This window comes from Ruditapes philippinarum, unplaced genomic scaffold, assembly GCF_026571515.1.
Source record: "Ruditapes philippinarum isolate M1 unplaced genomic scaffold, ASM2657151v2 ctg10532_1_1_1_1, whole genome shotgun sequence".
Taxonomy (NCBI): domain Eukaryota; kingdom Metazoa; phylum Mollusca; class Bivalvia; order Venerida; family Veneridae; genus Ruditapes; species Ruditapes philippinarum.
Genome location: NW_026863936.1, coordinates 1 through 70,827, shown reverse-complemented (window position 1 = coordinate 70,827; position 70,827 = coordinate 1). Strand labels below are relative to the sequence as shown.

The 70,827-nt window shown below is 32.5% G+C and overlaps 3 protein-coding genes and 1 pseudogene across 3 annotated transcripts; 2 read left to right on the top strand and 2 right to left on the bottom strand.

Annotated features, from left to right (window-relative positions):
- Positions 1 to 7,322: 7,322 nt before the first annotated feature.
- On the bottom strand, positions 7,323 to 12,982 carry LOC132723879 (uncharacterized). Its single transcript, XM_060708681.1, has 7 exons — positions 12,838 to 12,982; positions 11,853 to 12,482; positions 11,316 to 11,407; positions 9,625 to 9,853; positions 8,716 to 8,822; positions 7,903 to 8,019; positions 7,323 to 7,346 (listed from the first exon to the last, which is right to left on the bottom strand). Exons 1-7 carry the CDS (start codon positions 12,890 to 12,892, stop codon positions 7,323 to 7,325), a joined length of 1,254 nt encoding a protein of 417 aa, XP_060564664.1. The 5' UTR covers positions 12,893 to 12,982.
- Positions 12,983 to 16,562: 3,580 nt separating this feature from the next.
- LOC132723884 (uncharacterized) lies at positions 16,563 to 21,598 on the top strand. The gene is made up of 2 exons (XM_060708683.1): positions 16,563 to 16,732; positions 16,981 to 21,598. Exon 2 carries the CDS (start codon positions 18,788 to 18,790, stop codon positions 20,279 to 20,281), a length of 1,494 nt encoding a protein of 497 aa, XP_060564666.1. The 5' UTR covers positions 16,563 to 16,732; positions 16,981 to 18,787; the 3' UTR covers positions 20,282 to 21,598.
- A 21,423-nt stretch (positions 21,599 to 43,021) lies between these two features.
- LOC132723882 (sodium/myo-inositol cotransporter-like) lies at positions 43,022 to 58,990 on the top strand (annotated as a pseudogene).
- Positions 58,991 to 61,246: 2,256 nt separating this feature from the next.
- Positions 61,247 to 63,370, bottom strand: LOC132723883 (leucine-rich repeat-containing protein 71-like). The gene is made up of 4 exons (XM_060708682.1): positions 63,218 to 63,370; positions 62,446 to 62,554; positions 61,857 to 61,972; positions 61,247 to 61,460 (listed from the first exon to the last, which is right to left on the bottom strand). Exons 1-4 carry the CDS (start codon positions 63,341 to 63,343, stop codon positions 61,347 to 61,349), a joined length of 465 nt encoding a protein of 154 aa, XP_060564665.1. The 5' UTR covers positions 63,344 to 63,370; the 3' UTR covers positions 61,247 to 61,346.
- Between the last annotated feature and the right edge of the window lie 7,457 nt (positions 63,371 to 70,827).

Genomic DNA, 70,827 nt, shown 5'->3' with positions numbered 1-70,827 from the left:
CCTAAGTACTGTGAGCACAAATCATAATACATAATACAATAACTATTATTATAAATATTCAGCTGTTAAATAAACTCTTGCATTTATATTAATTGTGAAACTAAAAGTCTAGTAGTTTTCGACTAGTTTAAATATTGGGCCCTGTAAGAAAACAGAATATATGCTAATAAGACAAATACCATCATATTCATTGATAGCTTCATGGGTTTTAACCTCATCAAGTTTGTTGGTAGACACTTCATTGGTATCAGCCATGTTGCTACTATTTATGGCATTATTTATGTCATCATTTATATCATCATATTCTCCAATATCTACAATACAAGCAAACAAAAACATGCTATAAGAAATATTCAGGCAACAATTACTATGATAATTAGGCTATAATGTCATATATCCTATCTCATTTCAAAATGTATCAATAGCTCTCTCAAAAAGTGACAAGTTATCAATAATAGCAAACCAGTTTTCGAAATAATGACCAAAACACAAAGTCTATAAAGACAAGCAATTATCATAGTATTGCAAGCAATCCATAAGTCCCCTACCGGTAAGCGCCCAAGCAACATTCTGAAGGGCCATTGGCCATTCACTTATGTTCCTATTTTAAGTAAATTTGTTGAAAAAGTTCTTTAAAAGTGATCACAGGAAACAGTTTTTATGTACAGACAGACGGACTAAAAGACACTCTAAAGTTATTTTTTAAACCTCCCTGTTATCAAAATATAACATTTTTAAAATCCTATCATGATTGAAGAAGTTGGAGTAAAAATTTTAAGTTCAAGGGAGGTAATTCTGATAAATTTTGTGCTAGAGTTGTAAACCTTGTCACATATGATGTGGTTGATTACAAGCAACTTATATTTAAAGTTTGAAGAAAATATCTTAAGAAATAAAGAACTTATAGTGAAAAAACTTAAAAACTAGAATCAGAAATCTTGAATTTCAGTCTATTTGTTGCCATAGCAACCAGAATTTTCAACATAGGAAGATAAGAAAATGATGTGCATAATTTCCATACTGCCATATACCCGTATGTCAAGTTTCATAAACATATTTTCAGTCCTTTTTGTGTTATCACTGGATCCAGGTTATGTGTAAAATTTGCCATATTTTCAGTCTATTTGTTGCCATAGCAACCAGAATTTTCAACATAGGAAGAAAAGAAAAAGACGTGCATAATCTCCAGGAAGAAAAGAACAAGAGGGCCATGATGGCCCTGAGGTCGCTCACCTGTATATAGACCCCCTCCCCCCACACACACACCCATAAGAAGATGTTTCATGCTAAACATCTAAGCTCTAGCTCATTGGGCTTTATAAAAGAAGATTTTTTTAAAGTTTTTACTATACACATATAGTTAAAAACAATGACACCCCTGGGGCGGGGCCAGTTTTGACCCCAGGGCTTTTATTTGAACAAACTTTGTAGACACTAACTAGAAGATGTTTCATGCTTAATATCTAAACTCTAGCTGTTTGGGTTTTTTCAAAGAAGATTTTAAGTTTTTGCTATACACATATAAGGAAAATCAATTACCCCCGGGGCGGGGCCAATTTTGACCCCAGGGCTTTTATTTGAACAAACTTTGTAGACACTTACTCGAAGATGTTTCATGCTTGATATCTAAACTCTAGCTATTTGGGTTTTTTCAAAGAAGATTTTTTAAGTTTTTGCTATACACATATAAGGAAAATCAATGACCCCCGGAGTGGGGCCAATTTTGACCCCAGGGCTTTTATTTGAACAAACTTGGTAGACACCTATTAGAACATGTTTGATGCTAAATATCTTAGCTCTAGCTCTTTGAGTTCTTTAAAAGAAGTTTTTTTAAGTTTTTACTATATGCATATAGGGAAAATCAATGACCCCCTGGGGCGGGGCCAATTTTGAACCCCAGGCTTTTATTTGAAACAAACTTGGTAGACACTCACTAAAGAAAGATGTTCATGCCAAATATCTAAGCTTCTAGCTCTTAGGGTTTTTTAAAAGTAATATTTAAAGTTTTTTCTTTCGGTTGCCCATGGCAACCAGAGTTCTGCATGGAATTAAATTCTTTGAACAATTTTTAAAGGTGACCACCAAAGGAACATTCTGTTAAGTTTGGATGAAATTGGCCATAGTGGTTTTATGAGGAGGATGTCATTTTAAAGTAAAAGTTTACGGACGACGGACGACGCCGGACGGACGACGGACGCCGGAACGAAAAGCGATCACAAAAGCTCACCCTGTCACTTGTGACAGGTGGAGCTAAAAAGACGTGCCATAATCTCCATACTGCCATTCTATCCCATTATATGCAAGTTTGCTTCGTTAAAAATATTTTCAAGTACTTTTTGTGTTTATCGCGGGATCCAGTTTTGGGGACGGACGGACTGACGACGGACGGACGGAAACGACTGACGGGACAAGACGGACGGAGGAGTAAACCTAAAAGTCCCCTCCGGTTTAAAACCGGGTTTTAGGGGACTTAAAAACAGTATTCTCTGCCTTTAATCGGCCTGTTTGAATTAACGATGCTAATCATGTATTGATGCAGGTGTTAAAAATATTTTTTTGCCTATTTAAAAAAAAATGTTCCACTTGAAAACCCAATTGAGGACAGTTACGTATAAATCAACCGCAACTGAGAGCAGTGTGATAATAAATCACAAAGCAAGTGAGAAACTCTTTAAAATTACATTTGGAAAAATTATTTTTTTCTGTAAGAACCCAATTTTTCACATATCTTGTATGCAATGTCAGACCACAGTATGATGTAACGCCAAAGAAAAAAACTTTAGATTGTCAATGGAAAATTTTGGATAAGTCCCAGCGGGTAGGGCACTTTTATTTTTTCTTTTTTTTATTGAAATAAGATGGGACTTTATATACATTGAAAATAAAAAAAAAGGATTGGTTTTTGTTTATGCATTCCATGTTCCCGCTGAAGGGGAAAAATGTATCTTCCCAGAGAGGAAAAATCTAATGGTGCCGGGTGGACGGGGATGAGAATCAGACAAAAATTTTTTTTTTCTATTGGCCCTAAGTACTGGGAGCACAATCATTAAAAACATTTAATTTACAATAACTATTATTATTAAATATTGAGCTGTTAAAAATAAACTTTTGCATTTATATTAATTAAACTAAAAGTTTAGTAATTTTCGACTAGTTTAAAAATATTGGGCCCTACTGTAAGAAAAAACAGAAATATGCCTAATAAGACAAATACCATCATTATTCTTGATAGCTTCAATGGGTTTTTAAAACCCTCAATCAAGTTTGTTGGTAGGACACTTCAATTTATCAGCTATGTTGCTAACTATTTTTGGCCCATTTTTTATGTCATCATTTATATCAATCAATTCTCCAATAATCACAATATAAGCCAAACAAAAAACATGCATAAAGAAAATATTCAGGCAAACAATTACCTTATAATTTATTAGGCCCTATAATGTCGTATATGATCCTATCTCATTTTTCAAAAATGTCATCAATTTAAGCTCGCTCAAAAATGAAGAGTTATCAATAATAGCAAAACCAGTTTCCAAATGATGAACAAAACACAAAGTCTAATAAAGAAAACAGTATTCTCTGCCTTTAATCGCTGTGAATTAACAAGTATGCTAATACAATGTATTGATCAGGTGCTTAAAAATATTTTTGCTATTAAAAAAAAATGGTCCACTTGAAAACCAATGGAGGACAGTACATACTTAAATCACCTGCAACTGAGAGCAGTGGTGTAATAATAAATCACAAGCAAGTGAGGAACTTTCTTTTTTAATATATTAGAATTGAATTATTTTTTTGTGTAAGAACCCAAATTTTCAACAAATCTTTGTGCCAATGTCAGATCCACAGTATGATGTAGCCAAAGAAAATAAACATTTAAGATTATCAAAGTTGATTTTGGAAATAAGATCCCAGCGGCTCAGGGCACTTTTATTTTTCTTTTATTATTGAAATAAGATGGACTTTATATACATTGAAAAATAAAAAAAAATGATTTGATTTTGTTTGCTCATGTTCGCTGCTGAAGGGAAAATGTATCTATCAGAGAGGAATCTAACTGAGTTGGGGCGGACGGGGGAATGAGAAACTCGACATATTTTTTTCCTAATGGCCTAAGTATGTTGAGCACAATAATAATTTTCATTAATTACCAATAACCCTATTATTATAAATATTCAGCTGTTAAAAAAAACCTCTTGCATTTATATTAAATTTGTTGAAACTAAAAACTAGTTAGTTTTCGACTTAGTTTAAAATATTGGGCCCGTAAGAAAAGAATTATGCTAATAAGCACCAAATAATACCATCATATTTTGAAGCTTCATGGGTTTTAAAACCTCCTATCAATTGTTGGGTAGACACCTTACATTGGTTTCATCTCCTATGGTTGCTACTATTTATGGCATTATTTTATGTCATCAATTTATATCATCATATTCTCCAATATCTAACAATATAAAGCAAACAAAAAAAACATGCTATAAGAAATATTCAGGCCAACAAATTACCGTTATAATTGGGCTTTAATGTCCCATATATCCTTTATCTCAAATTTCCAAAATGTATCAATAGCTCTCTCAAAAAGTGACCCAGTTAAATTCAAATAATAGCAAACCCAGTTTTCGAAAATAATGACCAAAACATCAAAAAGTCTATAAAGAAAAACAGTTGTTCTCTGCCTAATCGCTGTGAATTAACAGTTATGCTAATACCATGTATGATGCAGGTGTTATCATTAAAAATATTTTTTGCTATTAAAAAAAAATGTTCCACTTGAAAACCAATTGAGGACAGTACATACTAAATCACCCTGCAACTGAGAGCAGTGTGTAATAATCACAAGCAAGTTGAGAACTCTTTAAATATACATTGAATAATTATTTTTGTGTAAGAACAATTTTCACAAATCTTGTTGCAATGTTCAGACCACAGATGATGTAGCCAAAGGGAAAATAAAACGTTTAGATTGTCCAATGGAATTTTGGGATAAAGATCCCAAAGCGGGTCGGGCACTTTTACCTTTTCTTTTATTATTGAAATAAGATGGAACTTTATTAATACATTTAGAAAATAAAAAAAACTAGAAATGTGTCCATAAGGACATCCGGGTTGCCCCCACCGCGCCACTTTCTGTCAATCTTTTTTACTAAGTCAAGGGAAAATACACTCTACAAATACTGGATAAATCCACCAAGCCGAAACCCAAGGTGCAAATCTAAAATATTGCTGAGCAACCTGCCCATAAGGTTTAATTTTAATGACTATGTCAAATCCTTTTTGAGTAAACTTGCGGCACAAGTTGAAAATTGCAAAAATTTTCTAAGTGAAGGGCAATAAACTCTAAAAATACTAAATAAATCCAGACGAAAAATATCTGAGGCACAAATGCACATGCTGATCAACATTCCTGTAAAGTTTCATGACTCTAGGTCAAAATACTTTTTGAGTTACATGCGACACAAGTGAAAATTGCAAAATTTTACTAAGTCAAGGGGCAATAACTCTGAAAATACTAAAAATATCCAGACGAAAATACCCAGGTGCACAACAACACATGCTGATCAACATTCCTGTAAAGTTCATCACTCTAGGTCAAATACTTTTTTGAGTTACATGCGACACAAGTTGAAAATTGCAAAATTTTACTAAGTCAAGGGCAATAACTCTGAAAATACTAAAATATCCAACACGAAAATACCCAGGTGCACAACCAACACATGCTGATCAAAATTCCTGTAAAGTTTCATCATGACTCTAGGTCAAATACTTTTTGAGTTACGTGCGACACAAAAGTGAACGGACGGACGGAAGGACGGACGGAGGGACGGACAGACGGACGGACGGCACGGACAAGGGTAAATCTAAATTGCCCCGCCACTAACGTGGGGGCACAAAAATTGAATTGGTTTTTGTTTATGATCATGTTCGTTTGAGGGAAAATGTATCTTATAGAGGAATCTAACTGATGTGGGGCTGACGTGGGATGAGAATCAGAACATATTTTTTTCTATTGGCCAAATGTACTGTTGAGCAACCAAATCCTAAACATAATACAATAACTATTATTATAAATTCAGCTGTTAAATAAACTCTTGCATTTTAAATTAATTGTGAAACAAAAAGTCTAGTTAGTTTTCGACCTATAGTTTAAAATATTGGGCCCTGTAAGAAAACAGGGAATATATGCTAATAAGACAAATACCATCATATTCATTGATAGCTTCATGGGTTTTAACCTCATAAAGTTTGTTGGTAACACTTCATTGGTATCAGCTATGTTGCTACTATTTATGGCATTATTTTATGTCATCATTTATATCATTATTTCTCCAATATCTACAATATAAGCAAACAAAAACATAGCTATAAGAAATATTCAGGCAACAATTACTATAATTGGGCTTTAATGTCATATATCCTATCTCATTTCAAAATGTATCAATAGCTCGCTCAAAAAAATGACCAGTTATCAATAATAGCCAAAACCCCATTCCAAATGATGAAAAAAACACAAAGTCTATAAAGAAAACAGTATTCTCTGCCTAATCGCTGTGAATTAACAGTATGCTAATACATGTATGATGCAGGTGTAAAAAATATTTTTGCTATTAAAAAAAAATGTTCCACTTGAAAAACCAATTGGGACAGTACATACTAAATCACTGCAACTGAGGAGCAGTGTGTAATAAATCACAAGCAAGTGAGAACTCTTTAAATATATTAGAATAATATTTTTTGTGTAAGAACAATTTCACAAATCTTGTGCAATGTTCAGACCACAGTATAATGTAGCCAAAGAAATAAACATTTAGATTCTCAATGGAATTTTGGATAATATCCCCAGCGGGTCAGGGCACTTTTACTTTTCTTTATTATTGAAATAAGATGGACTTTATATACATTGAAAATAAAAAAAAAAAATGATTGGCTTTGTTTATGGCATCATGTTCGCTGAAGGGAAAATGTATCTATCAGAGAGGAATCTAACTGAGTGGGGCGGACGGGGATGAGGAATCAGACATATTTTTTTTCTATGGCCTAAGTACTGTGAGCACAATCATAATACATAATACAATAACTATTATTATAAATATTCAGCTGTTAAAAAACTCTTGCATTTATATTAATTGTGAAACTAAAAGTCTAGTAGTTTTCGACTAGTTTTAAATATTTGGGCCCTGTAAGAAAACAGAATATAAGACAAATACCGTCATATTCATTGATAGCTTCATGGGGTTTTAACCTCATCAAGTTTGTTGGTAGACACTTCATTGGTATCAGCTATGTTGCTACTTTTTTTGGCATTATTTATGTCATCATTTTTATATCATCATATTCTCCAATATCTACAATACAAGCAAACAAAAACTGCTATAAGAAATATTCAGGCAACAACCTTACTATAATTATTAGGCTATAATTGTCATATATCCTATCTCATTTCAAAATGTATCAATAGCTCTCTCAAAAAGTGACCAGTTATCAATAATAGAAAATCAGTTTTCAAAATGATGACCAAAACACAAAGTCTATAAAGAAAACAATATTCTCTGCCTTCTCTGTGAATTAACCCAGCCACAAATAGAGCGCAATTGAAGTATACTATAAGTATATTTGAAGCTCACAGGTGAAGTATATAAGAAGCATGGTTGCAGTCCCTACTTCATATGCGCTTTCATTTATTTGATGGTAAATGCTTATGCAAACACATAGGTGAAGCTCCTTTGCAGTCCCGTTCGAATTATGCTAATTAGGCTTCAAATGTGCTTCTTAAAAAGTATCTTCGAAGTACCCCTTGGAAGCACATTTGAAGCATACATATTAAATGCATTCAGTGTAATTATGAAGCACACTTTAAGCCCATTAAGAAGTACAGATGAAGTCTCCATGACAGAAGTATACCTGAAGCTTCTCTTTGAAGCACACATGAAGCTTCTCTTTGAAGCACACATGAAGCATATTGTTGAAGTACAGATTAAGTCCCAGAGTAAAAAGTACAATTAAAGCCCCACTACAAAACTAAAAATAAGAAATCTTGAAGCATTTTACAAAGCACATTTTTTTAAAGCACTAAAGAGTATCATTAGAAGGCCTATTTGAAGTTTAAGAAATGTATTATTTCCTCCAAATATCTTATCAATTTTATGTTACTAATTGCATCTATAGAAATAAGATATCTACGGATAATGCAGCCACTATAGCACACAAAGTTTACAAAAAACAGAAAGAAGATGATCACAATGACTCACTTTCAGCACTACATTGCTCAAGTGAGCCAACAATTAAAAATACCAGTACTAGGAAATACAAATTTACAAATATTCTGGGCAGTTTTTAAGCAATAGATTCATTTTTGTGATTAAAGCATGAACATATGCATTATCATTAAAGAAAAACATTTGCAAATTATCTATGACAGCAAGTGGCGCTTTCTCAGACTTTACTTAACCAAACAAAAAGGAACAATGACATATTTTTAAGGGAACATTTAATTCTTTCAACTAATAATTTCATGCATGATAAACAATAAAAAAAAACACTCAATTAAAAAGTCCTTAAGAAAATCTAAAACTACTATAAAAAAGTCACTATAACACAGTTTTTTTTTTTTCAATTATGCTAAGTTGAATGTCATTTCACGGTCATCATAAACCATCCATTGTTGAAAATACAGTATAAGTTCTATTTTGTATCCAATATCAATTCTTCTTATACTGTCACTTTAGTTGTTTTTTTTGCTTTGCATCGTTTGGAAGTAAGGCTTGACCGCATTGCCTTCATAATATCCCCCCTTCGTGTTTCTGAGTTGTAAACAGAAAAGGCTGAAATAAAAAAAGCTAAACTGTGAGTCTCCTATCAAAACAAGTTTCATCAAGCATATTAAAATAATCATAGATCAAACTGTCAGAGGAGACAGCATGCTCGACTAATTAAGTAGTGGACTTGGTCAAGAAAAGCTGAAAGCTTAAAAAGAAATTGTTATATGAAATAATAAATGCAAATTAATTAAACTATCCGTGTGATAAAATCCATATTGCTCACACTGTAGGCAATATAGTTTTGCTGACTCACAGTGTGATATATAGCATGCCATTTTGCCTCAAAATAAACAAATGAGCCGTGTCATGACAAAACCAACATAATGGGTTTGCGACCAGCATGGATCTAGATCAGTCTGCGCATCCGCACAGTCTGATCAGGATCCATGTTGTTCGCTTACCAACTCTATTACAAGTAGAGAAACTGATAGCGAACAGCGGATGCGCAGACTGGTCTGGATCCATGCTGGTCGCAAACCCATTATGTTGGTTTTGTCATGACGCGGCTCAAATATCCTCTATACAAGTCTCAATACCAGAAAAGCTTTAATAATACGTTCAACTTTTTTGCACAATAAAGCATGTATGAGACAATGTAATGTTTCCTTTTCAATATGAATACCAAAGATCAATAAGGGTATAAGGAAACTTTTTTCTAAATTAAATGTAAAGATTGAAATAAGACATCATAAGGCTGCACTTAAGTATGGAGATGTATACTACACTTGTTCCTGTGAGGAAGCACTTTAAGACTGACCTTGTGTTTGTTTTCATATTAGCTAAAGAATAATTTTATTGTACTTACCAATAATGGCTTCCACAATTTGTTGGTTGAGCGGACGGTAGAGGGAGGTCTCAGATTCAGTAAGACTGCTCTGCTGGAGCTGTTCTGTTGTGAAAAACACAGTCAGTAAATATCTCGCTATTCTTTTCCCGTCTTTCCCTCCCTGTGGACTGGATGTTGACTTATTAAGTGATGTGTAGTGTTGGTCTTTATGTAGAAACACATTAGTTGCAGGAAATAATTCTTCCATCTGTGAAAGTATAGATAACATTATTTTAAAAACAGTTTATTTTTTAAACAATCAAAGCAGGTATCTTATCACCCACAAAACATTTTAAAATTAAAAGAAGAAATGTTTTTGAAAATCTTAGAACATTTTGTATAGAATGAAATTAAGTTGTTAGGCACTGCAAATGATAGTGTTGGAAAAAAAGGACATTTTGACTGAATTCACTATTGATTATTCCGGATACTCTAGCAATTGATAATTAAAATTTTCAATGTAATGTTCTGATTCATTTAAAAACAACAATCATTCGCTATATAATGCACTAATTACAACTTGAATGTAGGAGGCTTTGACGAATAAACTCGCCTGCTTGCATTCGCGTAAAAGTTACGGTCGGGCAATTAAAAAATTGATCAAACTCAATCCAGGAGGGCGAGGAGATTCTCAAGATCTAAATGATGGTTCTCTACATATTTAATATAAATGAAGTTATTCCATAAAAAATCAAACAGCAGACGCCATTTCAAACATAATACTGTCAACTGAAAACCGACCTTATCACTAAGTATGACCTTACCGAATGTGTATGATGAATCGATTCTGTGACAACAACCAAATGTGTATGATGAATCGGTGACAACAGCAGCATTTGACAATGTTTTACACATACGCATTCGGTAATGTTCTATACTTAGCCAGAGCAGTGAGTTTGATATTTTAGCAGAGTATGTTAAAATTTGAATGGAACAAGTATTCAGTCTATATTGAAGATTATATAATAAAAGAATAAAGATATAATAAATATAATTGAAGAAAATGTAGCCAATTATATCGATATAGACCGGTAATTTTTGTATTCGATTTTTACAAATTAAGTCCGTCAAAATGGAGGGTTGAGTGACCCTCCAAATTTACATGCCCTAAATTTAACACACTGTTTAATGAGGGGCAAGTAAATTTGGAGGGTCACTCGCCCTACAGGTGGGTCGCCCTTCAAAGTAATGATGAAGTTCACTATGTTTCACGTTTTTTTACCTGACTAGAAACAATGACATTTGCTATTAAAGAACCATGCCTTCAGATTCATGCTAATTTTCATGAACATTTTGAAAATGTATTTAAAAGTAAAATACTGTGAAGTGAACAAAGAAAGTAATTTACACATTGCAAACGGCACTTACAATCCACGTAATTAATCAAATGAGGTAAAAATATACATAAATATTTGTTTCAAAGCACAACCAGTAAACTTTACAATTTTTGAAGATAACTATTTTGTGTTGCCCATGTTAGTAAAAACTGATCATGTTGCTGTTAAAGATTATCTGACAACTAGTAGGCCGTAAGCCATAATTATTCTACATTTGTTTTCGTTTTTTGTATGCAGTTACGGGGCTGTATGTCCATTCTCCCCAGCAAAAACCCTAGAAATACTAGTATAACAGGTTGAAAAGCTGCTGTAGAAAAATATCTCTGTACTTACTCCATTTTGGGAAGCAAATTCTGCATCATACACTCCAGCAGGAGGCCGTGCATACTGTTGACTGGCCATTTGCTCTTCAGAATTCAGAGAAGCTGCAGTTAAAGATTAATAACTTTTATGCTTTAACAATAATCAACTTACCTATTTATAGAAGTGTTACAGAATACTGTATTAAGTACGTAATAGAATACTGGTAAATCTTCCTGAAAACTGTCGGACTGTCAGGCATGACCAATAAATATTCATAAGGCTTAAGATTTTTACGCTTCAGAAAATCTGATTGGCAAGCAGTAATTGAATAATAATTTTAGGGGACAAGGGACAATAAATTCCTAATATACAAAATTTTGATTTGTTTTGATTGGCAGTAAAAATTTTTAAGTAGCAATGGAATTTTATGGGATTGAAACATAACATTATACTATTCAAAGCCTTATAAATTTGAACTTTTCAAGGGATAAAATAGCTTTTTAAAATCCTAAGTTAACTAGCATTTAAAGATATACTTTTTAGCATGAAAAGATCATGTTTTCTTACATTTCACTAAAAGTTCTTCAATCTGGCTCCGAAGTGCTCTATTCTCTTGCCGGAGTGTTTCACAAGACTCACATCTGTTTCGTGGTTGTTTTGCTGCAACTGTTGGGTGACCTTTTGCATTGACTACTGGTTTTTCAGAAAAAGACAATGACCTTGGTAGAGTTTTAGCTGTTCTGACATTTTCAAAAAGAGAATGAGATTCTGTTGAAGCAGGTGATGACTGAGGTGATGGTGACAGAAACTGATTACTATCACCAAATAATGAAGGAGAGACTGGTTTAAGTGATGCCAAGGTTTTCCTGGGTGACCTTCTCAGTGGTGATTGAGACACTGATGCTACAGTTGTTGATCTGGGTGATCTTCTTAATGGGGATTCAAATACTGTTGCTTCAGTTGTTTGTGATTTCCTTGGAGATCTTGGTGAGAAAAGCGAGACATGTGCTGTTCTATGAATAGGAGATCTCTGCGGTTCTGACAGTTCACTGTCCATAACAGCAATTAGCCTTTCCTTTTTCTTCTTCAAAACTTCTCTCTGTGTTTCCTTTTCTTTTAATTTCTCAGCTGCTTTCTTTTGCTTTTCTGACTGAGCACTGTTTGTTTCTGCTTCTTTACTTCTTTTGTGCCTTTTTTCTGTAAGACAAGATGATCAAGGGGTTTGACATATTGTATACAATGTATAGCCAAAAAGAACATCAATTTTGAAAGCTGGTCCTTCCAAGACTTAAAATTTAAGAATGCTTTTTTTCCTTCATAAATCAAAGTTAATATATACTGTAAATAATGACGGAAAATCTATGTATTAATTTCAAACTTTCTTCTACCTGTATTTTTTTTAATGGAAATTTGACTTTGTGAACATAGAGCAACAAAACAATGCAAAATTCAAATTTCAAAGGGGCATGCACAATTCAATTTCATAATGATTTATATAGTTTAGTTTTTTTGGGAGAAATTCTTTTCAATGAAATACTCCTTAAAAACCTACCTTTCTGAGACTCAACCAGAATGCTGGAGTTCACATCTTTTATCAAGGTTTCCATTTCCTTCTCCAATTCTTTCTTGTTAACTATAATGTAAAATTATAAAATAATAATTACATAATAATTATGAAATCAACAGTTAAGCATCAAATACAGAATGACAGTATATTTTTTACAATTATGGCTGCTCAAAAATCTGATTTGTATAATTTCAGCGATTTTTTTCCCTATAAAAGTGGTACCGAGTAACGGACCCATTCACAATCACAAACGGACCTTCACAATTTTCAGACTGGGTCTGACGGAGCCGTTCACAATTCTGATGAAATTTCACAATTCCGATTAATTAAGACTTTAATAACGTATTATTTCCTCTCTTCTCATGATGCTAAAATTTTGATGTTGTGCTTTGTTTATCTAAAATGCATTTATGATTTAGCAAACCACTGATTTCCGGTGCATTCGCCCTTTAAATGTTCGTACCGTTTAAATAAGGAAATTCTAGGGACGAATCAAATTCAAAACTGAAACAAGCGTCTGGTAATTTGTAAACATCATTCAAAATGTCTCATAACAGTAAATACTATGTAATTATATGTTCTTAGTCTTACTGCTTAATAAGATATTAACAATCTTAATTAAAAAATTCACAATTTTTTAAGAAACAACGCTTTTTTTCACAATTTTTATGATACCAGACTGATTCACAATTCAGGGAAAAAATCGCTGAATCTATTCACATAATTGCTGGTTCTTTCTTCTAAATTCTAATGTCTAATACTGTGCGTTATCAATTTATTTATATCTACTAGTACTTTGCACCAAATATCCTTGTCACACTGTATATTGACAAATTTTATTGCTCTTTGTATGCCTCTGTGTAGACAGCATAATTATATCAAAGACTCTTGCCGAGAGACCTTTTGATCATGAAAAAAGTCAGGTACATCCCCCCCCACCCATTGGTTAATAACCTTGTCTGTTTGTGTTACTGTGAAAATGTTAACAATGAAAGTTATGATGAAAACATGAAAAAATTTTAAATAATAAAGTAATCATTCCTAGTAATATATAATTAAGGGTCGAGTTGACCCGCGCCAAGTCAGAATAGGGCCGAGCTGACTCGGGGGGTCGAGTATGTTTTAGGCCGAGCTGACCTTGTCAAATCAGTTTGGCTTAACGATGAATCTATGAAATTCACATGTAACAGGGTCATTTTTTCGTTCTTGAAACGTAATATGATTATATGAAAAGAACAATAAAAATAAGATTTGGTTTTACCTCCTTTTTGGAGAATTTTCGCAGGAAACGTTTTTCCTTGGAACTTCGCTTCAACTTCCTCTCCTAAACGGTATTCTTCGAACTCTCTCCGAGGTTTGACAACATTTGAGAACTTAATGACACTGTATGCCCCTTCTAGGACCCAGAGCACTAATATAAACATTGTTAGCGCTGAAATTTGTATTAAAACTTAAAAAGAAATCCTGACAATGTTTTCGCTGCTTTGATGTGTTCCATCCGCCAAAATTTTGGAATCGACCAATGAAAAATCTCCTTTGTGCTGGGATGCTGGAACGGACCAATGAATTATCAGGATGCATTTTCCGGAAGTTACTCACAACAATGGCGGCTTGGAATCGCTGAATGACGGTGTCTACGACTTTATTTCGCATTTTTTGTTATTATTGAGGCGTGGAGAACTAAATTTTTGTACAAGAAGGTAATGACGTGATATTGATTATAAATATTGGTTATATAAGTATTTAAAAGTCATCGACAACTGCAATGATTCGTAAAATAAGGAACCGGAAGATGGAATTATGAAAATAAGAAAATAACTTGTTCAAATATCGTAACCATCGTCAAGAAAATTAAAACGAACTTTAAAGATTTTTTCTTGGCTAAAATATTTTTTATAACTAATTAAGCCTGCTTAGTGTAATCGTTCACGATTTTCATAATGAAGAATATAAAGAAACATTTCAATTTCTGATTTTGTTGAAAAGTAGGACGTTGGCAGGCTTGTAATATTTACGTGTCACGTTTATTGTTCATATTGAATTTAAGTGAGTAAATGAATAACTCAATGTGAGTAAATGAATAACTCAATGCAAGCTTTTGTATATTAGACAGTGAGCAACTGTAGATAAATTTTTTTCACACAATTCGATTTGGTATTGTTGATTGTTGCAATCATAGGTGTTTGGTGTGTTGAATTTGGTCACTACTCCCAGGAACCAACCCCCTCTACAACCCTCCTACCTCTCAAAACCATGTAAAATGCAGTTTTTTTTCCCATTCAAAACTTATTTTAATATTTGCTATATAATAGTATATGCTTTAATTAATTCAATTTCCTTTATTTCCCACCAAAAAAAATAAAAAAAATGATACATATATTAAAAAATATATGTATCAATTTTTAATTATTTTTTTTGTGGGAAATGAAGGAAATTGAATTCAAAGCATATACCAAATATATAAACAAATTTCAAATTAAAAATACTGCAGTTTGCCTGGTTTTGAGAGATGGGACAGTTGTGGAATGGGTGTGGGTCCCGGTGGTAGTGACCAATCAACACGCCAAACACCTATGTTTGCAATGAGAGCTTTAAATGCTAAAATAAACTGTTTGCAATAACCAGTAATTCCATGGCAGTAGGCTTTAATGAATATGAAAGGCAAAGCCTATGAATGAGGAAGTCGGATAAAAATATTTTCTTAATTTTTTATTTTACATTTTTTGTTGAAAATCGGGACATTTGGTATTTTAATAATTTTTATGCACTGCTTTTGTTTGAGACGGAACACCTTGGCAATTATTATTCAGCAGAAAGTTTGCGATTATTCTGTTACTTCTGCTTATTGGAATACCCAGGCATTAAACATTGAATTACATTAAAAATGGCATCGCCCAATTGGAAATGATACTTAAAATTTCACTGATAGGTATAGAATTCTATATATTATTTAATGTTTTATATTTCCTTTCCTTTTAAATATACAAATGTAGTTTATAGCCTGGCAAGCCAAAGTCGGGGGACCTCGGCTGTCACATCCCTTTATCATCTTTTCAAGTTTATCAATATCATAAGTAACCCCTATGTCATAATGATTCCCTTTTTGTCTTTAAAAAAATTCAAATCAATTATATTTCCTGTGTTATTTTAGGAAAAATCATGAACACCGAAAGTTCAAGAAAAAATACTAGAAAAAGAGGACCATATAATAGATCAAAATACCTGGAAAATGCAAAGGAACCTAGGACAACAAAGTGGTCAAATGCAAGGAAAACTGAGAATGATTTGAGGTTGCAAAGAGATGGTCATGAAGACTTGAATCATGAGGTTTCAACTGAAAACAATGGTAATTTCTAAAAATACTAACATTGGTATTTTTTATTTGGTAATACTTGTGCTGACCTAGGTCCGTCATCTATATCAATTTGTTATTAAATTTTGAAGCAATAGTTTTTAGTTGATTTAACAAGATACCTGTCATCTATAAATGGTACTCAGAAATGCAAGATACTTATTTGATCTATCATCGGTTATATAGATTTGTTATTTGCAGTGCACCAATAATTATTATTAAGCTGATTTAACACATATCTCAGGGATTGGGCTTTCCTAGATATCAAACCAGTAATAAAAGTGACCATTTATTAAGTATTTAAAACTAAAAATATTATTATTCATCAGAATCAAATTAATATTTCAGTGGATTTAATTGATGATGCACAGACATCTACTTCCACAGACACACAATCACCTAACAGCTTGGACAGAACAGCAAATACTGAAACCACCAACAATCCACAAGACATGTATATGCATTTTGCTGATGATGAGATTGATGAGTCTTCCGACTCAGATGAAGAGGCACATGATAAAGCAGATGGTAAGTAATTATTGTTAATAGTAAAAAGTCAATTGCTGCCTAGCTATTTCATTTGAAATACTTGCAAGAAGCCAAACCCAAAATGTAGTGTATTTTTTATTATCTTAGTGTAATGATTACTCAGGTGAGCAACATAAGCTTATCATGGCTGTCTTGTTTTGACTTTTGTGTTGGAAATACAGATAAAAATATTTTGAAACATGCCATAACACTATTTTTTATCAATAAATGTATATTTTCACTTTCAGACATTTCCGCAGATGAGAATGATAAGCCGCTATATGACAGTGCCAGAATTACCTTACTTGAAAGTATGGTTCTCATCATAACATTTCTAACAAGACACCAATTGACTCGAGAAGCCACAAAGGACCTACTACACCTGTTAGAATTACACTGTCTTATTCCAAATTTATGCCGGACAAGCATGCATCTTTTTTATGGCTTCTTCAGTGAAATAAAATCACCTGCGCAGAAACACTATTTTTGTGACTTCTGTCATGAGTACTTTGGAAGTGAAAGCAAGCCTGAGTGTCCCATATGTAAGAAGAAGAAGGAGAAACATTTTATGTACATTCCATTGGCAAGTCAGCTGAAGTTTATATTATCAGGTAATAAAATAGTTATTGGTAGGTCAACTATCAAGGCTAAGTTATTTTAAAGATAGTTAAAGTGATATAGTTAAAGTGATATTTTGTATTTATATAATTGGGTAATTATTTAAGTATCAGTTGAAATTTTAAGACAAGGTTAAGTGATTGGCAGTTAAAGTTCTCTGCTGCATGCATTTTTTTTTGGCAAGGAAAGATTAACATTACACAACTGTATTGAACCTTTAATTCTACTTTTAGGACTTACAAAATCTGATATCCAGTATAGCAGTGCAAGGAAAAGGAAGTCTGAAAATAATATAGAAGATGTCTATGATGGAAAGATATACAAGAAGTACTTTGATGGCCCTTACTTTATTAACACCGAAGAAACAGACAAATCAAAGGAATTACATATATCTTTACAGATGAACACAGATGGGGTTTCAATATTTAGATCATCTTCATACAGTGTTTGGCCGCTTTATCTTGTCATCAATGAATTAAATCCAAAGCAAAGGTACTTGGTTTTATTGCAAATTCTTTAATTCCGGAAAAACTTAGAATTATATAGTTTAATAATACTTTAATGTACATATTTCATTGTAGTACAAAATCATTATAAAATATCATCATTCAGGTACTGAACCTTCTGTATTGGCTCATAAACAAAAACATTTTCTTGACCTGGCCAGCTATGTACTTTTGCATAGATTGGTTACAAAATATTACACTTCTTTATTTTCAGGTTCAATAGTGAAAACAGAATTTTTGCAGGACTCTGGTTTGGGGAAACAAAGCCTCTTATGAACATTTTTCTTGCACCACTTGTTGAAGAATTGGGTGTATTATACAAAAAAGGTATTCAAAAAATTAAAGTAGTATTTGAAATACTTTTTAAATATTTTTATACTTAAATAGTTGATTATTATTTTCCAGTTACATGAATTGTTCAATAATATTGATGTTTTTTGTCTGATTTTACAATTTGACTAGATTATATGAAACTGGTATTACTGCAGCATTCCCCCCCCCCCCCACTGTAGGAATGGTGCTGGTACTAAGCAAAGTGAGAAAAATGCCTCATTGACTCTTATTGGGAATTTTAAATATTACATCAAGTATTCATGGGTTTTTTTTATCAAGGGAGACATGAGAATTATGCCAATTATTCACTTAAAAAAACATGTTTTATCAACCATAAGACACTGATGGTAAATGATTTTTTTCCTATTTGAGATTTAGAATATTCAGTGGATAAATGATATATGTTGTGAACTAGAAGTATGAAATGAACTGTGTAAGAATAAAGCTCATGTGGTTATCATTGTTTTTTACCCCATATAGCTTATCAATATGAAAGCAGCCTTTTTCTGGTATAAACCCTTTAAAGGAAAAACTGCCAAACTACATGTATATGCTTAAGTAAAGATGACATATTGTCATATTTTCAGGAGTATCCGTCATGATACAAGGGCAGCAATTTCTTCTAAAAGCTGTACTACTGAATGTAGTGTGTGATGCACCTGCCAGATGTATTGTCCAAAACTTTACTCAGTTTAATGGATTTTTTGGTTGTGGATGCTGTATGACAAAGGGATCATCTGTACAAACAAGTGCTAGAGGAACTATGTTGTCCTACCCATATGAAATAACTGATGACAATGCAAAAATGGGTCATTCACAACTCCGGACACATTCCGAAACTGTAAAGTATGCAAGAGATGCTTTTCTGAATGGTAAACCTGTACATGGTGTTAAAGGTTTCACAGTGCTCACTGATGTATCTTATTTTGACATAATCAAATGTGTTACAGTTGATTATATGCACTGTGTTTTACTAGGTGTTCAGAAAATGTTACTGCAGCTGTGGACTGATAATGGAAATAAAAATGAAAAATTTTACATAGGTGATTATGTGGGGGTTTTAGATGATCGCATGGCAGCATTAACAAGCCCTAATGTTATAAATCGCTCACCTAGACATATGAAAGAACTTAAACACTGGAAAGCTTCAGAATACAGGTCATTTCTTCTATTTCATTCTATCTGTTGCTTACAAGATATGCTTCCACAGGACTATTACTTGCATTATTTGTTATTTGTTGAAAGTATCTACCTACTTCTACAGTCATCAATATCAAGATCAGACATATCAAGAGCACAACTGCTCCTTGCTAAGTTCTGTGCTCAAATGGATTATTTGTATGGTCAGAGATATGAAACGTATAATGTTCATTGTCTATTACATCTCACAGAAAAGGTAGAAGATCTAGGGCCACTTTGGTGCCAATCTTGCTTTTTTTATGAAGACCTTAATGGGAGTCTGCGTTCTTTGTTTCATGGAACCACAAAAATAGAGCTTCAGATTGTGTCTGCTGTATCTATACATCAACAAATTCCATTTTTGGTGAAAAAAGTAACTAAAAGATCCGAAGTAGAACAGTTGTACCATAGGTTTAAAAATAATAGCAAACATCAAAATAGAGAGTATATTAGCAATCACATGTTAGCTGTTGGTAGACAAATTGAATGTCATCATTCACAAGCAACCAGGAGGTTAATTGAACATGCTCATGGACCAGTTCATAATGTTAAACAGTTTTTTAGATTTCTTTCTAATGGAATTATGTTTTATTCTATAAAGTATCAATATGTGACAAAAAGAAACAGCTATACTGTAGAGTATACAGTAAACGATTTGCCACAATTTGGCCAGATTCAGTACTTTTTGAAAACCCAGATGCAGTCAGGAACCAAGTACTTGGCAGTTATCAAACAATTTTTGGTAGTTGACAGCACAACAAAACTACCATGTCACTTCTATGAGGTGAAGGAAAATGGACAAACTGACGTTGTAGATGTAATATCTATTCAGCAGATGTGTTACTTTGCTTGTCTAACCACATCAAAAAAATGTTTTATAGGAAAGATACCAGTGTTTATTGAGTGTGACTAAATCTGTTAATTCTAAAAGGGACTTAAAAATAGCCTTATGTTCATGAAGATTTATTGAGGAAATCATTCATTGCCCCTGTACAAACCTAGCCATTTTGGAGAGTGAGCAATGACTATTCAGAGGGGTTTTTTTTAGATAAATTTCTGCTGATTGCACTCATGTGAGACGGATAACCTGCTATCATATATATGACATAATAATATTTACTTCATTGTATTCTGTCTTGTCAGAAAGCTATCCAGCTTGCCTATGTTCCGAATGTCAGTGGTTTTACTCTGGGTACCTGTTTGTGCTTTAAATAACTTACAGAAGGGCACCTGAGATCTTCCTCCACATGTAAAGCTGGAAAGGCGTCACATGACCTGTAATGTGTTGGTGCAACATAAAACCAAATTGCAAAACATAATAATAATTACTTTCATGAAAGAATAGTCAATTACTCTCTTACTATAAGAATATAGCTTTAAGTCAATAGAAAATAAAAAATCCTTTTGCATTTTTGATACGAATAACCCCCCACCTCGACCTTTGAATGCTATTAAATCTACAAAGCTAGCATAGGACATATATTTCCAGTATGAAGACTGAATATTAACTCTATCATTTTACTTTAATTTTGATTCAAATGTGCACATTTAGTTCTGATAATGTCAATAGGAGATATATAACAAACTATCTTCCTTTATAATATTTTTTTTGTAGTATGCATGTACACTATGCTTGCTGATTATGTAGGATGTTCATGTTCTGAGTTTTGATATTGTATGTTTTGTACTTTGTTTTTTATCACACAGGAATATTTTATAAATCTTGATTGTAGAATGTGACATCCATATCAAAGTAAAATGTTTATATTGATTTTACTGAGTTATTTTCTTTTTGAAACATACATTTTCATTGACTATATGAATATTTTCAAAGCTGGTAAATATCAGAGAACTACAGAGTTTTAAAAGCATACTTGAAGCCCCATCAAAACAAGTCCTGCATTGCTAAGTTTCAGAAGCACAACTTAAGTATCAAAATAACTTTTAAACAAACAGTCAAAGTCTGAGAAGTAGCATATAAGTCTCTAGTACAAAATACTATCAAAATGAAGCACTTAAAAAGCCCTGGTGCTTCAACTGGAGCACACATTTACAAATTCAGAAGCTCATTAGAAGCTGGATGGGGCTTCAGATGAAGTACACCTCCAGTCAAAATAAGTGCACTTGAAGTCCCTAGTACTTCAGCTGAAGCACAGGTGCTAGTTTTAAAAGTTCTATTGAAGTACAGAAAAAGCATATTAAAAGTAGGGGACTCTTGTGAAGTGGGGGGCTGCTTTTGTGGCTGGGTGTTCATGCTGTTATTGGCTGTAACTTTGTTATTTTTGAATGGGTTGTCTTCAAACTTAAACATAATAATCTTCAAGGATAATCTTTAAAAATAACCAGACAGACCTTAACCTTCACTCATTAATGACCTTGACTTTGAAGTTCAAATTATTGAAATTGTCATTGTTTTGTGTATTTTTGCTATTATTGAAGGGATCAACTTCTTATTATAACAGAACATACCTAAGGACAAGACCTTGTTGTGACTTCACCACATGACTTTACCACGTGACTCCACCACATGACACCACCACGTGACTTCACCATGTGACACCACCACGTGACACCACCATGAGATTCCACCTCGTGACTGCACCACATGACTTTACCACGTGACTCCACCAAGTGACTCCACCACGTGACTCTTCCACGTGATTTTACCACGTTACTCCACCACGTGACTTTACCACGTGACTCTACCACTTGACTTCACCACATGACTCCACAACGTGACTTTACCACGTTACTTCACCACGTGACTCCACCACGACACTTTATCACGTGACTCCACACATGACTCCACCACGTGACAGTACCACGTGACTTCACCACATGACTCTACCACGTGACTTTACCACCTGATTTTACCACGTGACTCCACCACGTGACTTTACCACGTGACTCCACCACATGACTCTACCACGTGACACAACCACGTGACTCCACCACATGACTTTACCACATGACTTCACCACGTGACTCTACCACGTGACACCATCATGTGACTCCACCACGTGACACCACCACATGACACCACCACGTGACTTTACCACGTGACTCCACCACGTGTATCTATTTATAGAATTTTCTATTTATAGAATAGCGTGTTTCTATTTATATATATAATTTAGTATATTTATATATACAAAATATATGTGACATGACAGACCGATTAATTTTATAAAAAGGAAACGTTAAGATTTTGTTCAAATATTTCTTTGTTTGCTTTAAGAGAAAGTAAAAAGTCGAGCGTTGCCCCCGCCCGGCGGTGGTTCTTGTTAATTCTTTAAATTTACATACAATCAATACTTTTAAGACAATATGTCTCGGTTCTGCTATATAGATTCTATACTAATGGAAGGAATTTTTTCAAACTTTACTCAATTGTTCACCCCAACTAGGCAATGTGCAGAACCCATCTTACCCTTGTGCCAGCTTAAGGTCAAGGCCACACTTGATTTGATGATGGAACATGATTTGATAATAAATATTTATACTTTTACCTGTACAATTAGTCTTTTTTCACCAGAGATAATTTCCTTTTATGTATTTGTGCCACTAAAGTTATTCCCTTAACCACCTTTCCAAGTTGTCTTCTGTCAAGGACATTGGTGGGGGTATGAATCGCATTCAGCGATAGTTCTAGATATTTCTTACTTTTAATAATTCTCTGTGTAAATAATTCAGTGTACATGAACTGCTTAACTATGAACTTATTTGTCATTCAATAATATTTATAGGTTCAAAATAATTTGCGAATGGTTCATTTACAGACAAATTTTTTGGGAAACGGACAAAAGCCCTCCCGGACAAAACTCTCCCGTCCATAAATGACAAGGCGGACAAAAGCCCTCCCGTGAAAATGACTGGGCGGACAAAAGCCCTCCCGTGAAAATGACTGGGCGGACAAAAGACCTCCCGTAAAATTAACAAGGCGGACAATTGTCCTCCCGTAAAAAATAATATATGTATGTTAAATACCTGTGTTTTTTTTTCAATGCACTCAACAATTTCAAACTTTAACATATAAAAGTGACATTTGTATTTGTTGTTGTTTTCAATTGGCCTACATGTAAGTATGTGTATGAGCTAGAACCACCTTTCATTCAGAATATACTTTTCTGAAATGTTTATTGAGGTAATTCTAAATTGACTCATTGCAAGGCACATTATAAATGTCTTGATTATACAGTTGACTCTCAATGAGTCAAAATCGCTTTACTCAAAATTCCGCGTTAGTCGAAGAAGTCCCGTCAAATTTCCTTCTTAATCTTTGTATTTTAACTCCGCTTAGGTCAAATTTTGACTTACCGAGATTCCTGTTTAGTCGAAAAGAAAATTTGGTCCCGTCAATTAAAGTCCAACATATTTTCATATCATTTAGTCGAAGTGTGAAAACAGCCGACTGATCAAAGGTCGGAGACATCAAGGTAAAATGTTGCCACTCGTGATTGACACGTTTCATAGTAATTTTAATTGCCGGTCACCATGTATTATTAACACGTCGTAAAAGTGACTTGAATCGGTTTCAGGACTTAATTGGTTTAAACAGTAAGATTACTAAATTAAGATTTAATTAATTTAATTGTAAGGAAGTCCATATCGGATCGAAAGTATCATTCACCAAAATGTCAAAAGAAAGTTAGCTCGTGCCAGTCTGACAGGTGTTAGTCAAATAAGGCCTAGGTATTGATGTGTGTTTTCAACGTGAATGGCATTTGTATAATTAATGTTCCGTCATATTGCATTAATTATTATGTACTTCCGGTTAACGATAGTTGCTACTTTCGTTTTCGTCCGATGATCAATTTACTTCAAATATTAGATAAATTTAAATAAATGTGTTATTGTGCTTTTATTGTAATGAATTGTCATGAGTGCTTATTAAAAACATGTGCAACGGTCAAATATTGCAGCATTTCCGCTATCAACAATAACAAACCTACTTCTTTGCACATTCAATCAGGCACATGTATATACATGTACGAATGTCAACGTAATGGCGGCAGATCCACGTTACTCGAATTCCGTTTCTCTCGAAGTAAAATGCCCAGTCCCTTGGATTTCGAGTTACCGAGAGTCAACTGTATTTTTAAATTTTAGTTAAATTAAACTTCTTTTCATCATTTATTACTCTATTAATCTTAACTGCACATGGGAGTTATCCTTTGATATTTACATGAATAAATATGTCCTAACAGATTTTAGCATTATTATTCCAATGCCTGTCAGGAATGTGCTCAAGCCCATACAAACATGCTTAAGCCACATTGGAAAACAAAAATATTCATGATTACAAATTTAATATAAAGAAAATACAAACTATTCAACGCACATGTATTGTTTGGTTTTATTAACCTGTCAATTACATACTGATTACACGGTCGATGCACACATTATATTAATCTTCGGTAGATTTTCGGTAAGTTCCGTGTGGTGTACGCTTCACGATGGAATTCAATTTAATTTGTATCTCTTAACAAGGTATACTAAGCGTTATAGCGCAATAGGGTAAAGCAAGAGCTTATAATCTAAGTACCACAAGTGTTTTAAGTTCGAGACCGCGTTGGTCCATGTTTTATTTCTTATTAATACGTTCAACATTATTGAAGCTATATATGATTATTTTATGTTGTTCGTTTTGTTTTATTATGTTTTACTTAATTTTGTTAAGTCTATACTCTTTTTAAATAACATGCTTTAAGAATTCCTATTTGAAATTAAAACGGATTAAAATCAATAAATGCCTTTTCTGAATGCCGTAAAACACACAACAAATCTGTTCCTTTAATATATACTGCAAAAATAAATAAAGGCCAACAGTAAGGATCGAACCACAGACCTCTCAATTATCAGGCATTCTCTTAACCGACTGTCCTATTGTTAATTAACGAAAACATTCACTTTAAGCTTGCGTGACTTTCAAATCATGACTAATATACTCCACATTAATTCTCGTAAACTACACGGACCAAACCGAAGTGGGATCGAATATTTAAATGAGCCCTATAATGTATTCATAATTGACAGGTCAATAAAATCAGACTATACATATATGTATTTGCTGCGGGAGGGCTTTTGTCTGCCCTGTTATTTCCATGGGAGGGCTTTTGTCCGCCCTGTCATTTTCACAGGAGGGCTTTTGTCTGCCCTGTAATTTTCAAAGGAGGGCTTTTGTCCGCATTGTCCTTTTTGGACGGGAGGGCTTTTGTCCGGGAGGGCTTTTGTCCTACACTCAAATTTTTCACTACAGGAATCCTTACCATATATTAATCAGATTGCCGAGTGTTTTGATGTTCTTTCTCTTTTGTATCATAGTCAAACATACAAACAGGTTCCCTGTTGTTACAATATGAAACCCCGGTAAAAAGTTACTAATGAACGAGCATCTGAATATGATATTTCTGTCTCTTCCGTCACAATAAGTAAATCCCAGCAAAAATGAGCCAATCAATGGGCATGCTCATGAGTGCGGGTAACTAATACCTGCACTCCAGTTAACACACTGTGCATGTATATGTATACGATTTAACTCTGACACATTTTCAACAGAAAGGTCCCCAAACTATGATACAAATGATTTGTTAACTATTTAAGGCTAAAGAATTTATGTTTTAACAACTGACCAATTCTAATCACAAAGGTACTTCAACATCTCTACCGTTTGTACCTCTTTCTATATATATTCTATTATATTTTGTGTTTGTTTCTTCTTGTTCTTTTTTATGCCTCCACAAAGTGGGAGCATATAGCGTTGCACTTGTTCGTCCGTCCGTCAGTCCGTCCGTACGTCCCGAAATCTTGTGAACGCAACTCCTCTTATACCGGATGGCAGATTTTGCTTAAACTTTCAGGGATGAACAACCTTAATGTGTAGATGGTAGTAAAGGAAGGAATTTTCGCTGCGACCAAATTTAACAGAATTATGGCCCTTTGTTATTTTTTTCACTATATACTATGTAGAAATTTTGTGAACGCAAATCCTCTAATATACCGGATGGCAGATTTTGCTTAAACTTTCATGGATGATAAACCTTAATGTGTAGATGGCAGTAAAGGAAGGAATTTTTGCTGCGACCAAACTTAACAGAATTATGGCCTTTTGTTGATTTTTATCCCCTACCGATGGAATCGGGAGGGGGATATAGTTTTGGCGTTGTCCGTCCTTCCGTCCGTCCGTCTGTCCGAATTTCGTTTCCAGACTAGTTCTCTGCATCTACTGGCTGGAATTCAACAAAACTTTATAGGAACCTTCAATACTGAGAGGAGATGCGCATATCGTCGCCTTGTTACGGTCAGACACTTTAACTCAGAGTTATGGTCCTTGATTAGTTATGCAGTATGCATATAGAGCAAAAATCATTTCCGCGCTATTTCTCTGCAACTACTGACTGGAATTCAACAAAACTTTATGTCAACCTTCAATACCAAGAGGAGATGTGCATATCATCACCTTGTTGGGATCAGACACTTTAACTCAGAGTTATGGCTCTTGATTAGTTATGCAGTATGCACATTGAGCAAAAATCGTTTCCGCGCGCTACTTCTCTGCAACTACTGGCTGGAAATCACAAAACTTTATGGGAACCTTCAATACCAAAGGAAGATGCGCATATCATTGCCTTGTTGTGTTCAGACATTTTAACTCAGAGTTATGGCCCTTGATAAGTTATGCAGTATGCATATAGAAAAATATTCGTTTCTGCGCTACTTCTCTGCAACTACGGGCTGGAATTCAATGAAACTTTATTGGAACCTTTAATACCAAAAGGAGATGTGCATATCGTCGCCTTGTTCGGGTCAGACATTTTAACATAGAGTTATGGCCCTTGATAACTTATGCAGTATACAACCATCTTTCAAGATGGAGCAATAATCGTTTCCGTGCTACTTCTCTGTAACTACTGGCTTGAATTCAATGAAACGTTATGGGATACGAAGAGGAGATGTGCATATAGTCGCCTTGTTCCGGTCAGACACTTATAACTCAAGATTTATGGCCCTTGATTAGTTATGCAGTATGCATACATCTCATTGGCATTTCCAGATATTACTATTTAACACAGAGTTAAGGCTCTGTTATTGCCCTGAATATTTATCAAGTTCAAAGAATATTACTGTTTATGCCATGATAAATATATAAATAAAGCCTTATGTCTTCAGTTGTTGTGTTAGTAATAACCAGTACTCGGCGGGGGATATAAATTCAACGAATTTGCTTGTTTCACTATATACTATGTAGAAATTTTGTGAACGCAACTCCTCTTAAACCGGATGGCAGATTTTTCTAAAACTTCCAGGGACTAACAACCTTAATGTGTAGATGGTAGTAAAGGAAAGAATTTTTGCTGCGACCAAATTTAACAGAATTATGGCCCTTTGTTGATTTTTAGTTTTCAACTTGTGGCACATGTAGTCCAAAAAATATTTGACCTAGAGTCATAAGATTGACAGAACAGTGGCGTGTGGGGGCATCCGTGTCCTATGGACACATTTCTAGTTTAATAGTATTTTATTTGTTGTGTGAAACATTCCTATACAGTTGCAAAGCTTACTACTTCTCTATAAATCATGCATCATAAGAACAGGATAAATTTAGTTTAACTGTAAAAAGAATCATTTCATTTCTGTAACATCCGTCCCCTTCTGTACCCTTAATTAGAAAGCACAGAATAACAAAAGGTTATATTTGTCATTAATTCATATAAGCTTAAATATTATCTTAATAAACTTATAGGTCCACTTGATGTTAAAAAATAACATATAAATTTAATGTCAAAGTAAATAATTTTGTTTTCAGAGCAAAAAGTACTGATTGTTTTCCAAAATTAAGGAATTTGGGGTTCACATATAATATTTTTTATATAAATACATCATTTCAGTCCTTTATTTCTGTTATTTCTTCATTTTTGCGTCGCCTTGAAAAAGGCGACATATAGGGGTTACTTTTGTCGGCGGCGTCGTTGTCGTCGTCCGGAGCATAAGTCAGTCATTATAAGTTGGATTGACTTCAAACTTGGTATGCATGCTACTTATAATGACCCGAAGTGCAGTGCACAAGAACCGGTACTCTGCACTTCTTATTTTTTTGAGTTATTGCCCTTTGTTAATTTTCATACTTTATTTTTGGCCGGGCCATTTCTCCTAAAGTATAAAATCTATGGACTTGAATCTTCATAGGATGATATATCTCATTAAGAAGAAGTGCAGTGCCCAAGAACTGGTACTCTGCATTTCTTATTTTTTGAGTTATTGCCCTTTGTTAATTTTCATACTTTATTTTTGTCCGGGCCATTTCTCCTAAAGTATAAAAGCTATGGACATGAAACTTCATAGGATGATAGATATCATTAAGAAGAAGTGCAGTGCCCAAGAACTGGTACTCTGCATTTCTTATTTTTTGAGTTATTGCCCTTTGTTAATTTTCATACTTTATTTTTGTCCAGGCCATTTCTCATAAATTATATTGTTCACAAGGCGACACATCTGACTCGCGGAGTTCTAGTTCATTGTAACTTTGGTGTTTTAGTGTAAAATTCCCTTTTTTTCCTCATAAACATAGAAATTGGCAATGTTTGTAACATTTTCATTGTAAGACAATCAATAAGCACCAGTAACATGGTTGTGGACCTTCGGCCTATACATTACTCCCATACCTCTACAGTCACTACAGTAGATTAGGTCATGAGCCTGGACAAACCTTATTCCTTGAATCTTAGGCCAGTACATTTAAGGTGTCGTCAGTGCAGAGTGAGGTTAAATATTGACTCTAAATTTGAATACCATTACTTTGACGCAAAAAAAGCAAACTGATATCTAGTATTCAGACAGCAGCTAGATCTTGGATTTAGTCGGTCATGTATTGTAAACTCGCTTTCAAAAAAATAGACTTGGAAAATGTTTATTTATTAGAATGCAAAGTAAGAGATCAAATTTAATTGAATAAATTAAATATCCCTTTATTTATAGCACTCTCATACTATCTGGTATATGTGATTACCTCTATACTAAATTACCCTATGATTAATGACACCAGATATGTCTTAAAACTATAAAAACATTGATATTATACAGAAATCAACTTAAAACTTATAATTATTAATTTAAGGATGGTACACCCCAGCTTGCAAGCTTTTGACGCACTTACTATTATCAGACAATTATTGTATTTGTATAATGTCTCAACAAAAAATAATCAAATTATAGGTATAGAGTCAAAGTAGGCCAACATGGGGTGATATAGATATGGTTTCTGGCATGATACATCTGATAGACCTCTCTCAAGCACTGACTACTCATAGCAACCAGTGATTGTTGTCCCTTCGTAGTGGCAACCAGTGTTGTTTTTACACTGTGATAATGATGCACTAAATATGAACTTTGTGATACCACTTCAACATTTAGATTCAATATATTTTGCTTCATTTCTAGTTTACAATACTACTTGTTTGTTATCAATAAAATATTTATTTTCAGGTGAGCGATATTAGGGCCATCGTGGCCCACTTGTTTTTCATATAATATGGCTAATATGAAATTTGACTTTTCAAAACCTGTTACAATAGCTTTTCTCTGAATGATGAAAATGTTGATATCACAAATTCAAAATTGAGCAAGTTCATGTTAAATGTTCAATTCTGCTTAAGCCGGTCTAGGGGGCGTGGATGGTAATTTGCACTCAACAGTACCGTCCATGAACAGGCTAAATCAAACCGAGCCTGCAACATTTTCAATTATGCCGTGTTGGGCTTTCTTTAGGGATTCTTACTTTCTCTATTTTATAAACATGTGTACATGGAATTGAAAAAAAGAAACTCTGTTCTTTCAATGTGACATAATAGTAAACTAAGCTATGAAATCTTTACTAAATTCATACTATATAAACATGTTTTAGAGCATTATAATGTCTTAGAATTTTCTAAATAATATTATATGTGAGAGACCTGATAATAAGTATGTAAACTCAAAATGCTTCTGACATTGGTTATTGTAAGATTGTTATTATGCCCCCCTTCGAAGAAGAGGGGGTATATTGTTTTGCTAATGTCGGTCTGTCTGTCTGTCGGTCTGTCTGTCGGTCCGTCGGTCTGTCCGTCGGTAGACCACATGGTTTCCGCTGATTATCTTGAAAAGTATTTATCACAAAGTCTTCATATTTCACATAGTGATTGGTCATAACTAGTAGATGACCCCTATTGATTTTGGGGTCACTAGGTCAAAGGTCAAGGTCACAGGGACCTTAAATATCAAAATGGTTGCCGCTGATTATCTTGAAAAGTATGTATCACAAAGTCTTCATATTTCACACAGTGATTGGTCATAACTAGTAGATGACACCTATCTATTTTGGGGTCACTAGGTCAAAGGTCAAGGTCACAGGGGCCTTAAATGTCAAAAGGGTTTCCGCTGATTATCTTGAAAAGTATTCATCACAAAGTCTTCGTATTTCACCTAGTTATTGGTCATAAGTAGTAGATGACCTCTAACGATTTAGGGGTCATTAGGTCAAAGGTCAATGTCACATGGGCCTTAAATTTCAAAATGGTTTCTGTTGATTTTTCCATAATTGAACACTTCCATGTACCCATTTTTGGCAAGTTTCTGTAATAAATTACCAATTATGTGAGTCAATTGCTAGAAAGGGGGGTATATGTGTCGTTCGACATTCTTGTTTTAAAACTTTGTTTTGTATTTTCAGCATTATGTGTATTCCTTCTTCCAAGAAATGGGCAGATTCACAAGAGACTTCAATTAATCCAAGAACTGACATTCATGTGGAATTTTCTGTAATTATGATATGAACAAAATCATAGACTACAAAATGGGTCCTAAACTAACATAATGTGTCACATCGGAATCATGAACAGTTCATGTATGGAGAAATTTTGCATGAAATTACAAATACTGAAGTCACCTAGTGTTTGGACGTCCAGCAACTGTTTGAATATACTGGTATTTATAAAATATATAACAGCTGATATTAACATTACTCTTCCAAACTTAGGACTCCAGCCAATCATGAGATGATTAGTTAATAGTTAAACTAAATGAGTACCTGACACTTAGTTATTACCAGAGAGTTGCAGTCATTGTATTGTTTAAAACATGGATATACAACTCAGACAATTCAAGGCATGAAAATAGCCTACTCGTGCAATATTGCGTTATATTAACTCTCAGGAAAATTTATTTAGTGAATGTATACATATATATTTGTATAGAATTTTTACTGTATAGTATGTGTATTATTTATATTCATGTATAATATGTAAATATACATTTATGTAAAATAGAACTGCTAGCCAATATTTGTACAAAAACTATTTTTAAGTTAGATTGTTAAAAAAACATGTTGCCAAACCGAGTGTATGTAGTGAGTTATTGAGTAAGTTTTATTTTAAAAAAATATACGGTCATTTCAGCTCAAATTGACAACGAAAATTTTATGCCACTGCCACTTAAAGAAATGTACATGAATGTCCACTTAAATGTGATAAATTATATTTTTGTGTTATCTTTGAAATCAAAGTTAATGCTTATCAGTTGTTAATGGAAAAAATCAATGTTATAATTACAATTAACTTATATACATGTATATAAAATGTTTTACACAAAGTAAATTCAGATTTACTTTCATTCATAATTTGAAGTTTTTAATATATATAGATGTTGAAGTTTTTAATATAGATTTGTGCAGCCAAGGTCTGATTTGGTCATGGTCCGGTGTATTTGACGGTAGCACCCCTTTAACTTGGAAAATCATTATCTCTGCTACTAATATGCAATTTGCAAAAGGTAGATTAACACTTAATAGTTTTAGGGCCTTGAACTGTGTATAAAATGGCTTGTGTTGACATTGAATACTTAAAGGGCCTTGAACTTAGTATGGTTGTGCAAGCAAATTTGAAAATAAATATTATTATAACATTTGAAAAACTGGCTGCATGTGGGGGCATTTGTGGCGTTAGGACACATTTATAGTTCATTTTAATGACTTGCAAGACCCAATTCTTACGTAATTTTGTTGTGATTAATGCTTCCGAGGGATCACTTTGTTTCCAGAATTTTATACTTCACAACAGCAGGTGTCAAGTGTTGTGTGGCAGCTGTAAAAAGTTGCCCCGTACTTCACTTCAGTGTTGTTATATTTTCTGGTCCTTCGGGACCATTGATACCAGCACTATTAAGTGTTGAGAATTGAGTACCGCTCAAACCGGTGCTAGGGGGCGTGAGGGATGTTGCACTTATTCATTGTCCCTCATGTACAGACTCAATCAAACCGAGTCTGCAATTCTTACGTAATTTTGTTGTGATTAATGCTTCCGAGGGATCACTTTGTTTCCAGAATTGTATTGTCTACTAGACCTATACAAAAATAATGCTCACGTGGTTGCATTTTGCCTTTGTCTTGTAAAAAATTCCTAAAATAAATGAAAACGTGTACATAGACAAGCGCTAAAACATTCCACTATGACACATGAAACCACATATCTCAACAGAGGAGAGATTTATTGTTGGCACTTTTATTGACACTTTTATTTGTTGTTGGCACCTTTATTTGTTGTTGACACTTTTATTTGTTGCTGCTCTTTAAACAGCATCACTCTTCAACAAAAAAGTTGATTTTAACAAAAAGTCTCACAAAAAATCTTAAGGTGGCCCTAAACAAAGTTATTAGCATGGATCTAGTCTTATGCATAAATCATATAATAACACAAATATGGCAATGAAAAATGAATTTTTGAAAACTAATTCCTTAGAAACGTACTGTCACCATGTCATGTCAATGATATGTTTTAGCTCTAATAGTGTATAAGATTTGCATTTCGTTACAAGATTTATTTCAAGATTTATATTTGTAGGCATAGTTTAATGCAAGATTTGTATTTATGTACATAGATAAATGTTAGATTTGTATTTGTGTACATAATTTTCAACAAGATTTCTATTTGTGTACATATTATTTAGCCCATTGTATAAGATTTGTATTGTGTACATGATTTATAGAAGATGTGTATTTGTTTGCTTGCTTTTTTAAGATTTGTATTTGTGTACATAGATAAATGTAAGATTTGTATTTGTGTATATAATTTTTAACAAGGTTTTTATTTGTGTACATATTATTTAGCCCATTGTATAAGATTTGTATTTGTGTACATAATTTTCAACAAGATTTCTATTTGTGTACATATTATTTAGCCCATTGTATAAGATTTGTATTGTGTACATGATTTATAGAAGATGTGTATTTGTTTGCTTGCTTTTATTTAGGATTTGTATTTGTGTACATAGATTAATGTAAGATTTGTATTTATGTACATAATTTTCAACAAGATTTCTTTTTGTGTACATAATTTATTTATCACATTGTATAAGATTTGTATTGTGTAGATGATTTACAAAAGATTTGTTTTTTTGTGTGCTCGATTTTCTATAAGATTCGTATTTGTGTACATAGCTTACTGTTAGATAACTGTTTTTGTACATTAAATGAGGAAGCTATCAAGCTAGCTTACTCAGGTGCCTATTTGTGTCTGATACAATTAACAAAAGGGCACGTGAAGTCTTCCTCTTCCAGTAAGACTGGACATTTACTGTATTGGTGTGCTGTAAAACCCAAACAAACAAACAAACAAACAAACACTTTTTATTATAAAACTTTAATATTTATGTACATGATTTACTCTAAGTTTTGTATTTGTTTACGTGACTATCTATAATATTAATATGTGTACACGTATAAGCTTTACTACATGAATAAGATTTCTATATTTGTGTACATGATTTACCTTAGGATTTGCATTTGTCTATATTATTTACTGTATAGGTTTTACCATGAAAGTTAATTCATGTAAATAATGAGGAGAATATTGATGCTATGATTGACCATTTGAAACTTGTAGTAACTTATATGATGTTGTTTCCTCTGAAACATTTAATTATGATATGCAATGAAGTTATTAGGACAAAGTACACTGTTAAAAAAAAAGACTGAAAAGCATGTTCATGTGCCATGGGAGCTGTTTGGTCATTCTATTTTAAGGTTTTCAAACAGCCTTATTGATACTTATAACCAAACTATAAAGAATCTTCACTCTGTATGCTTCCTTATTCATAGCTAATTGTTTTTACCATGTTACAAGAAAACTGGCTTGAAGTTTTACATCTTAACCTGCGCTCAAACCTAGTTGATAGAACCTAATGGAACTCAGTAAGAACAATTTTTGAGTGGACCATAGGAAATTAGTTTTTTTTTGGTCTGCTTAACATTATATAAAGTATATTTTAAACTTTCATTCGATTTTTATATTTAGACCGTACGTTTCACCACGAGAAAGAATATGTAATATAAATGTTTCGGCAATAGTTCTCCTTAAATGTGTAATAATTTTCCTTAAATGCTGATAAAAACAATATGATTTGTTTGTCATACTCTAAATAATGATAAGAACAACCTCCAGCCAACATAGCTTATTTTACCACTGGCCAGTTTAATGAAGCGTAATAGGAAATGTCATTGGAGATTTGTTTACAACAAATAGCTAGAGTCATTTTGTTCTGCTAAATGAAAGATCCGACAAACTGAAACTATCATTTTAACAACATCTGGTAATTAACAATTGACTTTGATATAACTAAACATGAATACTTTTCTTTTGTTTTTTTAACATACATAAATGGTTGGAAAAGGATCATGTCTACCAGACCTTAAAGTACAACTTTGTTTTCCAATTGATCACTAAGAAGTTTTCGTTGAGACTGGAAACAAATATGATTCTTGGAAAGTATTGTACAAAAAAGGTTATTATTTGTACTGTTCATAACAGTTAACAGTTGTAATGTACAAAAACAGTTAACAATTGTACTGTCTGCTGAGCGAAGGTACTTTCCTCTAGAGTCGTTGGCTCGGGTTGGAAATTAATTATTGAATTTTTGTTCCTGAAGTTAACAAAAATGATTAGTGTTTTCCTGGACATAATTTATCCAAGATTAACTTATTTTATTATCATCATAATTATTATGTATAAAAACATATGATTTTGTATGTTTGCATAATGATTGTTTTAAGATAATTATCTATAATAAATCAATAAATCAGTGTTGACACAGTGTTATTTGCTTTTATTATTCCACTGTTTACACCTATTTTCCATATTCATGTCAAAATGACAGTTGCGTACCTTAAATGTTACCAGACCTATTTTCCTGTTCAGCACATTGAAAAGGTTATGTTTGGCTATTGCTATTGTACTACATCATTTCTTTAAACAAAATACAGTATCTTGGCATATAACAAAATTGTGCCCCCACTTATTTCCGTTTTAGCACTTTGAGAATAGGATAGCAATTTGGCATATCTTAAATGCAACTGGTACCATTCACTTAAAATGTTACACACTTAATAACTACGGTGCAAGTTATTTTCGTTGTGCTTGATCACGAAATCCTTTCTACTGTCATTCACACTGTACCTCTGCTCTTGCATGTACTGAAGTAATCAGTTCCTTAGAATATGAAGACAATTTGTATTGGTAAACTGCTTGACAATCTGCCCAGAAACGATGCGGCGGCTGAACTGTGCTCTGGTAAATTCAATGAGGTTACTGCCAGGATCCGGAGTAAAAAATATCACCATGCTTATAATATATCTTTTAACTGGTTATTTCCATTTTTAGCATTGCTAATCTATTCCGATCAGTTGGATATAAGTTTTATAAGTACTGATAATTGCATACTATACGCATTAACATATAATTAAAAGTTTAATATCTCGGCAAACAACCAATTAATCTGTGGCAAACTTTTACAAATAATTCTTAACTATTGAATATAAAAAAAATTTAAGTATTTTTACCTCAAACATTTCTCCATAATTAATGTAGTAATAAGCATGACTGACTGATTACTAAAATGCAATTTAAACAAAAACACTTAGATCTATGCAAATGTTATCTAGACTTAGATTATTAGTTTAGTGAGCCATTACATTTAAATAGATTACTGTACAGAACATACATATAAAATGAATAAAGTGAGAAAAAGAGATTGGTAAATTTTCGAGAAATAAAAACAACGGCTTACCGCAATGATTGTCAGAGCGCTTCTGATCATTTAATGACATTTATGACGTCAAAACTTCACACGTTTATGTTTGCGTAAAAGTTTGACGTCATGAAATGACGTCATCAACATATCAATAAACAAAATTCTGAAAACAAAGTGATCCCTTGGAAGCATTAATCACAACAAAATTACATAAGAATTGCAGACTCGGTTTGATTGAGCCTGTACATGAGAGATAATGAATAAGTGCAACATCCCTCAACACACTTGCGAAGTGTAGGTTATGGTAAGTTTATTAGTACGTATTTACAAAATTGAATTTTAATTTTGTAAAGACCAATTTAATTTTGTAAATATAGACTACGTACTAATAAATTGGTCAGATGCGACGCGGCCGTGCGACTTAATATAGGTTAAAGTTTATTAGTACGTATTTACAAAATTTAATAGGTCAGGCGCGGTTCGGTCGTGCGTTAGTAGTTTTTATCCCGTATTACGGCAGTAAGCCACATTTAAATTTAACAGAACATAGTCCAGCCGACCACATCATTTCAAGCAGTTTACCGGTAGGCCCTACTTGTAAGCTGCCTTCACATTCGCCAGAAACTGAAACTTCTGTACATACCAGGGCAGACGTACAGTGCGAATGACGTGTACGTACATGACTTTACAAAAAAGAAAAACAAAAACCGATCGCTATTGAAATTCTCCAATAGAGCTGTGTTGCCAAAATCATAACATATTTCCTTTGCGACAGATTCAGTCCAAATATGGTATTGATTTTGTTTTTTATAAAAGCACCAGACTCCGCCATATCTACGTGTTGCTTGCATATATTGCACCATGAGTGGATTATGGCGGGCAACGATAAGATATAATGTATCTCTTTCTATACATTTTTTTAAAAACAATATTCCCTTCAAAAACCAAGAAGGAACGGAAAAGCATGAGAACAAAGATCAACAAGGCGACATTCATATAAAACTGCCCCCGACACAACCAGCCACACTCGCAGTTTATTCAAAAGGCACCGAACCAAAACATGGGAAATGACACAAGAATGGAAACCCGTTTAAGCAAATTTGTTAAACCGGTTTAATAATGATTATGTAAAGTACAAACATCAAAGGCTTATCAACCTTACAAATTATATATATTCAGCGTTCAAAGAAATGACATATTATATTAATATCAAATATCTGATTTTCTGTAATTTACGTAAATTCATCTGTACAGGGGAGATAACCGATACAGAAAAACACAAAGTTAATGTAATGGTTATCATATCGATGGCTATGCTGTTTGTTATTCGCTGATAGAAAAAAAATGAGATATTGCATTTAGTAACATTATAAGCTTTTATCATTTTCAGTATCAGAGGTGTTTACAATAATTAATTTTATTAGCATCTTTCATTAATATAATTTTATATGATATAAACATTGATATACATTTATTTATTCAACGTATAGACAGTACGTATATAAACAAGATAAGAAGGGAGGCACGTGCTTATAGATTAGAACAAAAGAATATGTATATATGTTTCTGAGCAGGAATGACTTTAGGATAATTATGTGAATTGATTTCGAAATATGTAATTTACTTATACAGATATATGGTGAGGATTATTTACTATTCAGGTTTCATAGGACAAAAAAAGGAAAGTGTTCTGTAAATGATCATGTGTGATACAAAGATATATTTTAAGCTACATGGTTTCATACCTTCACTGGACGTTAAATTCAAGGTAAATTGTTCTCTTCCATCCAGAATACAGATAAAATAAAACAGACAAAACCAAGCACTGCTGCTTAATTAAACTTATTATAATGAAATAACAAAGTATAGTAAACTAATGGTTCGTTTTATTGAAAAAGTAAACGCATTTTAACGTATTGTTTGAATGATACAGCGACAACTTAGGGATACATAAGTTCTGATAACATACATATATACTACTCGTGGAATAGGTTCGTCAAAGTTAATGAAGGAAATGAAACATAAAGAATAAAATTAAACACAATTATAATAGAAATTGATACAAATGCATAAAATACAACAGTACAGAAATTAAGCGATACAAATATTAAATGAATAAAATGAAAAGAATCGTACCACAGCCTCTCAATTAATAATTAAAATAACTTAATGATAAGTTGTATTTCTAATTAAAATTTTGTAAACATATCGAGTTCCATTTAACTAAAATATATGTAGCTACACTCGTGAGGGAATAAGAATAAAGACTAATTTAAGTAGTGGGAAAAGGATACAATACGACTAGACACAAAATAAACAGTTCACAGACGTATCCGTGAATTTCTACGGAATGCCGTTAGGGCCATCGCCTATGAATGGTTTTATCTGAAACACGATACTCGAAAGTACGATGATGAAAACGCGAAATCACGAAACCACGATGGTGAAAACGCGACAGTACGATGATGAAAACACGACAGTACGATAACGAAAACGCGATAATACGAAAGTACGATGATGATAATACAATTAACTTTCGTGTTTTCATCATCGTACTTTCGCGTTTTCACCATCGTAATATCGTGTTTCGCGTTTTCATCATCGTACTGTCGTGTTTTCATCATCGTACTTTCGCGTTTTCACCATCGTACTATCGCGTTTTCATCACCGTACTGTCGTGTTTTCATCATCGTACTATCGCGTTTTCACCATAGTACTGTCGCGTTTTCATCATCGTACTATCGCGTTTTCATCATCGTACTATCGCGTTTTCATCATCGTACTATCGCGTTTTCATCATCGTAATTTCGCGTTTTTACCATCGTAGTTTCGTGATTTCGCGTTTTCACCATCGTACTATCGACTATCGCGTTTCCGATCAACACATTCATAGGCGATGGCCCTAACGGCATTCCGTTAATTTCCGCTAAAAAGCGTACGTTACGATACATGTACAATACAATGTAACACGATAACAGACGACAAGATATCAAAAACAAAAAAAACAAACAAACAATTGACGCATGCGGACATTAAACCGGTAGAAAATTAGCAATAGCAGTGAGCAGTAGCAAAATTATAAAGCGTAAAGTTAACAGTAGCAGTAGCATAGCAGTAGCAGTAGCAAAATTATAAAACGTTAAATTGGCAGTAGCAGTTGCAGTAGCGCAGCAGTAGCAGTAGCATAGCTTTAGAAGTAGCAACATAATAAAACGTGAAATTGGCAGTAGCAGTAGCCCAGCAGTAGAAGTAGCAAATAAGTAGCAGTAGCAATAGCACAGCAGTAGCAGTAGTACAGCTGTGGCAGTAACACAGCCGACAGTAGCAGTAGCACACATAGCAGTAGCAGTGGCACATCAGTAGCGGTAGCACAGCAGTAGCAGAAGCAATAGCACAGCAGTAGCAGTAGCAAAGCAGTAGCAGTAGCAAAACAGAAGCAATAAAACAGCAGTAGCGGTAACACTGCAGTAGCGGTAACACAGCAGTAGCAGAAGCACATTAGCAAAAGCACAACAGTAGCAGTAGCACTAGTGTCATAGGGTACAAAGTACTATATTATATTTGTTTTATTTCAGGTATGCCTTAACATTACATGAGTAGAAAATAGTCAATATGATCAGTGTTTATATCATTCTGCTTTAATTAACGTAAAAGTATAATTTGAACATCTGAATGAAGTACTTCAATCAGTCAGTAAAGTAGTCATATGTAGTATATATTTATATATGCACAGTGTGGAGTGCCGGTATTAGTTACCCGCACTCCAGTTACCACACTGTCTGTTGGGAATATTTAATAGAAATAGGACATACTCACGTGTATTATTCAGATTGGCGAGTGTTTTGATATTCTTTTTCTTTTGTATCATAGGCAAAAATAAGAACACGTTGTCACAATATGAGCCCCCTAAAAATGTAACCAGTGAACAAGCATTTGAATATGATATTTCTATCCCTTTCTCTGCCGTCACATTAAGTAAACCCCAGACAAAATGAGCCAATCAACGAGCATGCTCTGGAGTGCGGGTAACTTATACCTGCACTTTACACTGTGCATGTATATGTATACGATTTAACTCTGACACATTTTCAACACAAAGGTCCCCAAACTATGATACAAATAAACCATGCTGCTCGATGGTTGGCAATATTGTTTAGAAGATGCGGTTTACTTATTGTGACGACAGGGAAAGAGATAACGATAGAAAAGTCATATATACAGATGTTCGTAGACTGATAACATATTTTACTTTTGTTTCATATTGTGACGATAAGGAAGTGTTTTTATTTTTGTCAGACAGGCTCAGTTGTTTAAATATAAAAATCTGGAAACAACGTGATCCCTCGGAAGCATTAATCACAACAACATTACAAGATAATTGCAGACTCGGTTTTATTGAGTCTATACATGAGGGACAATGAATACATGCAACATCCCTCACTCCCCCTAGTACCGACATGAGCGGTACTCAATTCTCAACACTTAATAAAGCTAGCATCAATGATCCCGAAGGACTAGAAAGATATAACAACACTAAAGTCTCATTCATTCGAAAAGCGTTACAAATTATTATATTAGCGCATTCAACATTCGAAAAAATTCACTTAACCATTTAAAATGCAATTAAATTCGTTCATTTATAAATGTTTATAATGTGTATTTTTTCTTTTAATTTAAAGGAAAGAAAGTCCAATGTAATAACATTTGAATTTATATTTTACATATGAATGTCACATTATTAGCTCATGTATGTGGTAATGTTTTTGTATGTACATTGTACTATAAATGTTCAAGAAAGACGAACTTTTCTGCTCTGGTCCAGATTAATAACATTTACTTAATATAACATTAAATATTTACAATTTAACTAGTTGTTTTACAAACAAAGAAGAATCGTATGGATATTCTCAAGTTACAGTGTCGGACATTCGTGGTTCAAATCTTGATCATTAAACTGAAACTTGTTAAACAAGCGGTCATAAAGTTTACTGACCGATGGTTCTAGTGTATAAATCTCGTTCCACAAATAAGACATTTTTACACTAAGACAATTTTTAAATGATAAAAGTTATAATTGTTACCAGTACAATGACAGGCAATTGTAAGGTCAGACATAAGCATTGTGCGCTGCTCCAGCACATTTGTCGATATATCCCTAATATTATATGATAGAGAAAAAAGGAATTTCTCCCTAAAACGCTTAAAACGGGAAAAAATGAAAATATTGAAGACTATTTTTAATTTAACATGTTCGTGGACAGTACAGAAAAGTACATGCTGCTACTCATGCTCCCTAGCACCGGTTAAAGCAGAATATCAAACATTAAACGTGGAATGATAAAATTTGAATTTAGAAACATCCACAGATGTGTTCATTGGACATTCCACATATAAAGTACTTCAAGTCCATTTCACAAATTAGTGGGATGTAGATTCAACAACATTTTTACATACCGCCATGGCTTTTCATAACCGGTCTTTGTCCAAAATACATTGACCTACTTTTTTATGAATTTGTAAACAAATCTTCTTGTCAAATAGAGCATGCTTTGTTTACAAAATATACACTCGCGAAATTTTATGTTTAACTATATACTTAAAATGGTATAAAATAACATTTAATATATTGACAGTTGTGAGAAATTAAACATAGAGGACAAGACAATATTTACAAATAATTATTTTTTCACGTGGTAAACCAACTTAACAGATTAATGATATGCAAATGTATGTAAACCGTGAACGATATTAAACACTACAGCTAGCTGTACTTTGATTGCTATGAAGAATTACCTGTATAACAAAATTGCAGTGTTTGGTGTTTGTACCTTTTTCTGAACGGGATGTAAATTTTTAGTGACAGATATTTGGCTGTCAACATTAATAAATATTGAGGATTTCGGAGAATAAACGTATGTATGATTAAATACAAATTGTTTAGTTTATGTTTAAAGTCAAGTTACGGTTAATAAACATCATAAGATGCATATATTGTATTATTTCCTTTTAACGTACTTACTGTCATAAGCATTCATATTACGCATTTCAAACAAATGATTTGTTTTGTTTGTTTACAATCACAATGATACTGTCACACTTTCTTGATGTTTGAGTTAGGCGTACATGATGGACCTGCATGCATTATTTAAACGGTGAAGGGCTGCCTGTCTCCCGTCAGCGATTTGGAAAGTTTCCTTATACAACAAAGAGCGTCTGTCTTTGGGATCGGGCTCTATCCAAAACTTTTTATGAGAAGATGTGTGTCAAAGTTTCGAACTTGATTAACTCTTAACGTTTTAAAGTTACCCAGTTTGAATTTTTAACAGTTCAGTTTAAGGGATCTCAATACCAAAATATACGTGTATATCATAACCTACCAACAGTATCGAGCCCGGTTAGACTGGACCGATGTCCCTGCCGGGCTGGCTCCTGTACTGGTTGCAAAAGTTTATCACTTCCGGTTTCAGCCGGGTCAGAGTTCAATTGTTATGAAAGCCGCTTTTATTTATTTCAATCATGAGCCTAAAAACGTTTACTAATTTATAACATGATTTGATACACGCGTTGTGGATATTTTAACTTAGTTACCTCGACAGTTCATGCTTCAATAAATATGAATGACTAAAAACGCGTCTGCTTTAATGAAATAAATACGTGTACCTTGATCTATTTTTTTTACGTTTGTCAGGGAAGTATATAATTTATGCACTGATAAGAGTACTTTTATATTTTCAAGGTTAGTTATATTTTTTATTTGATGTTAAATCTAATTATTCATTTTCTCTTTCATCGAGTGTGCATCGTAGATTCTGATTTTTTTAAATTAGCAGTAAATTCTTATTTGACAAATCTCAATCTCAAATAAATAGATAAATTAATAATAAATAAATAAATAAATAAATAAGTTCATATTCATTTAACATATTATAGCATATTTAACATAGCTCAATATTTGCCTCTTCTGTGTATGGTTTATAGAGGATATTCAAGTTTTTCAATAAATACAGGATTTATTTTCATTGAGTGATATGAAAATTTCATACCACAAGACGACAAGAAAATCTGCATTTAGATAAAACACTTGAATTGTCTGTTTTTTATATAAATTTTTCTCTTTTTGACATTTCATAACTTGAATTTTGTATATTGGCTAAATTTGGAAGATGAAGTCCGGCAAGACACAAGTGAAAATACGGAAAATATGTTTCACTACAGTGAAAAATATTTTTTTACTGTGAAAATACGGAATATGGAAAAATAACTATTTTTTCATCAATATTTCTCAATATTTTATGTATAAGTATAATTGAGCCGCGTCACGACAAAACCATCATCGATGCACAGGCTGGTCTAGATCCATGCTGGTCGCAAACCCACTATGTTGGTTTTGTCGTGACGCGGCTCATATAATAAAGTATTTTTATTTGTTTGGGTCGTAAGACCAAACAAATAATGGTAGCGAAATTTCAGAGTCTAATGTTGTTAATTGCAAATGCCGAAAGTAGTCCACTTTTTTTGAAGCGGTTACTTCCCTTTTGTATGTACACTAACGCCGAAAAATTCAGGGGAGATCACTGCGTAAAGATGGTCAAAGACAGGCGCATTAATTTTCAAGCAAAGTAATTCCCGAATGGTCGAAGACTTCTTATATTGTTTTATTGTATTTTCTGATCGAAAATAAGTAAATACAAAGCGGACATTCAATCTCTGACACAGAAGTTTACGACAAACTTAACAACAAGTAGTTCTCAAAACAGCTTAAAACTAGCGATTTAAAAGAAAGAAATATTTCATTTTGTTACAAGTATCCAACAAATTACAACGCATTCAAAGTTAAACAATAGCGTTGGCTTATAGAATTGTCAATAAATTCACAATCACAAATTACGCGGATGAATATGATTTTATCAATGAAAATACTATTTTTAGCGATGTCGAGTACCGAATACTACACAAACCGAGTAGTGGAATATATAGATTCTACATGTCGGACTGTTTGGGCGAGAAGATTTTCGCTAAAATATTTACTTCAATTTTAAACAACAGGTTTATCCTGAACAAAATACCTCGAAATTAATAAGGATTACAAACCCGAAATGCAATGGAAGTTCTAAATTTAGAATGACTTGATGTTAATCAAGCAATGTTTGTATAACTTCTCCGTGGTACAGTGTTAACGCGCTCGCTTAGTGAGTGAGAGGTCTCGAGTTCAAATCCCAGTCGAGGAATTTTTTTTTGTGTTAAATACTTTTTTAAGTGTCTTTGTTAAGAAAGTAGCCATGATATGCAAGGATAAAGTGTGGCTGTCGTAAAAAATGAACATAAATGATTTTTTGATGCAACTCTAATTATGCAGAATTCCGTATGTATCAAACTCTGGTGCCTTGCAAAATGAATTATAATACATAAAAATAAACTTATACAGGAAAATGCATACAGATATACAGTACGATTTAGATTGCAAAGATCAGAAAATACCACAGAACTTGCAGCCCTTTGATTCTTTATAAATATACATGCTTATAGTAAGCTCCAGGATTATTTACATCTGTGTTAAACAACAGTTAAAGTCGTTACAAGCCCTAATTTAGAATAATATGGTTTTATTCAGGCCGTTCACATATAAATTCACCGTGGCTGAAGGGTTTTCGGGCACGCTTAGGAAGCGAGAGGTCTGGAGTTCAAATCCCAGTAAAGGTAACTCATTTTTTTTCAAATTGTTAAAGTCAAATAAACATTGGATTGAATATCAGTGTTGCAATTAGTCGTATAGCCAATTTACTACAATAAAAAACGCTGGAAAGCATTGGTGGCACTATACATATAATCTCACAACCTGCACCTTTCTTACATTCTGAGACCCAAACAAATCCAGCGCCTTCTGTGCTTTGATTATTAATCTCATCGAAATGTAGAGTGCGTGTATTTTAACCACCGTTCGTTTGATGTAATACATTATTACAGCATCTTCAGAAAACATAAAAAGCGGCATTATTTGTATACCAGCACTAAGCTGATGTTGTTTAAAGCCAGTGTCAAAATTAGTTAGTTATTTTAAAAACGGAGCTTAGAATAAGTAGAATAATATAGGCGTTCATGATATATGAATATAATTTATCTTATTTTATTTCAATATAATTCAAGACAAATTGAGTAAGCTAGTTTCATTTGTTTTGTTTTTTAAGGTGACTGAAATCTGGAATATTTTGCACAGAGTCAATGGCTACATCAGAAGAAAGGCTTGCCTTGTTTAAGGCGGAGTACCCTCACACAGATAATGTTTCCCTGACCGGGGCAGATCTGGGCGTGGTGGCCGGATACTTTGTTATCATTATTGCCATAGGAGTTGTGGTAAGTTGTAAAAAATACAAATTGTAACAATTTTAGATGTTTCATGGTAAAGCTTTCTTATAAAAGAAAGAAACAGTTTGAATGTTAAAAGAAAAATAATGCGTGGTTCAGTGCGGTTAATGCAAAGTTGTGGTTCTTTTTGTGTAATACAAAAAAAAAACTTTCTATATAGTGCCATTTGTAATAAGTATAATCTAGTTTTAAGGGTTTTCCGATCAAATTTATTTTTGCCTTCCCGATTAAGAATTGCCGTCTGTTTAATTCTGTTTGTAGTATTTCCTTATTAAATGACATTAATTGAAACAAATTAAAGTGCATAACAATGAGGGAGGGGGGGATAACATGTCTGCATATAAAGTGCAAAAACTGCATGGAGACAATAGTTTGTCATACTTACATAAATATAAATATTACAAGGTTTATGTTGAACGTGATTTGAATAAAGAAATGATATTTTAATTTACATAAGTGAAAGGAGATAAAGTTGAGCTTCAGGAGAAGTAAATAAAGCGACCATAATGAACGTTGAGATAATTAGAAAGTATAGGATACGGGTGGGGCGCGTTTTCGTTGCTTTTCATTTCAAGGTTGAATTTTTTGATAATTGTGTGTTTCCCATGTTTAGGTTTAATATTATAATTATAATATTGACTGATATTGCAGACGACACGCATTCCCACACAGCTTTCCGCATGTTACATTATTATTCTTTTAGTTCCGTTTGCCAATAGTCCATTTTGGTATAATGAAAAACATAGAAAGCCTCTCCACGAATTCATTCTTTTTATAACAAATGAATCTTCTCATTATAAGTGATTACCTCCCCTTTTATATTCTATAGCACAACCTCGGTATAGTTCTACGACAGTCAGTCAACACAAGCCATTAAACAAACAAAACAAAGACACAAAGAAAACAATGTGAAGTATCATATTATTATAACATTATTTTATTTCAGGCAATGTGCAGGTCTAACAGAAGCACCGTTGGTGGGTTCTTTCTCGCAGGAAGATCTATGTTCTTTTTACCTGTAAGTATTTTCATGATGTTGATATATCTTCAATGATTTTATATAAATCAAATGAAAATGTTTTAATAGTTAAAATATGACTGTATATGACTGAAACAAAAATAGAGATGAAATGCTATATAAGCTTGATATTCATTAGAACTTACATCTGCAGTCATGAAAACGTGAATACGTCAAACCTGAAACATTTACGAGTGTTTATTGCCATAATGGGTTTCTTATTATTACTATTTATGTTTGTTAAATATTTAATTTCTAATGTTGTAAACCTCTTTTGTATGACACGAATTATGATATATATCACAAGTAAACTATACTCAGGACACATATTATGATATATATCACAAGTAAACTACACTCAAGATACATATTATGATATATATCACAAGTAAACCATGATTAGGATTCATATTATGATATAGATATCACAAGTAAGCCATGCATATGACATATATTATGTTACATATAACAATTTAACCATGCTTTTGACACACATATAATAAATAGTACAAGAAGACCATGGTTTGAACATATATGATATATATCACAAGTAAACCATGCATAGGCATATATTATGATACCTATAACAAGTAAACTTTACTTAGAACACATTAATGATATACAATGTATATCACAAGTAAAGCATGCATAGGCATATATTATGATACATGTAATAAGTAAACCATGCACAGAACGCAAATTATGATACACATAGCAAGTTAACCATGCTAAGGATGCATTACATATCAAAATTTAACCATGCTTACGACACATATTATGATATATATCTCAAGTAAACCATGCTTTAGACACATAAGCATACTTAAATATTTACAGGATAATGAACCTCTGATTTATTTATTATATTAGTTTTGGCTTATTTCAGATTGGTGCTTCACTGTTTGTCAGTAACATCGGAACTGAACATTTTATAGGTCTTTCCGGCTCGGGTGCTGCACAGGGTATTGGTGTTGGAGCATGGGAATTTAATGTAAGTAATCAGTACAATGTTTGAGAGAAATTGATACTTATGTATAGAATATATTATCAAAATATAAATCCCTGGAATACCAAACCGCCGAAATAGGGAGCGACTAGCAGTAAAGTGTATATGTTTGCTGATGACATAACTGATCAATTAACAACCATGAAGTCTTGCAAATTAACATCTTTGTGATAATAACACCTAATTCTGAAGTATATTATTGAACAAGGAGGGCACATACAAAATATAAGGACATAAGCATAGAACACTTATTTTAATGCACTAATGAAAAATTCCAATTTATTTTAGCCTATAATTCCATTACAATAGTTTATTTTACCTTTCAATCGAAGGTATCTCGGGTTCGACCTGTATTTAGCTTAAGCAGAATTTTGTTAACAGTATTTATTTTATTGAAAGAATGTAATGCGTCTAATTTCCGCCATGTCTTTATGTTATAATCGTGCCAGAATTTAAATGATTATCAAATATGATAACAATTGTAATGTAATGACATGTATATATAAATGAAATCTGTTATTTATTTTCAGGCAATCCTACTCTTACAGTTACTCGGCTGGATATTTATCCCCGTGTACATCGCATGTGGGGTAAGTTTCTTTTAATTTGTTGTTTTGTTTTGGTGCCGACGAAAACTTGAATTCGATGATAAGCTTTGTCGAGAAGTTATCAATCTGAAAAAAATATGTTGATATTATATTCTTGACCTTTTTTCAACTTATTTTACCTTTGAATAATATTAGAGAACAAGTAGAACATTATGTTTGTATATATTTACATAGGTTTACATTAAATGTTTGAATATTTAATGGTTTGAACTTTCTCCACTCAAGTGTTCCATCGCCTTTGACATCAACGATCCATCATCATTAAACCTAGATTTAATCATGATAATGAAAATCTGAATTTTATCTGAGCTATTTTAGTTTTTTTTATATGTATGTATGTGTCACTTAAGATAGTAAGAATACCTGAACCTCATTTAATATTCATGGTAAGCTAGATTTACATAAACAATCATGTAAAGTAAACATAGCACCTCCATCTACCTGGTTGTTCGATAAAATTGACAGATGTAATATGTAAAATTGACAGATTGAATATGTAAAAAGTTCATCATTATAAAATTAAATCATCACTAACCGATCAAAATGAAAGTTCGTTTTGCAGATATCTCATGAGTTATAATTGAGCCGCGTCACGACAAAACCAACATAATGGGTTTGCGACCAGCATCTATCCAGACCAGCCTGCGCATCTGGGTTCCATGATGGTCGCTATCAGTTTCTCTACTTGTAATAGGGTTGGTAAGCGAACAGCATGGATCCTGATCAGACTGCGCGGATGCGTAAGCTGGATTGGATCCATGCTGGTCGCAAAAACACTATGTTTGTTTTGTCGTGACGCGACTTATATATTATTATTGTCAAATTCGTTAATTAGACAAAAAAGTTAATTATAATCTGAATTTCAGACGTACACGATGCCTGAATACCTCACAAAGCGGTTTGGTGGTGAAAGACTGCGGGTTTACTTTGCATTACTGTCTTTAATTCTATACATATTCACAAAATGTTCTGTAAGTATTCGAAGTACAATTAGCAATTTCTTTTCCGCTTTAAAGCTATATAATTTGAGGTTATTATTATACATTGTTGACTGCATTACCGAATTCTGTAAGAATAGTACACAGCTGTGAAACCTTTATAAATCGAGGCATAAGACATCAAATATGTCTTGTTTATTTTGTGTCAAACAGGGACTAGATCTAGTTGTTCACGGTCATTGGTAAACATGGTGAATTACTTTAATAAACATCAAACAGGGACTAGATCTAGTTGTTCTCCGTCATTGGTAAACATGGTGAATTACTTTAATAAACATCAAACAGGGACTAGATCTAGTTGTTCTCCGTCATTGGTAAACATGGTGAATTACTTTAATAAACATATAACGCATTGACCAGATCTAGTTGTTCTCCGTCATTGGTAAACATGGTGAATTACTTTAATAAACATCAAACGCATTAAATTGTTTTGTTTTTTTTTGTAACAAACGTTTATTCATAAAAAAAAATTGAGAAGGAAGTTACTTGATTGAGCTGAATGAAGTCGGTGAGATAATGTTTAAATTGTCATCACTCCTATTAACTTGCAGTTTTTAGCTCACCTGTCACAAAGTGACAGAGCGAGCTTTTGTGATCGCTTTTCGTCCGGTGTCCGTCCGTCGTCCGTCCGTCCGTAAACTTTTACTTTAAATGACATCTCCTCATAAACCACTAAGCCAATTTCATCCAAACTTCACAGGAATGTTCCTTTGGTGGTCAACTTTGAAAATTGTTCAAAGAATTAAATTCCATGCAGAACTCTGGTTGCCATGGCAACCAAAAAAAAACAACTTTAAATATCTTCTTCTAAAAACCCAAAGAGCTTGGCTTAGATATTTGGCATGAAACCAGATCTCTGGTTGCCATGGCAACCGAATGAAAAAACTTTAAATATCTTCTTTTAAAAAAAAATCTAAGAGCTAAAGCTTAGATATTTGGCATGAAACATCTTCTAGTGAATGTGTACCACGTTTGTTCAAATAAAAGCCATGGGGTCAAAATTGGCCCCGCCCCAGAGGGTCATTGATTTTCCCTATATGCATATAGTAAAAACTTAAAAAATCTTCTTTGAAAAAACCCAAAGAGCTAGAGCTTAGATATTTAGCATGAAACATCTTCTAATGAGTGTCTACCAAGTTTGTTCAAATAAAAGCCCTGGGATAAAAATTGGCCCCGCCCAAGGGGGTCATTGTTTTTCCCTATATGCATATAGCAAAAACTTAAAAAATCTTCTTTTAAAGAACCCAAAGAGCTAGAGCTTATATATTTAGCATGAAACATCTTCTAATGAGTGTCTACCAAGTTTGTTCAAATAAAAGCCCTGGGGTCAAAATTGGCCCCGCCCCAGAGGGTCATTGATTTTCCCTATATGCATATAGTAAAAACTTAAAAAATCTTCTTTGAAAAAACCCAAAGAGCTAGAGCTTAGATATTTAGCATGAAACATCTTCTAATGAGTGTCTACCAAGTTTGTTCAAATAAAAGCCCTGGGATCAAAATTGGCCCCGCCCAAGGGGGTCATTGTTTTTCCCTATATGCATATAGTAAAAACTTAAAAAATCTTCTTTTAAAGAACCCAAACAGCTAGAGCTTAGATATTTAGCATGAAACATCTTCTAATAAGTGTCTACCAAGTTTGTTCAAATAAAAGCCCCCTGGGGTCAAAATTGGCCCCGCCCCAGGGGGTCATTGATTTTCCCTATATGCATATAGTAAAAACTTAAAAAATCTTTAAAAAAGAACTCAAAGAGCTAGAGCTAAGATATTTAGCATGAAACATGTTCTGATGGGTGTCTATCAAGTTTGTTCAAATAAAAGTCCTTGGGGTAAAATTGGCCCCGGCCCGTGGGTCATTGATTTTCCTCTTGTTGTTAAACCAGACGTTTTGAGCAAATAAAACCAGCTATATCTCGCCATAATTTTACTTTATATGGTAATATATCAAGTAATATTCCCGTGGGCAGGGAAACTGGTAAAGGGGAGTGGGAGCAGCACGGCAAAGGCGTAACATGGGTGGAAGTTGATGTAGCGATTATAAACTGCACTATAAACTCTTTACCAATTTAATTAAGTCTTCTTTGGCTGGAATTGTCACTTTTGTATGATTGTCACTGCTGTTCAATGTTATTTGAATTCATTCATACCAACACAGTACAAGAATTATAGTAATATAATTATACCTGACATTTTTCATATTTCAGGGCGATCTTTTCACGGGGGCTTTGTTTATACAGCAGTCACTAAAATGGGATTTATATTTATGTATATTTATCCTAGTCACTGTTACCGGAATAATGACCATGACAGGTACGTTCCTAACATGTTTGTTTATTTATTTATTTATTTATTTATTTATTTATTTATTTATTTATTTTCCACCGTTTGTTGTTTGTTTTCGCCAAGACTTTCCGGTAAATGTACATGTATAGGCTTTTTGCTATTCTTTTCCCGTTTTTTTGCCGCACAGGCAGTCCGTGTGCTGCGATATCATTTCAGTGTTGCTATAGATGTGCATTTTAAGGCCACACAGATATATCACATATAGGTATATTACTTCCCTTTATCATACTGACTAAACGAAGATAAAATCTGCCATTTTTAAACAGAAACAATTATTAAGGTGGACATGAATGTTTGTAAGTTAAGCCAAATCGAATAATCTAATCTGTCCAGCAATTAAAACATTTATCGTTCATCATCTAATTGTTTATCACATACCAATGTGATATTAATTAATTTGACATGTGCATGTTAACTTTGACATCCCGTAGTACTCTATAGATAATTTTATTTATAAAAACAATTATTCTGTTTACATTTTACTCAAACATATTGTATAATTTATCACATTTATATTTTCGTAATTAACATGTTACAGGTGGTTTGACCGCTGTGATATATACAGACACTATGCAGGCCATACTGATGGTTGGTGGCGGTCTTACTTTGATGGCAATGAGTAAGTTTCTTTTGGGGCGTGCTTTAAATTTGGGTGTGTGATGGGGAGTGGAGGTTGACTGGAAATATTTGTATATTGTATAGTTACAGTAAACTTTGTTTTTATGTTTTGTCAATTTTAATTACCCATGCTGGCAATCGTTAATTCGTATAAACAATTATATTATAATGAATTATGTCAATAAATTGAAAATAATTTAAATATGTTTTTCATGTACATTTTGTACACTAGTCTGTAGGCCCTACACAAAGATGCGCAATGACAAGAACACTTAAATGGTGATCATACAAATCAATTCGGAACGTTACTTATGTACTTAAATTAGGTAGGTGCCTGGAAAAATACTGTTTTCAAGAAAAGTGGTATAAAAAACATAATCATTTATCAATATCTTGAATTTCAGGTTTCTCAAAGATCGGTGGTTATGACGGGCTTGCCCGAAAATACCCGAATGCAACTACCAAGATGACGTATAGAATGCCAAACACCACGTGTCACGAGACAGACCCGAACTCGTTCCGGATGTTACGTGAAGCAGACGACGACTATATGCCGTGGTTAGGGTTTCTGTTAGGACAGACGCCGGGATCTATTTGGTACTGGTGTGCCGATCAGGTATTCTAACGTAAGCTTAATTTCTTGGACCATATAATATTTGGACCATGTTATATATTGTCTTGTATTTGTATACAATCGCACTGTACCATTCACTTAAGTTTCTTTAACACAGTTGACATTCATAACATACAATCTCAGAGATAAAAGAATTCTTAATCGTTTGACAAATCAGCATCTTCCTGTTTGATAAAGCATCGTCTGATAAGGGTGCTTAGAAAAGCCATTTGTAATGTATGATTCAAACATCTAGATTTTGAGTAAAAACCATGAAAACTGTTCTTGAATTCTCTGTGAAGAGGTACAGAAGAATCGGTGAAATTACAACATTAACAATGGTCTAATTAATTCCTATTTTCTTGCAAGGACCTTCTTCTGTGTGGAAGGTGACGGATATATACAACTTTGTTAAAACTGTCAATGCGTTTCTCAGAAGGGGCTGATCTTTACTTTACGTCATTGCTATTTATGTATTTTCTTGTCAGGTGATTGTACAGCGCCTCCTAGCGGCCAAGAGTTTGTCACATGCTCAAGGAGCCACACTGATGGCCGGCTTTATAAAAGTTTTACCATTATTTATGATGGTGATGCCTGGGATGATCAGCAGAGTTCTCTACGCTGGTAATAAAATGTTACATGTATACCTTGTCTACCATAGGAGACCGGCCCATGCCTGTGTAGAATGAAAGCGGGATACAATTCAGAGCTGTAATTAAATCGGGTTGATTAAACAAATACATATCATTATCAAATTATTATTGTATTTTGTTTGTTTTGATTGACGTTCTGTTAACAGTAAATATGCATGTTCCTTCAGTGGATTGTATAAGCAAGCCTCTTTGACAAAAGATCATTAAAACCAATTGTATGAAAGTCACCCCATGGGCACAAAGGCCTTTGGCGTTATACGGTCACCATTTTATACTGTGCCTTTTACATACTTTATATGTGATCTTTCATTACGAGTCTTTTGTAATACTTAATGATAAATCTGACTAAAATTCATGTCAACTAGGTTATTTCTTGCATGAAGCGTTAATTATGAGCTGATTTTAATGCGTAGCGTTTATTGCTGATTTTAATGCATATCATTAATTAGGAGCTGCATTTAATGCGTATCGGTAATTAGAAGCTGATTTTAATGCGTAGCGTTGATTAGGAGTTTATTTGAATGAGTAGCGTTTAATATTTAAATGAGATTGACTTAATAATTTGCATATTTATAAGTACTTTCCTTGACTTTCTTCAAGAAATTTTTTAAGAGAAACTCAGAAGTAAAATTTAAAGGTTTTAGTTCAATCGTTATTTTATGAAACGGATCAGTGCTTATCCTTTCGAAAATTTTGAAAGGTTAACATTAAAAATATATGAAGAAAAAACCGACTTAGCTGCAACTTGTTGTTAGTTCATAGCTTTTTTCTTTTCTTATTACAGACGAAGTTGCATGTGTTGACCCACAAATATGTAACTATGTTTGTCAAAGCGAGGCTGGATGTAGCAGTATAGCCTATCCGAGACTTGTCCTCGGTATCATGCCAGAAGGTGGGTTATAGAAACAAGACGTCGTTCATACTTTTAGAATTTGCTTTTTGTACATATATCGGTTCTTTCCTGCGTTATCTTAAATGCCAATATATTTTGTCAAAATTCTTTTCGTCAAAATTATATGTTTCGGTGTGTACAAATGGCAATATTTGATAACAAAGAAAAAGTACTACTGAACTACTAAAACTACTGAAACTTATGTGCAATTTTAAATGACAAAAGTCATAGATTATTTGTAAAATACCGAATCGTCTAAATACATTTTACTTTAAAGATATGTCCGTACAATTTCCAACTAAATTGTAAATATAAAAATTTTACTATATCCCGTAGTCAGTCGTTTAGATATTGCAATATTTATATTTTCCCTTTAAAACAAACTTAAACTTTTTATTTCTTTTCCTTTATTGACACATCTTTTAGCTTCATGTTTAAGGAAGCAAAGACCCTTACCTATATATCTCAATTTTATTTCCGATGTGTTGAATAACGAAAAGTCTTGATTGCATACGAACATGTATAGTCAGGTTTACGTGATCTCATATTCAGATTTTCGTGGAATTATATTTAGATTTACGTGGTCTTATATTCAGGTTTACGTGGTCTAATATTCAGGTATACGTGGTCTTATATTCAGATTTACATGGTCTTATATTCAGGTTTACGTGGTCTTATGATGGCGGTGATGATAGCGGCTCTTATGAGTGACCTTGACTCGATCTTTAACAGCGCCAGTACCCCTGTTCACTGTTGATATTTATACTAAAATAAGACAGAACTGTTCTCAAAGAGAACAAATGCTCGTAGGCAGGTAAGATTTAAATATTCTCATAATTCTATCATTATATGGAGCTACCTTTGCCAGGGAAGTATTTTGTGGTAAGAAATGTGTTGAACAAATCTACGAATGTTTCTAAATTCAAGAGTTCTCCTTTTTATGTTATAATGTTGAATTCTGCTTAAGCCGGTGCTAAGGGGCTCGGACTGTACTTTGCACTTGACACTTCCGTCCATGAACAGGCTCAATCAAATCAAGCCTGCAGGATTTTCAGTTTTGCTTTTTGGACTTTCTTTAGGGATTCCCATTTTCTCTATTTTGAAATACGTATGTGTAGTACTGTGTGACGTCTCTAACGTCACGTGTGATTGGGATTGCAAATGAGGGCATATGAATTTTTTGTTTTATGATACAAAGATTAGGTTTTATAGAAAGCATTTCATTTTCATTTCAGACTATTCATACTCATCATGGTGGGCGTGTCAATAGCGTGGGTACCAGTGCTGAAGGAGACACAAGGGGGTCAAGTTTTCATTTATATACAAGAAATAACAAATTATTTGGCTCCACCTTTTGCAGCTATATTTCTGCTGGCAGTACTAGTTCCGATGGTCAATGAACAGGTTATATGTTAATTTAAATGATTGTATTAATTATAAGCAAGGGAATAGAAATCTACATTTCACTCATGACTTTTTTAGCCTTATGAAAATGTAAATCTTATTCCAGTTTGTTTGTATTAAAGACACATTATGCCTCATGAATCCATATTTTTCAGATCTTTTGAAATGTCAAACTTGTGTTTGATGATGTTTTAATGATGGAATTTGAGCATATTAGATGTTTTACAACTGAAGAAAAATGCGCTGAATGTACAGTAATGTGTCGTTGTAAACAAAGTACATGTAGTATTTTGACTTCCATGCAAAATACTCGTTCACTATGATTAAAGCGATTGTCAACAGAGCAAAAAGAAGTAAAACTTAATTCATCTATGTGCCAAATGTGTATATTTTATGTGCCAAAAACTGTATCAAATACCAAAAAAATAGAAAAGTTTTGTAAAATTGAAATGATAGCATTGCTGAGACATAATTGGCCTTTAAAGCTTGTGAAATAGTCCAACAAACATTCAGTCATTCACTTGTTGTGTTAATGTCCGTAACAACTGAAACTATGTGTCTAAATGTCATTTTAGATCCATTATTTGGCTTTTTATTAATTGACCATGAGTTTATGGGGATCAATCTATGTAAAAGACTGTTAAGTATTGTTTGTTCTAATTTTACAGGGAGCATTTTGGGCGTTGATGTTGTAAAAGACTGTAAAGTATAGTTTGTTCTAAATTTTACAGGGAGCATTCTGGGCGTTGATGTTGGCTTTTCTGAGTATAGTTTGTTCTAAATTTTACAGGGAGCATTCTGGGCGTTGATGTTGGCTTTTCTGAGTATAGTTTGTTCTAAATTTTACAGGGAGCATTCTGGGCGTTGATGTTGGCTTTTCTGACTGGTGTTATACGGATGATCTTGGCATTTGTCTACTACAGTAGTGGAGGCTGTGGGAAAGATGACAATCGTCCCACCATCTTGAAAAACTTTCATTACATGTATTTCTCGTTATTTATCACATTGTTGACTGGTGTAACGGCTATTGTCATCAGTTATTTCACCGGCAGACCTCATGAAAAATACGTAAGTAGGTTCAATACCGGATCGTTTCTAACGTAAATTTTTAGCGTGTCACCATTTTACTGTTGTAAAATATCTAGGTTCAGCGCGGTTGTTTTCAGCTTAAATGGAGATTTTCAACATATTATTACAAAGTAGATTCAGCGCCGGGTCGTTTTCAACTCAAATGAAGATTGTCAGCAAAGCCTATTAATGTGAACATCATTTCTCTGTATTTACTTTTTAGAAATAAATTTGATGTTAATATGTTGATCAAGAAACCATAGTGACAATCCCTCAATAAATTACATAACAGCAAATCATCCTTAAACTTTGACAGTGATATCTCTGGTTAGCCTTAACATTCTTATGATAATCTTTAAAAACCCACAAAAGACGCCGGTAAATTACACATAAAAAATAGTTTGCTTTAATGACAAAACCTTAGTGATTTAATTTATTTGACAAACAAACAAGTACAAATTTGCTTCATTAGCAGAATTAACTCCGTTCAGGATGTGGCAAACCTCATAAAAACATACTATAAATCACATTACAAACGTCTTAATTCTTGTTTATGTACAGTTTTGTGTCTAAAAAATACAAATGAATTTGTTTGCTAATGTTAAAGTCGTCTTAGAGACTCCATACATTTAAATAGCATTATAGTTTTATGTCACGGTTAATGTGTCCGGTTAATGTGTCCGTAATATAGAGAAAGTACACAGAAAACAAATGTTGAACAGAAGAATTGTATAAATCACATCAAACTATAGGAAACTATTTCTTTATAATATAATCATATCTACACATGTTCTTATTTTCACCTAAGAACATGATTTCATATGGCATGTTAAAACGATTCAAAAGTAATTATTCTACGTTTTTATATAATTTTTGTTCTATATTTACGTTTTGATTTTTTCAATCAAGTATTATAAATATGCATTAATTTGATAAAATTACTGTTGTTTGTTAAATACTAACAAAGGTTTCAAAATTTATTTGCTATCGACATGTAAAATGTCTTTGGCCATTTACGTAAAGTATGTATAAATGTTGTATCATTAATTTAAAGATACACAACTTTTAAAAAAACAAACAATTTTTTCTTGTTAAGTTGACACGTACGACATTTTGGACGAGGAAATCAGCTCCGTACATAGAAGAGACGGAGCCTGACAAACAAGGTAAAGATAAGGAGAATGGTTTCACAAATCTTGCAGCAACAGGTGATAATAACATGCACGTGTTCTCCGTGGAGGAAAAACATCACTACAGGGACCCGAAACTTGATGAACCAGAAGAAGATAAAGGTTTGACACCTATATTATATCTAAATTTCTAGAGGCATAGAAATTAAAACTTGAATTTTAGTATAATCTAAATCCCGCCTATCGGTATCAATTATTAACAAGCACTTTTCGAGTTTCTCACTTCTGAAAATCTCTTTTTTTTTTGTTTTATTTGAGGAGCAAGCTTTTATTTCCTCTCTTTCAATATACATGTATATAACGATTTACTATAGGATTTCTTATCCTTTTAATAGCATTATTAATATTTCCGTTCCTGCTTTGCAGAGATGCATTGCGCGGAAAAGGCGTTGAATTACGTTTGCGGAATCACAAACGAGGTTGACGAAGAAAAGGAAAGACAACTGCGGATACACATGGAGAAAGTTGCGTGCCTTGAACAAAACAAATACGCCAAAATAGGCCTAAATATTGGTTTAGTGACAATTTTATCCCTCGGTGTTTTCTTGTATATATTTTGGTCCTTTTGGAAATATGAACCCTGAGCATTGCTGGTGTGTTCAAGTTGTATTTGACACAAAATATCAAAACTCATGTAATCAGAACTAGCCTAGTGGAGTTATAGAGAACTATTTACATTCTATATTTGAAATATGCAAAATTGTAGAATTGTAATGTATCTCTTCAAAACAGTTTCGTCAACAAAAACTATCAGGATTAACTAGCACAATATGTCTAAATACGTATTAATATTGATATTCATTGATTGATATAAAATGATTGCAGAATACAAGTGTGACAATAAGACCTATTCAAAACTGCAATCACTTTTGGAGTCTCCATTTATACATGATTGCGTTGTTTTTCCCTCAAAAAATAACTTTACGTGCCGCTCATGTGAATTGGTTATGGTCTTCATCCATTGGTAAAATGTTGCAAAACTCGAACTACAAAGTCAATCTTAATATGATAAAACAAAAGACAAATTCAGTAATTTCCTCACGTTTGACAGAACTAATTTTCAACACCAGATATTGCAGAGGCGGGCTGCATCATTAGCTTTCATGTTATTAACCTCTCAGGTCATGTTGCTTCATGGGAATGTTATTTTTTACATACATATCAAATGTACACATATATGTAGTTATATTAAAGATAAGCTGATGATTACGTTTGATGTTTTTACTTGTTATATTCTTTCTAAAATCATGCATGAATTTGTACCACAATTAAGTTCATGTAAAATGAAAATGTAATAATAAAACCAATAAAATTTAAGACAAGACTTCACTTCTCTGACCCAGCTGTTGATTCATATATATATACAAATTTTTTTAGTGCATTACCTGGCCCAAGATTTGAAGATCAGGATCAAAATTAACAACAAGTGTTGGTGTGACAGCGTGCTCAACTATTCCAAGAGTTTGGTAGTAAAACAAGAGCCCTAGATAATGTAGAATTTTCTAATTGTCCAGATTTGTTCTTAGTGAATAAAAGAATCTTGACATCATCCTAGATTCTGTAAATCACTACATGTTGGCAAATAGTCGTTCATAAACGTGTGGTTTATAGGAATATTGTCAATTTCATTTCTATATGCACTATAGGTAAGTTTAAACATCAGTTAGGACTAGATTGTAATAGAAATTCAAAGCTTACTTGAACAACATAATTGCACCCTCATAACAGAGACATTTTTTTCCAGGAAATTCAATCAAAGATTTTTTCTATGTGATTCAATCGAAGAATTATTCCATGGAATTCAAAGAAATTTTTTTATGGGATTTGAAATCAAAGAACTATTCTAAGGAATCCAGTCAAACAGTCATGAAACAGTGGTGGGTTTCAGAGCAGTTACAACAAGATGTTTTAGAGGAGATTTCTTTATTCATCACAAATGTTTTTTGTATGTTAACATACATAACATTATGTGTCATAACATAATATGTAACACATATATATGCATTTATGACTCTTAACTGTCAAACTGTTAAGTAATAAGTATGTTATTGAAATAAAAAATATATTCAATAACATTTATTAAATAAAATAACCATACATGTACATATAAATAACTCTGAACAATAAAAAAAATCATTATCACAGTAAATATGGACGTTTGAAATAAAAAAAAAAAATAAAATACTTTTATCTAAATGTTAATGTGGATGCTTGAAAAGTTTATTAGATAGAAGACAACATTATTCCAATAAGTTACAGATTTATTATCCTAGAATTATTATCTAACATTTAACAGATAGTAATCTTTATAAGATATATGCTTTTCCATTCAAATTTCACACATTTCAACAATGTTAGGCTTTATATTATATGTGTTAATGTTGACTAAACTAGAATAATTTAAAAGCCAAGTTATAGCTATAGGCTTTTACATTTAACATTTAACACAATTTATAATAACTTTGTTTAACACATATATATTTAAAATAAGTAATACTAATATATGTTTTAATGTTGACCTTAAATTCAACATAGAACAAATTATGACAAAATTCTGCACTGTTTCATATATCTAATAACAAATTTTTTGTTATCACATTAACAATCACGTTTAACGGTATCAGCAGATAACTATTTACACTTTCCAGTTCATACACTCTCTTTTATTCCAAATCTTCATTATAAAAAACTTTCAAAATTTTCAAAGAATTATGACAACAGAGAATTTATTCAAAGATTTTTCTATGGAATTCAATCAAAAAAATTTTCTACGGAATCCAGTCAAAATATTTTTCCAAGGAATCCAATTAAAGAATTTTTCCATGGAATCCAATAAAATAATTTTCCCAAACAATCCTGTAAAAGAATTTTTTTAAGGAATCCAATTAAAGAATTTTTCCAAGGAATCTTATTAAAGTTTTTTTCCAAGGAATCTAATAAAAGATTGTTTCCAAGGAATCTAACTAAAGAATTTTTCCAAGAATTCCAATTAAAAAATGTTTCAAAGGAATCCAATTAAAGAAATTTTCCAAGGAACCAAATGAAATATTCTTTCCTAGAAATCCAGTCAAAGATTTTTTTTTCCAAATCATTCAATTAAAGAGTTGTAACTATATTAAAGTAAAAAGTGACATTATGTAAATCTGTATTTGTATTTAAGCCTCAGTCACATCCGGGGTCTGTGGTGGAGGTTTATAGAAAGGATCTTTAGGTAACATGATATCTGTTATCTTCTGTTGCAACTCATGGCTAGATCGAACCTTGTTCTTCTGCAAAAAAAAATTAATTTAACAATTAGTTTACTAAAACTTAAAACTGTAATCCACAATTAAATAAAATTTGTTTGTTTGTTAGATTGGGTTTCACGTCTACCCGACACAATATAGGTCATTTGGTGATATTCCAGCTTTACTGGTGGAGGAAGACCTCCGGTGCCCCTCTGTGAATTATTTCAGGCACAATCGGGGACCTGAGTAGAACCACTAACGTTTCGTAAGCTAGCTGGATAGCTTCCTCACATGAAAGAATCCAAAGTCCCTGTCAGGATTCGAACCCACAGCGGTGAGGGGCAAGTGGTTTGAAGTCAACGACCTTAACACTTCGGCCACAGACGCCCCAGAAAATAAAATGAATCAATAAATGTATACAAGCTCATGTTTACTTACCCCGACTAATAATCTCATAAGCCCTGTTCCGCTACTTTTATTTTCCATACACAATGTTGTCTGATACTGCATGGCCTTCAGTAGAGCCTCAAGGCCTGTCTCACCTATCTCATTTCCTGTAATATTTTACATATTCAATTTCTGTGATCTATTGTTTTATTCTGATATGCTATGTCTGCCTATGTCACTAAATACTGTATCTAATTTAGGTACACAATGGAAATAATAGTTTATTTTAACTATTTATATTATTTTTAACAATGCGGGCTCCATGTTTTATCAAAATCAATCAATCAATCATTCAAAATCAATCAATCATTCAATAACTTATAAAACGGTTATTTATTTGTTGCGTCTATTGTCAAAAAAGCCTTTTGGTGTCTAAAAGAAAATTTCAGACATTTAAGGCACAGAAAGACAATATTTGTGGAATCAGAATAAGATTAACATGTGTTTATAATTGAGTGATTTGTTTAAAACAAAGTATGCAGTCAGTCATGTGTATTACAAATCAAAGTGTGCTAAATCAGCCATTACCATTATTTAATTAAGTTACAATTATGCATTAATACGAAACTTGAATACATACGTGAGAGATTGAGGTTAATGAGAACCCTGTTACCAGCTACCCACAGTTGACCATCTATATAATCAGCACCTTCTAACAGTGGGTTTATAAAGTCAGGACTGTCTGCTGGCTGAAATATAAACAGTTATAATAATAAGACTGTTCTGTTATAATACAAATTATGTTCAACTTTCATTTCACAACTCGATGTTTGCCAAAATTTGTATGAAAATTAAAAAAGATGTTCATGAACAAGCAATGTTTAATACAAGTATACAAATATCTACTGCTTGTTGTTAAATATTGTATTCCCAACCAAGGCATCATAGGGTACCTAATTACATGTATGTAATAACAAGAGGTGTCTGTTAGACAGTGGGCTACACTATTCTCAGTGCTTGACAGTAAGTAAAGGGGCATAACTCTGTATAAAGGTAACTCAGAGTTTCTGGGACCTGTGCACATCAAGTAAGATAATCATTTTGATAGATAAACAAAGAGAACAAGTGTGTGAAGTTTCAACCTATTCCCTATTAATTCACACACACAAATTTAACCGAAGTGGGATGGCGAAGCCTACACCGCCCCAAACACCAAAGTGAGTAAAACAGCTCTTCGTTAACCTAAAAATGGATGCATAAATGTATGTGTTGTATTGTCAAGATTAATCTGCAAAGAAAAGAATGACATTGTCACCGTAGTGCAGTGACTGGTTAAGTCCTTCTAAATTTAAAAGAAGTCAACCAGTTATTGCACTAAGTTGATAACATAGTCACAAATGATATCAACTTACCTCAGTTTCTTGTGTAGGTTTCCCACCTTTTTCTTTACCTTTTGCCTTATTGCCTTTACCTTTAGCATCTGCGGCCAGGGAAGCTAGAAAGTGACAAAATAATACGATATTAAAATATGTTTCCATAGTAACAACAATTTGACCTGTGTATAATACTGTATATAATTTTAAGAAAAGTTTTTTTCTCTCATTTTCTTAACATTTAAACTTCAATATTATAATTATGATCTTAATAACTTATCCTTATAGTAACTACTGACTAACTATGACCAATTAAAAATCTGACAATAATTATGATAAAATGGAAAATATTTAATATTTAAAATATTTATTTAAAATAAATGCTTACGAAAGAATAGTCTTTTATTTACATTAACAAGAAATTTATTTTTCAATTAATTATTACTGTTTAATTGTAAATATTGTAAAATATCTTTAATTGAATGAAAGAGCTATTGGTAATTGACAGGAAAAGGCTACATGACTTTTTATCATTCATATAGATACTATACATGTATATTCATAATTAAGGCCTCTCTTTGGTAGATGTGGTAATATCGCATACTAATAGAAAAATTATAATTGCTGATAAACAAGAAATACTTGAAGTTTGTTTATGCATTGATAAAAAACACATATGTCTAGGGATAATTTGATAATAAAAGATAAATTTTGTATAAAGATCAGTTTTGTATATAAATTGTAAAAGTTGTAAAGTTATGTTTTTTTATAAGAAATATTTCAAAATAATAAATATTTATTGTACATTATACATTCTATTAAACATATTATAAAGTTCTTATAATGAATATCTTAATTTTACAAATAAATAATGTGTAATTTAATAAACTTTATATTTTTTACTTTAGTCACCTTTTGATTTAAAACGAATAACTGCAAAAAGATGTACAATAAAAAGTTTTAATTAATTAGAAAACAATTAAACCAAAATATTTCATGAACCATTGCTGACTTCTTTAATTTGACTAAAAAATAATTAATAATATCCAATTTAAACTGTCAATGATAAACAGAGATAAATTATAAATTCAAATTTGAATAATTTTAACCCTTCCCTCCCTTCATTTCTGTAATGGACACATCCTGCTTTGTATTTGGAACTGTCCATTATGATACTTAAGGGAAGTCTAGTATTAAAATACTAAAGTCAATATCTGAACCCACAGTAAACATCAGGTTTATACTACATTTAATACTGCAGACATTTTCACAAAAAATCTTACGACAATTTTTTGTCGTAAGAGAAATCTTACGATCAATCTCCTTTTCACAAAAAATCTTAAGAAAATCTTAAGTGCAAAATCTGTCGTAACTTTACGATAGGTCTTCTCCGTTCGTAAGTGTAATTTTTTCTCTCTTAAGGGTAAAATATCATGTATTACCTAAACTGAATAAAAACAAACAAAAAGTTGAAGGACAACTAAATATTAAGCAAACAGTATGCTATAAATAACACAAATTGAGGTATAATTACTTTTCAACATATACATTTCTGATATCATGACTTGATGACGTCACGATGGAGAGGGTTATGAATAGTTTAAAATAATGTGAACTATACTGTAGACTATAGTATTATTGAAAACTTATAATTTTTGCAATTGGTGAGTTCGATTTCATTGCCAGCATGTACTAGTGGTACCTTTTTATTTATTAATAACATAGAAGACCTTCTTCCTGAATCTTTTAGATATATATAATTATCTTCAATCAAGATATAAATTATATCAGTTTGAATCATTTTTTTGTTCTTATTGAAATTTGATTGTGTTCAATAGATATTTCAAGCTCTTGATTACTTGATTTTAAAACCGGAATCAAATATAGAGCATGCACATCATTATCAAATGAACGTTGCTAGGGATGTTTTTGTCGTAAGATTTATCGTAAGTGAATTTTTTATCTTAAGATAAAATTTTAACTTACGAGTGCTTTTGTGAAAATGACTTAAGATTTAACTTACGATTATCGTAAGTGAAAAACTTAAGATAAATCGTAAGATTTTTTGTGTAAATGTCTGCTGGTATACAGTTCAAATAGCCTCGATTACCGTGGATGACTTCTTACTTAACTTTCATGCAGCAAAATGCAGAAGATTCTCAGGCCAGATATCACAAGCCAAATTGTTTTCTCTCCCAGTTATAAATGTCACAGTGGCTTAAGTGGTCAAGAAAAATCTTAGGCTGCCCCTTTTGTATACTTAGTATATAATAACAGGCATGAGCAAGGTAGAAACACAAACATTGTGTAGCTAGGTAGTCTTTCCTATGTTAGGTATAGTTAAATCTTGATTGATGCTTACCTTCCAAATAATTTTAATATTTATCAAATTTTAATAGCCACATTAGTGCATTATGCAAGAAAAAATAGTGTTTTTTGTACTCATAAGTATTTTATTGAGAATAGAGAATAGGAATCTGCTTAGTAAAATACAGAGAAAATACACCAAACATCTAAATAATATATACCCCTATAATTGCTACTCAAGATAATTATATAATTTAACCCTTCAACAATAAATAAATAGGTTAACACAGAAATGTAACACAAATGTACAACACAGGTTTAACAAAAATAATACAAATTCTATCGGAAATGGCAAAATTCATAAGGCAATGAATGAATAGACACTTAAAGGGTCTAAAAAAAAGTTACTTACAGGAAATGGAGAAAATATAGATAACATTTACAAGTAAAGTTTGCTGGGGTTTGAAAGCGGTATGAAAATGCAGGTAAAATCAAGCTTTACAGAAAGTGACAAATATGTGTTCCTGGGAAATCTAGTTTCTAAATTTATTTACTATAAATATCTTAAAATAAATATAAAAACTTATTCATACCGGGCATTTTGATTTTGGTTTTCTATAATCTTTTATTACAATCATGTAAGATTTTTTTTTTCAAAATAGCCTGAAGGTATAGAGTGAAACGTTTCTAAGCTGCCCCCCTTAACAAAAAAAATAAATAGATAAAAAAAAAATTCTTGACCTAATTGCACAAATAAAATATCAAATATAAAGAAATGAAACAATATTGGATTTATTATGTCCAGGAGAAAAACAATCATTTTTTTTTTACTCCAGCAAATTAATTTCCAACCCGAGCCAACGACTCAAGAGGAAAGTACCTTCGCTCAGCAGACAGAACACTTGTTAACTGTTTTTGTACAATACAATTGTTAACTGTTATGAACAGTACAAATAATAACTTTTTTGCGAAGGCAAAAACAATATGTCTTTTGGGAGACATAATTAATTTAAGTATGACAAACAAATCATATTGTTTTTATCAGCATTTAAGGAAAACTAGAACTGCCACTGTCTTGGCGTGAATACCCCCGCATACCACTTTGTCAGAATCAGCAATGGCCATTTAGAGCTCAAGGACAACCACCATGCCAAATCTGAGGTTAGTAAGCCAGTGCATTGCTAAGTTATGTATTCAACATGCTTCAAATGTAAAAATGTCAAAATCAATACACTGAGGACCTTAAGCATTTGAGTAGACCAGCTTATTGTAGTAAAAACCCCTGTGACCTTGACCTTTGACATAGTCATAAACAACATCAATACGAAATATGAAGACTGTTGACCAAAGCCTTCTTAAGCAATTGAGCCAACAAGCTTTGTTAGGTAAAGGTTCCTGTCACCTTTGACCCAGTGACCTTTAAATAAATAGGGGTCATCTTATAATCATAAACAACCTCAATACCAAATATGACTGTGGGTCAGAGGATTCTTAAGTTAATGGGCGGCCAAGCTTTTTTTAGTGAAGGCCCATGTGACCTTAACCTTTGACCCAGTGACCTAAAAATCAATAGGGGTCATCTAGTCATCAAGACTAACCCCCATAACTTGCCCATGGGCGGGTTACCTAGGGACGGATATTCCGATCCGAACCGCAAACATATGTCAGATATTTTTTCTTGCATATTCTACAATATTCCTTTATAATTTAAATTCTTTATCTTTATTTTCAACGGAAATTTATATCATTACGGCCGTAACTATTTTCTTACCACAGCGTATGAAATTGCAACTTCATTCATAACGGTAAAATGACGTCATCCTAAGCGTGCCATTGTACAGCACGCGACTCATCTGGCATCCCCCATGCCGGCATGGGTAAAACACACGGAAACGCCAGTCTGCTATGCAAGAAAACATAAAACAGACAAAACCAAGCACTGTTGCTTAATTGAGAACTTATTATAATAAAATAACAAAATATAGTAAATAAATGGTTCGTTTTATTTAAAAGGAAAACGCATTTTTAACGTATTGTTTGAATGCTACAGCGAAAATTAAGGGATACATAAGTTCTGATAACATACATATATACTAGGAATAGGTTCGTCAAAGTTAATGAAGGGAATAAAACATAAAGAATAAAATTAAACACAATTATAATAGAAATTGATACAAATGCATACAATACAACAGTACAGAAATTAAGCGATGCAAATAGTTATTATTTCGAGTAAATGAATAAAATGAAAAAGAATCTTACCACAGCGTCTCAATTCAGAATGAAAATAACTTAATGATAAGTTATATTTCTTAATAAAATTTCGTAAACATAACGAGTTCCATTTAACTACAATATATGTAGCTACACTCGTGTGGGAATGAGAATAAAGACTAATTTAAGTAGTCGGAAAAGGGAAGGAAGGAGATATCAAAAGTCAATACAATACCACTAGACACACAATAAACAGTTCACAGACTTATGATTGAATTGCCGCTAAAAAGCGTACGTTACAATACATGTACAATACAATGTAACACGATAACAGACGACAAGATAAAAAAAAAGCAAAGCACAGAAGGCGCTGAATTTGTTTGGTTTTCAGAATGTCCAACAAAAAAAGGTTAAAGGCTGTTTTTTAAAAATTATAAAAAACCAAAATTTTGGTTTTTTTGGTATTAGTGGCCAAAACCAAATTGCCTTTCCAATGTTTTAAAAACCCGTAGGTTTAATTTGGCTTTTTAAAGAAAAAAATTTTTAATTTTTGGCAAACACTTTGATTATTCAATTCAAAAATGTTTTTAATTTTGAAAAACTTTAAAACAATTTAAAAAAGAAATGAAAGTTTTGACCGGGCCTTTAAACTGGGATTTGTAAACCCCTCCAAGAAAACCTTTTCCTCGACTACTTAATGGCCCCGGAGCGTGCCTAAAACCCGCTTCGACCCACGGTGTTAGTTATTTTAAATTTGTTAAAAACCCGGGTTCTGGAAAAGAAAACCAATTTTATTTATTCTAAATTACCTGTTAGTAATTGCTTTATTTTTTTTTCAAACCGCTATAAAAAAGGGTTGTTTTAAACAAAATTGAAAAAATACTAAAAGGGGAGCAAGCAATGTATATATTATAAAAAATTTAAAAAATTTTAAAAGGAAATTTTTTCCAAACCAATCGGGGAACTATGTTGTTTTTGAAAAAAAAAATGCGCCTGCCCATTTGAAAAATTTTCTTTACGCAGTGATCCCCCCCTAAATTTTTTCCCCGGCGTGTGGGGGGGTTTGGGAAAAAAATTTATAAAAGGGAAGAAAAACCCCCCCTTCCCAAAAAAAAGGGGAAAAACTACTTTCGGAAATTTGGGCCCAATTAAAAAAGAAATCCGGGGTCTGAAAAAAAAATTAAAAAAATCCAATATTTTTTTTCCCTTTTTAAAAAATTTTTTCCCGCCCATTTTGTGGAAACTGGAGTGGCCGGGTAACTTAAACAAGGGAAAAGGTCCCCAAAACAAAGGGAATACAAATAAAGCACGCCCCTTTGTTTTTGGAACTTTTTTTTCTGGGGGTTTACTTTTTTGTGCCCGAAAGGGAAAGGGGGATAACGTTTAAGCAAAGTAAAAATACAGATGTTCTTTAAAACTGTTTTATTTTTTTTTTCCTTGGTTTCATTTTGGGAAATACAAGGAAAGGTTTTTAAATTTTTGCCAAAAATTGAAAAAAAAAGGAGAAAAAAAACCCCAAAACCACCCCCCCTCTCCCAAAATCAAAATTATGCTTTTTCCCCTATTTCTTAAAACAAAAGACAGGGCAAAAAAAAATTTTTAACTCAAACTGCTTGAAAAATACAAAAAGCCCTTACATTCAAAAACCTTTTACAAAATTTTTTAAAAACCCGGCAGGGGAAATTGTCGAAAAGAACCCACTTAACCTTTTAAAAAATGCAATTTTTAAAATTTAAATACATTTGGAATTTTTTTAAAATTTAAATTATTTTTGGTTTTTTTAAAAAAAAAAAAAAAAAATTTTTTTTTTTAAAAAAAAAATTTTTTAAAAAAAAAAAAAAAAGGAAAAAAAAAATTTTTAAAACCAAAAAAAATTTTTTTTTTTAAAAAAAAAAACCCCAAAAAAAATTTTTTTAAAAAGGGAAAAAAAAATTTTTGGGGAAAAAATTTTAAAAAAAAAAAAACCCAAAAAAAAAATTTTTTTTCCCAAAACCCTTTTTCCCTTTTTTTTTTAAAAATTTAAAAAAAAAAAAAAATTTTCCCCCCCAAAAATTTTTTTTTTTTTTAAAAAAAAAAATTGGTTTTTTTTTTTTTGGGGGGAAAACCCGGGTTTTTTTTAAAAAGGTTTTGGAAAAAAATTTTTTTTTTCCCCCTTGGGAAATTTTTGTTTTGCCCTAAAAAAAATTTTGAAAAAAACCCCAAAAATAAAAAAAAAATTTTAAAAAAAAAAATTTTTTTTTTAAAAAATTTTTGTTAAAAAAAATTTCGGGTTTTAAAAGTTTTTTTGGGGGTTAAAAAAAAAAATTTTTTTTTAAAAAACCTGAAAAACCCCCTTTTTTTAAAAAAATTTTTTAAAAAAAAAAAAAAGGGGTTTGGGCCCCCCCAAAATTGAAAAAAAGGCCCCCACCCCCTTTTTTTTTTAAAAAAAAGGGAAAAAAAAAAGGTTTTTTTCCCCCTTTTTTTTAAACCCCCTTTTAAAAAAAGGGTTTTTTTTTTTTTAAAAAGGGGGTTTTTTTAACCCCCCCCTTTTCTTTTAAAAAAACCCAAATTCTTTTTTTTTAAAAAAAAGGGGGTTTTTTGGGAAAATTTTTTCCCCCCTTTTTTAATTTTTTAAAAATTTTAAAAATTTTAAAAATTTAATTTTAAAAATTTTTTTCCGGCCCCAAAATTTTTAAAAAAAATTTTTTTTTAAAAATTTAAAAAAAAATTTTTTTAAAATTTTTTTTTTAAAAAAGTTTAAACCAAAAATTTTTCCCCAAATTTTTCCCCTTTTTTTAAAAGAAAAAAATTTAAATTTTTTTAAAAAAAAAATAAAAATTTAAAAGGGGAAAAAATTTTTTTTTTTTAAAATTTTCCTTTTTTTTCCAAAAAAAAAAAAAACCCTTTTAAAAAAAAAAAAATTTTTAATTTTTTTTTTTGGGGTTTTTTTTTAAAAAAAAAAATTTTTTTTTAAAAAAATTTAAAAAAAAATTTTTTTTAATTTTTTTTTTGGGTTTTTTAAAATTGAAATTTTTTTTAAACCCAAAAAAAAAAAAAAAAAAACCCCCCCCAAAAAAGGGGAAAAAATTTTTTTAAAACCTTTAAAAAAAAAAAAAAAATTTTTTTAAATTTTTTGGGAAAATTAAAGG

Coding starts and splice junctions, on each gene's coding strand:
- LOC132723879 (XM_060708681.1), bottom strand. CDS start 12,892: ATGGAAACCTTGATAAAAGATGTGAACTCCAGCATTCTGGTTGAGTCT. Junction 12,483..12,837: donor TCTGGTTGAGTCTCAGAAAG/GTAGGTTTTTAA, acceptor CTTGTCTTACAG/AAAAAAGGCACAAAAGAAGT. Junction 9,854..11,315: donor AATTTGCTTCCCAAAATGGA/GTAAGTACAGAG, acceptor ATACTTTCACAG/ATGGAAGAATTATTTCCTGC.
- LOC132723883 (XM_060708682.1), bottom strand. CDS start 63,343: ATGGAAACATATTTTAATATCGTATTATTTTGTCACTTTCTAGCTTCC. Junction 61,973..62,445: donor CATTAACCTCAATCTCTCAC/GTATGTATTCAA, acceptor AAAATATTACAG/GAAATGAGATAGGTGAGACA. Junction 61,461..61,856: donor TTATGAGATTATTAGTCGGG/GTAAGTAAACAT, acceptor TTTTTTTTGCAG/AAGAACAAGGTTCGATCTAG.
- LOC132723884 (XM_060708683.1), top strand. CDS start 18,788: ATGATACAAGGGCAGCAATTTCTTCTAAAAGCTGTACTACTGAATGTA.